General features: G+C 43.9%; 2 protein-coding genes across 3 annotated transcripts; both read right to left on the reverse strand.

The window, feature by feature from the left end:
- Window positions 1–21,265: 21,265 nt before the first annotated feature.
- Window positions 21,266–24,173, reverse strand: LOC123124587 (mannan endo-1,4-beta-mannosidase 8). Of its 2 annotated transcripts, XR_006461166.1 has the most exons (6): window positions 23,782–24,173; window positions 23,276–23,470; window positions 22,946–23,068; window positions 22,646–22,857; window positions 22,038–22,522; window positions 21,266–21,457 (listed from the first exon to the last, which is right to left on the reverse strand). XR_006461166.1 is itself a non-coding variant. In XM_044545172.1 (5 exons), exons 1-5 carry the CDS (start codon window positions 24,163–24,165, stop codon window positions 22,174–22,176), a joined length of 1,263 nt encoding a protein of 420 aa, XP_044401107.1. In that variant the 5' UTR covers window positions 24,166–24,173; the 3' UTR covers window positions 21,927–22,173. The 2 variants fall into 2 exon arrangements, 1 of the variants encoding a protein (XP_044401107.1); XM_044545172.1 differs by lacking the exon at window positions 21,266–21,457 and having other exon boundaries at window positions 21,927–22,522.
- An 18,431-nt stretch (window positions 24,174–42,604) lies between these two features.
- LOC123120376 (BTB/POZ domain-containing protein At3g08570) lies at window positions 42,605–46,272 on the reverse strand. Its single transcript, XM_044540347.1, has 4 exons — window positions 45,984–46,272; window positions 45,199–45,265; window positions 43,673–44,818; window positions 42,605–43,404 (listed from the first exon to the last, which is right to left on the reverse strand). The coding sequence occupies exons 1-4, from the start codon at window positions 46,073–46,075 to the stop codon at window positions 42,817–42,819; spliced, it is 1,893 nt and encodes a 630-aa protein (XP_044396282.1). The 5' UTR covers window positions 46,076–46,272; the 3' UTR covers window positions 42,605–42,816.
- Window positions 46,273–72,089: the final 25,817 nt, after the last annotated feature.

Consider the following 72,089-nt stretch of genomic DNA (forward strand, 5'->3'; position numbering starts at 1 on the left):
TTATAGTCACCCAGTTACGTTGTGACGTTTGGCACACCCAAAGCACTCCTACGGTATCCGGGAGTTGCACGATCTCATGGTCTAAGGAAAAGATACTTGACATTGGAAAAGCTCTAGCAAACGAAACTACACGATCTTTTATGCTATGCTTAGGATTGGGTCTTGTCCATCACATCATTCTCCTAATGATGTGATCCCGTTATCAATGACATCCAATGTCCATAGTCAGGAAACCATGACTATCTGTTGATCAACGAGCTAGTCAACTAGAGGCTTACTAGGGACACGTTGTGGTCTATGCATTCACACATGTATTACGATTTCCAGACAATACAATTATAGCATGAATAATAGACGATTACCATGAACAAAGAAATATAATAATAACCATTTATTATTGCCTCTAGGGCATATTTCCAACACTTTCTGGCTTCGGCTTCTACTGCCCGGGTTTTCTTCTATTCTGAAGCCACTGTGGGGACCTTAGGCTTCGAGCCTGTCATGCTGGCAGGGAAGACAATGCGAGGTTCTTCCCGCCTGGGTTCTTCAGCTGGGGCCACAGTAGACTTCTTCTTCTTGGCAGCCATCTTGGGGTCGATGCCAGGACGCCCAAGTGCCTTGCGCTTCTCAGCTTCATTGTAAGCTTGAACACATTTGGCAGCAGTGAGTTTCATGAGCTCGCGAGAACCTTTAGCTTCGTCACGTTTCTTGTGAAACGCCTCCTTGAGCTCATGCATCATTTTCTTGAAGTTTTGGACGTCTGTCACACTGAGCTTGGCCATATGCTTCTTGAAATAGCCTTTTCATAGTCAATTTTGTTTTTCAGCTCAACGATTCTTTGAGCTAGAGCCAGCTCAGGAGCAATGGCTCCATGAAAGGAGACGCTGAGACCGATTGGGAGCTGAAGATCATCAAAGCTGAGGTTTGGACTGTCAAACCATTCATCAATGAACTTGTTCAGGATGTCCACATCGAAAAGGGGAAGATCATTGAAGATTTCTGCCTCTTGCTTGCTCTTAATCAGCTGCTCAAGAGCATCGTCAGCAAGGTCGTCGTCACTTGACAGATCAATGGCATCGTTCTCATTCCGCAGAACGGCAGCTGGGGTCAGTGCTTGACTGGCAATTTGCTTGGGCTTCTTCTTCCTTTCAGTCTTGGAGATGCGAGAAAGATCTTAAGAAGGCACACTTGGTGCAGGAGGAGCAGTGGCCAGAGGCTTCGCACGCAAAGCTCTTGGTGCAGCAGTGGGATTTGAAGCCTTAGTCTTCTTCTGCTTCTGCGTCTTAGGAGGAGCAGGCGCTTCATCAGAATCAGCCTCATCTCCAGGCTGATCCACTGTTGCTCTCTGTGCGGCAATGTAGGAGAGAAGACCATCAAAGTTGTTAAAGGGGCCAATTCTGTGTTCATTGGCTTCACGGGTGCCATCTTCCCGAGGAGCAGATGGACCAGGGTTGAAGTCAACACCAAATGCCTTCTTATTCTTCACAGCAGAGTCCTTGGCAAACTTGAAGTTGCGTTTGAACAGATTGTCTTCACGACACCATAGTAGAGAAGATGGGTCGGCATCATCAGGCTGTGGTCCACGAACCATGCACGGGTAGAAGCCTTGATCAATGGCTTCGGACTTGGACCTGGGTCGAAGATTTTTGTATAGGATATCTCCCCAAGGACGCTTGATGGCATTCTTCTCAGCGTACTCAGCAGTGACAAATCTGTACTTAGACCATTCTTCTGCCCAGTATCTTCGAATCCATTGGATTCGATTTTTGTGTTCACCATAGGTTTCTTCTGGGTCTGTCTTGTACAGTTCATGCAGATCTGGCGGCAAATCCTTGGATGTATTTCCACGGCGCTATCTGCCGCCCTTCCTAGCTGATTTTTCAGTGGCCATGAAGTTCAGACTGAATGGCTTCAAAGCTGTCAAAGGCTTCCGTCTGTTGGTTAGACAAGAACTGGCTTCAGGAGAATTTATGTGACTCTGTAAGAATTCTGCAAATGAATGCAGACTATGAGAACCAAGGGATTCTCCCACGGACATGTACCTGTGACAACATTAGAGATGCGAGGGAAAGGGGAAGAGGTCATATGCATTCTCAGAAGATTTTGAAGATAAATCAGTTTTGAAGACATTGACCTCATACCGCGAAGACATTCACTTATTTGTTGTGAGTTGGTTCCAGATTTGTACGAATCCAAGAATAGGTACAAGTGAGGAATCTAACTATGTGTGAAGCATAAGTGAACATACTAGGCATGCTATGAGATGCAGAACAGGATAGATCCAAACTTGTGGCCTCAGAAACCACTTTTGGTGAAAAGAGATGAATCTATTGGATCAAAAAGATGGTAAAAAGTAAGTTTTAATTACTACACGATGAACTGCTAGACAGAGTAGAGAGGAGGCCGAGCAGTTGATCTCCCGTGCCCTAACTTGGCGACGGAAGACACCTACGACGGAGGCGTAGGAGATGAGGTCCGCGGCCGGCGTGAGGACGGCGTCGACGAGGTCGCGGCAGCTAAGCGCTTCGTCACCGGCGTCGTCACGAGCTAGCGGTGGCGCTAGGGTTTGTTGAGGTGGAGAGGTGGAAGAAGGATTTTGACCACGGTTGGATGTGTATTTATAAGGAAAGGGACAGCACAGTGCAATTACGGAGGTGCCCCTGGCGGTTCACATCTGAGGGACACATGGCAAGCATGCAACGCATTGGAAGTTGTTCCATGTTCCCATGCGCGCCTGGATTGTCGGGGTGGTCGTTCCGGCTTCTCCGGGTTTTAGGCAATAAGGGTTGAGTATTTAAAACAAATTTAATGATTGTCTCTGTATCTTCTGCTGACAAGGACGCAGAGAAGACATTCGACAGTTTCAATAGAATGCATATGATTTGGATAGACAGAATTTGAGGTAGAAGCATAGAAGAGGTTAGGGTCCGATCACATTCACTTAGATCCAAAGATTCAAGCAAGAAGACATAGCTATAAGTGAATGTTGTAGAGGACATAATACAATATATGTATATAACAGAGTAAGACCAAATCAACATAGTGAAGATAATCATGAACTCAAATCAATGTTGAAGACAAATCAAATGTGAAGACTCTGCAATCATAACGCCAAGGGAAACACTTCAAACAAGAGTTTGGTGGTGGCGTTACCCACCATATAGGAAGTATTAGACCCAGACACGGCGCACAATTATCGTGGCGCTCCGAAATCAAATTCCGCATTAATGTATTCACACTTAGAGTGTATGTCTTCATTGATTGAAGATATACATTACTTCGTGTGTTGCACATCTAAGTCATCAATATGCATAAGTGTTAGGATGTGTGTCCAATCACAGGACATTTGAGGATTCCAAGATATTTAGCTCACACCGCAACTTGCAAAACCTTTTCTCATCCAAGGGCTTTATGAAGATATCTGCCAATTGCTCTTCAGTGTTGACGTGAATGATGTCAATATCTTCCTTCATGACATGATCTCTGAGAAAATGATGACGAATCTCAATGTGCTTTGTCTTCGAGTGTTGAACTGGATTGTTGGCAATCTTGATGGCGCTTTCATTGTCGTAGTATAGTGGCACTTGTTTCAGATGGATGCCATAGTCCTTGAGTGTTTGCTTCATCCATAGAAGCTGAGCGCAGCAAGATCCATCAGCAATGTATTTGGATTCAGCAGTGGAGAGAGATACACAGTTCTGCTTCTTTGAAGACCAACAGACAAGTGATCGACCCAGGAAGTGATATGTGCCTGATGTAGACTTGCGATCCACCTTGTCACCAGCATAATCAGCATCCTAGAATCCAACTAGATCAAACTCTGAGCCCTTTGGATACCATAATCCTAGTGTTGGGGTGTAAGCCAAATATCGAAGAATTCGCTTCACAGCTAAGTGATGCGATTCCTTTGGTGCCGCTTGGAATCGGGCACACATGCAAACACTAAGCATGATACCTGGCCTAGATGCACATAAATAAAGTAAAGAACCAATCATGGAGTGGTATACCTTTTGATCGAACTCTTTACCATTGGCGTCAGGACCCAGATGACTTTTGGTTGGCATTGGCGTCGTGTAACCTTTGCAGTCTTGCATTCCAAACTTCTTTAGACAGTCTTTGAGGTATTTCTCTTGAGATATAAAGATGATGTTGCTTTGCTGACAAATTTGAAGACCAAGGAAAAATTTCAGCTCACCCATCATGGACATCTGATATTGCTCTTGCATCATGTGTCCAAACTCATCACTGTATCTTTTGTCGGTGCAGCCGAAGATAATGTCATCCACATAGATTTGGCATACAAATAGTTCTCCATCATATGTCTTCGTGAAGAGTGTAGGATCTAGAGAACCAGGTTTGAAGCCTTTGCTCTTCAGGAAGTCTTTGAGTGTGTCATACCAAGCACGAGGGGCTTGTTTGAGGCCATACAGTGCCTTGTTGAGCTTGTATACCATATCAGGATGTTTTGGATCTTCAAAGCCAGGTGGTTGTGCAACATACACTTCTTCTTCAATCTTTTCATTGAGAAAGGCACTCTTCACATCCATTTGATACAGAAGGACGTTGTGATGATTTGCGTAGGCTAGCAGTATGCGAATGGCTTCAAGCCTAGCCACCAGAGCAAATGTGTCATCGAAGTCAATCCCTTCAACTTGAATATATCCTTGAGCAACGAGACGAGCCTTGTTTCTGACAACTTGACCATGTTCATCTTGCTTGTTGCGGTATATCCATTTGGTGCCAATGATATTGTGCTTACGAGGATCAGGACGCTTGACCAATTCCCATACATTGTTCAGCTTGAACTGTTGGAGCTCTTCTTGCATAGCTTGAATCCATTCAGGTTCCATGAAGGCTTCAACTACTTTCTTGGGTTCAGAGATTGAGACAAATGCAAAGTGCCCACAGAAATTGGCTAGCTGTGTTGCTCTTGAGTGAGTGAGTGGACCTGGTGCATTGATGCTATCAATTATCTTCTCAGTCTGTACTTCATTTGCAACACGAGGATGAGCTGGACGAAGATTTTGCTCTTGCTGATCATTGTCTTCATTCTGAGGATTGGCTTCAGGCTGAGCATTGTCTTCAGGTTGATTAGGCGCAGAAATGATAAGTTCCTCTTCAGCCTGTGCCTCAGAAGGTATGATCTCTCTGGTTCCCATGAGCTTGATGGATTCACTAGGTGGAACTTCATCTAGCACATTTGGCAGGTGCTCTCTTTGCGAGCCGTTAGTCTCATCGAACCGCGCATCTACAGTTTCAACCACTTTATAGTGAAAGAGGTTGAAGACTCTGTAGGAGTGTGAATCCTTTCCGTAACCAAGCATAAAACCTTCATGTGCTTTCGGTGCAAATTTTGAAGTGTGATGTGGATCCTTGATCCAGCACCTAGCGCCAAATACTCTAAAGTAACTGACATTTGTTTTCTTACCAGTTAGTAGTTCATAGGATGTCTTCTTCAGAAGCTTGTGAAGATAAACACGGTTGATGACATGGCATGCAGTATCAATGGCTTCGGGCCAGAACTTCCTTGGAGTCTTGTACTCATCAAGCATCGTTCGAGCCATCTCGATAAGAGTTCTGTTCTTGCGCTCCACGATGCCATTCTGCTGAGGTGTGTACGGAGCAGTGAACTCATGAGTGATGCCCAATGTATCCAGGTAAAGGTCGAGGCCGGTGTTCTTGAACTCTGTGCCGTTGTCACTTCTGATATGCTTGATTTTGACACCATAGTTGTTCATGGCACGGTTGGCGAAGCGTCTGAAGACATCTTGCACTTCAGTCTTGTAGAGGATTATGTGCATCCAAGTATATCTGGAGTAATCATCAACGATGACGAAACCATAGAGACAAGCAGTTGCAGTGAGAGTAGAGTAGTGAGTAGGACCAAAAAGTCGCTCGAAGGGTTGAGATGTAGTCATGATTGTCTTTGAGGGATGCTTGGCCCTTGTCATCTTTCCAGCTTCGCATGCACCACATAGATGATCTTTCTTGAACTTGACGCCCTCGATGCCTACGACGTGTTTCTTCTTTGCGGGCGTGTATAGGTTCCTCATGCCAGCATGTCCTGGCCTTCGATGCCAGAGCCAGCACTCTGAAGCTTTTGCTAGAAGACATACGGCCATCTGTGGTCCTGCAGAGAAATCTACCATATACAGATCATCTTTCCGATACCCTTCAAAGACTAGCGACTTGTCAGATTCCATTAGAACAAGACAACGGTATTTTCCAAATAGCACAATCATGTTTAAGTCACAAAGCATTGAAACAGACATTAAGTTGAATTCAAGGGATTCAACAAGCATCACTTTATCCATGTGCTGATCCCTTGATACTGCAACTCTACCTAGACCCAATACCTTGCTTTTACCAGTGTCAGCAAATGTGATGTGGCTCTTGTCAGATGGACGTAAAGTTGAATCCATGAGAAGACTTCGATCACCAGTCATGTGATTAGTGCATCCGCTGTCCATAATCCATTCTGAAGCATGAGGTGTCATACCCTACAGTACAGTTAGGGGGATAGGCTTCACCAAGAGTATTGTGAAGCATAAACATTTGACGCACAAGAGGATTATCAAAGCTCAGATCAAGGTTAGGACTGATAGGATGACTGGCAAGCGATTCAGGAACAAAATACATAGTGAGACCATTTGGGCATTTTATCTTGCGCCCCACAAGATGTTTTAGGTCCCCAGCAATAGCATCGGACGCCTTTGATTTCTGGCTGGATACCTTTCCCTGCAAAAGAGAGTTATGTTTTCTTAACCACCTACATTTTCAGGGGTGGCTTCGAAGCAATGAGTCTAAGTGCAGCATCTGAGAACTTCGGCTTTGAAGCCCTAGAAAATAGCCTTGCAGGAGGTGAATAATACTCATATGAATAAGCACAAAAGTTCTTAGTTTTATGAACATAGCGGTTTGAAGAAACACGCTCATATTCATACATCTGAGTATGATTTCCCTGCAAGACATTGGCATTAGAGTGACTCGGGTGAGTCATGTGTCTGTATGAAGCCTTTGGGCCATATGAAGCCTTAGGTCTGGGGTTTGTCCTCTTCCCTGGTGGTGTCATGACGACATTCACAGGAAGATTCTCAAGACACTTTTTAGGCACCCGGATCTTCTTCATAGGTGGTCCATTCCTGCAGTTAGTACCAATATACCTGGCAAACACTTCACCATTCTGATTCTTAAACAGTTTATAGTTTGCATCAAAGGATTCATCAATGATAATTGGGTTAGCACAAGTGAAGCCAGATAAGGCGGATGGATCTACTGAAGGTCCCTTTGCAGCAACCCATGTGGTTTTGGGGTACTGCTCAGGCTTCCAGTAAGAACCATCAACATTCATTTCCCTCTCGAACCCAACACCCTCTTTCCTAGGGTTTCGGTTCAGAATCTGCTTTTTGAGGACATCACATAGTGTCTGATGCCCTTTGAGATTTTTGTACATCCCTGTCTCAAGCAATGTCTTCAACCTCGCATTCTCATCAGCAACAGCAGTGGCATCCTCCGCAGAGGGGTTAGTTATCACATCAACAGTTGAAGATATTGCAACAGTAGCAGCAGTAGAACATTCAACAACAGAAGTAGCGTTATCACGCTCAAGGCACTTTAGACATGGTGGTTCAAATCCTTCCTGAGCGGGACTGATCTGTTGAGCGCGAAGTGACTCATTTTCTTTTTGAAGATCTTCATGAACTGCTCTCAATTTCTCAAGTTCTTGCTTCCTTTGAAGATAATCATAGGAAAGCTTTTCATGAGTTGTTGAGAGCGTTTCATGACGACTTTCAAGTTCCTCATACTTAACATGAAGATTTTTTATGTCTTCAATTAAGGACTGAGATCGGGTCATTTCAGCGTCCAATAGGTCATCGCTTTTGTCTAACAGTTTTTGAATATGTTCCATAGCTTTCTGTTCAGTAGCAATTTTAGCAAGTGTTTTGTACCTGGGTTTGGATTCACAATCAGAGTCATCTTCACTTCATGTTTGAAAGTAAGCATCGCGTGAGTTTACCTTGGCACCACGTGCCATGAAGCAGTAGGTGGGAGCAGAGTCGTCCTTGTCATTGTTATCAGCGTTGGTGATGGAGCCATTGTCTTCAGTGTTGAAGATGGACTTGGCAACATATGTTGTAGCTAGAGCCAGACTTGCAACGCCAGAGTCGGACTCCTCCTCAGACTCCACCTCCGCCTCCTCAGAAGCAGACTCCTCCTCTGAATCCATCTCCTTGCCAACAAAAGCACGAGCCTTGCCAGATGAACACTTCTTGTGTGATGAAGACTTGGAAGAGGACTTGGAAGAAGACTTTGAGGTTTTCTTCTTCTTGTCATCAGAATCATACTCTTTGCTCTTCTTCATCTCGTTGTCCCACTGGGGACACTCAGAGATGTAGTGACCAGGTTTCTTGCACTTGTGGCATGTTCTCTTCTTGTGGTCATGAGTGGAAGCTTCATCATTTCTTGAGCTGGATCGTGAAGACTTTCTGAAGCCTTTCTTCTTAGTGAACTTCTGGAACTTCTTCACAAGCATAGCAAGCTCCTTTCCAATGTCTTCAGGATCACCAGAACTGCAGTCAGATTCTTCTTCAGATGAGGAAACATCCTTTGCCTTCAAAGCACGAGTTCGGCCATAGTTGGGACCATAGATATCTCTTTTCTCAGATAGCTGGAACTCATGTGTGTTGAGCCTCTCAAGTATGTCAAACGGATCGAGTGTCTTGAAGTCAGGGCGTTCTTGAATCATCAGGGCTAGGGTGTCAAACGAGCTGTCAAGTGATCTCAGAAGCGTCTTGACGATTTCATGCTTGGTGATATCAGTTGAGCCGAGAGCATGAAGCTCATTTGTGATGTCAGTGAGGCGATCAAACATGAGCTGGACATTCTCATTGTCATTTCTCTTGAAGCGGTTGAAGAGGTTGCGGAGGACACTGATCCTTTGATCTCTCTGTGTTGAGACGCCTTCATTGACCTTGGAGAGCCAGTCCCAAACTAGCTTAGAAGTTTCCAGAGCACTCACGCGGCCATACTGTCCTTTGGTCAGATGACCACAGATGATGTTCTTGGCAGTAGAATCCAGTTGAATGAACTTCTTAACATCAGCAGGGGTGACACCTTCACCAGTCTTGGGAACGCCGTTCTTGACGACATACCACAGATCAACATCAATGGCTTCAAGATGCATGCGCATCTTATTCTTCCAGTAGGGGTAATCAGTGCCATCGAAGCCAGGGCACACAGCGGAGACTTTGATTATCCCTGCAGTCGACATAGCTAAAACTCCAGGTGGTTAAACTGAATCACACAGAATAAGGGAGTACCTTGCTCTGATACCAATTGAAAGTGCTAGTTATCGACTAAAGGGGGGGTGAATAGGCGATTTTTATGGAAGTCTTCAAAACATGGGAGTTTCAAAGATAAACAATAGAAATGAACCTATTAACATGCAGCGGAAGATAGACTACACTAGACAAGCCATAGTCAAGTATTCAATGAAGCTAAAGCATGAAGACTATTAGCAGCTAGGTAGTAAGAATGAGGATGGAAGAGAGTATGAAGCCAATCAGAACAAGTAGTCACACAGTGAAGTCAAACAGATAATGTAAACATGCAATGACTTCACGAAGACAAACTGTGAGTAAAGAAGAGTGAGAGATAGAATCAGTGGCTTGGAGAAGACAATGATTTGTTCGACCAGTTCCAGTTGCTGTGACAACTGTACGTCTAGTTGGAGAGGCTGAGATTCAACTCAAAAGACCACGTCTTTACCTTATTCCCCTTGAGCTAAGGACACCTAGTCCCCGCCCAATCACTCTGGTAAGTCTTCAAGGTAGACTTCCAAACCTTCACAGACTTCGTTCAGCGGCAATCCACAATGACTCTTGGATGCTCAGAACGCGACGCCTAACCGGCTGGAGGATTCACAGTCCTCAAGTGTAACAAGTCTTCATATCATGCAGACAGAAAGACTTTAGTGATGCCAAACACTCTTTGGGCTCTGGGTGTTTTGGGCTTTGTCCTCGCAAGGATTTCTCTCTCTCAAAAGCTTCGGAGGTGGGTTGCTCTCAAACGACAAAAGCCGTGCACTAACTCTAAGCAGCCAGCAATTTATGGTGTAGGGGGTGGGCTATTTATAGCCACTAGGCAACCCGACCTGATTTGTCCGAAATGACCCTGGGTCACTAAGGAACTGACACGTGTTCCAACGGTCAGATTTCAAACACACGCGGCAGCTTGACTTGGGCTACAAGCTGACTTATCCGACTCTGGATAAGATTTGCTCTCATTGTCTTCGCTCGAAGACATAGGATTTGGTTGAGCATCACATCAGTCACTCTGACTTTTTTCACTTGAACCCCACTTAACAGTACGGTGGTTCCTATGACTCAACAAAGAAGAAAGGGAAACTACGAAACAACTATGTCTTCGCATTCCATAGTCTTCATGCGATGTCTTCTCACGTCATAGTCTTCGTTGTGAATGTTTTCACATACCACCATTGTCTTCAATGTCTTCACACATTTTTAGGGCTCATCTCCGGTAGGTAAACCGAATCAATGAGGGACTACTACATGTGTTATCCTGCAATTCTCACAAACACATTAGTCCCTCAACCAGGTTTGTCGTCAATACTCCAAAACCAACTAGGGGTGGCACTAGATGCACTTACACCGGCACCGTTTCCGTATGAGTAAGCATCTTTTCAACCGTATTAGAGAGGGGGTGGTCAGATACGATGACTATTTCGAGTGCAAAGAGGATGCCCTTGGAAAGATTGGCTTCTCCTCTTATCAAAGATGCACTGCAGCCGTCCGGTGATATCATTGACGAGTACGTCCGTATGAGCGAGTCTACATGCCTAGACTCCGTGTACAAGTTCTGCAAGGCTGTGATTGCTGTGTTTGGCCCTGAGTACTTGAGAGAGCCGACTCCTCAAGATACAACCCACTTGTTGGCGATTAATGCCAGTAGGGGCTTCCCATGGATGCTTGGGAGTATAGACTGCATGCACTGGGACTGGAAGAATTGCCCTTCTGCTTGGCAATGGCAGTATAAGTGCCTTGTTAGGGCTTGCACTGTCATACTTGAGGTCGTGGCATCACAAGACCTCTGGATCTGACACTCTTTCTTCGACATGGCCGAATCACACAATGATATCAACGTGCTTCAACGCTCGCCGGTGTTTGCAAGGCTTGCCGAAGGCAATAGCCCACCGATGAATGTTACCATCAACAGCCACAACTACGACAAAGGATACTACCTAGGTGACGGTATCTATCCTCAGTTCAAATGAGCTCCCTGAACAGTAAAAGAAAATCAAAAATCTTCAAAAAATTCAATTTTTTGGGGGACAAACATTGACAAAAGTTCTAAGTGCTTGCAAAAGTTCGTCATGGAAACACATTCTTGTAAGGTGTGGCAAAAAAAACCAATTCAGTGCTGCAAAATGCTTTTCGAAGTAGCATTTCCAGAGTACCCATTTTTTTGCCACACCCTCTAGGGATGTGATTTCATGACAAATTTTTGCAAGCACTTAAAACTTCTGTCAATGTTTCTCCAAATTTATTTTGGAATTTTTTATTTTTTTTATTTTCTTTCGATTTTACTGTTCACCCGAGCTCATTTGAGCTCGGGTGCAAAAACTCTGCGTCCTCCTCAGTGGACCATTATTGTGAAGAAAATCCCCAACCCTGTCGGAGAGAAGAGGAAAAGATTTGCCCAAGAGCAAGAGAGTGCTAGGAAGGATGTCGAGTGTGCCTTTGGTGTTTTGCAATCTCGATGGGGCATCGTTCGGTATCCTGCTAGGACTTGGAGCACGAAGAAGCTGTGGGAGGTGATGACTGCTTGTGTGATCATGCACAATATGATCGTAGAAGATGAGCGTCTGGAACATATCTACGATCAAGGGTTTCAGTTTCAGGGTAAGAATGTTGTGCCTGAGCATGGAGGAGCGGCAACGTTTGAACAGTTCACCCAATTTCATCATGAAATGCGTGATTGAGAAACTCACATGCAGATGCAAAATGATTTGGTCGAGCATATGTGGGCTCACGTTGGCAACCAATAGATGTATCCTTTTTATTTGGATTGTAAAACTATGTGAGACAATTTAATTTTTATTCGGCTTGTAAAACTATACTTTATTTGGTTGTGAAACTATGCTTTATTTCCTTGTGAAACTATATATTTGCTTGTGAAATATGCAAAGTGTTCATTGAAAATGGAGGCCAGATGGCCACGCCGGCAAATATGGGTTAGCGCGGTGGGCGCACTGCCAACCCAAATCAAAAGGAGGGCAGACACCGAGCGGACGGCCGACCCAAACGGACAAAAAACGGACAAGTGTGCCGTCCGTTTGGGTCGGCGCGTTGGGGTTGCTCTAAGGTCGCGCGTTCGTGCCGTTTGACAATCCGTCCGTCTACCACCATTCATCCTGCTGAATGGTTCATCATTGATGCGTTTGATTGCTCACACTAGGCCCAGCCAGGTCCGTGCACGCAAGTTTCAGACTATTTGGTTGCCTGGCCCGCATCAAAATCTTGACCCGCACAAACCTTAAAGTAGTGCTCAATCAGGCGCGCTAGGAATGCCCAAATCGACAGTTTCCAGCGAGACAGACTCAAGCGATGCAGGGGAAGGGAACACAACGATGCACAGCTGCGGGTAGAGAGATGGTGGGAGCGATGGCGCGTCTTCGAAAAAGCGGCGGGACAAATTTGAGTCACCGCCCGCCGATTCGGTCGCCCTATATAGCCACGGTTACCGCCGTGGCAAAACTCCCCCCACCATTTCCCCCCTCTTGAGCATTCCCTCTGGCACGAATCCATTTTGATGACGAGGTAAGCGGCGCAACTACTTCGGCGGCCGGTTGACTGCGGTGGCGAATCGACTGCTCCACTTCTCCGACGTGCCAGCACCTCCTCCGATGGCATTTTTAAGTTCAATCACCCCTCCTCTCTGCTAGTTTTAGCTAGATCTATCGATATGGTAGGGTTAGATCTTCCGATCTGTTTGACTATGATGTTGTAGTAGCTAGTTATGATGGATTTGAAGCATGCTAGGATTTGTTTCCATGTCGGCAAGCATTGATAGCTAGTGGTCATGGATGGATTGGCGGTATGCTTAGATATGTGGTATGCTAGTGTGCAAGTGTTGAACAAGATCATCCATGTGTCCATGATTATTGTTGTGTTCTGTTGTGTTGAGCTGTGGTATGCTTTGATGGATTTAGTAGTGTTGTCTTCAACTAGATCATCCATGTGTGCATGTGTTACTGCTAGTTCGATTTGTTCATGTTTTCTGCTAGTTCCTATTGTCCATGTGTAGTGTGTTGTGGTGTTGATGATGCTTAAGTTTGTAGGACATGAACACGCAAGAGTTTAGTCAGGCCATCACGTTGTTCGAGAGCCAGTTCCCACCGTCCTACATTGAGGACTCCCAGCCTCCCATCAGCCAGATGCCTCCTAATTCATATGTTTTTGAGGTGCCGCCTATTGTTCCTCCATTTGTTCTGGCTCGGCCCAATGTTGTAGCTCATGCTGCTGCTCAAAAGGCAGTAGCAAAGGAGAAGAAGGATGGCAAGGAGAACAACATGAAATGCAGTCGTTTCTCTCCGCTTTCGTGCTTAACGAGATGTGTGAGATCATAGTTAGTGGGGTGAGGATTGACGAGGGCTTCAAGGAGGTGCGCTTGAATGTTGTTGCAAAGCAAGTGTTCAAGTTATTTGGACATGAGGTCACCTCGGCCCAGGTCTACAACCACCTGAGAAAGTGGAGAGCGAGGTGGATCACCGCGACCAAGCTCAGAGACCTGAGTGGTGCTTCATGGGATGAGGACACCTGCTCGATCCTTTTGGAGGCAAAAACCATGCCATTCTAACTAACCAGATGTTTAAGCCTATAAACCATTGCCATACTAACTAACCACTCTGCCCTATTTCTTTATTAGGCTCACCCCAAGGACGTAGAGTTCCTCAACACACCTATCCAGAACTACCACCAGATACAGCAAATCTTCTCCTTCGGGCTTGCAACCCGCAAGCATGCCATGGGCTCTAGTCAGCCGCTGGGCTCGCCGATGGCCGAGTATCCAGACAACCAGGAGTTAGACACCATCAATGTTGATGCTCCTGAGAAGGATGGTCAGCATGTTCATGTGCTTGATAGGAAGAGGAAGCGAGCAGGCTTCAAGGAGGAGGAGCTGGCCGTCTTCAGCAGCATGACTCATGCAGTGAAGGAGGTGGCCACCACCATCAAAGAGAGAAAGACGGTCGACGTCCACCCTGACCTCTACGGCGCCGTCATGGAGCAAGGTAGCTTCAGCCCAGAGGCTCTCATGACGGCTCTCACCACCTGCTGGACAACAAAGCCATGGTGTTGGTATGTTTCCATGGGAGATGCCCACTAGGTGCTCTGGTTGAAGACCTGGCTAGGAAAGCACTACTACTAGTGTTGCTTCTGCTGGTGGCGAGCGCGCATGATCCTCGACAGCAATGGCGACAAGGATGACGGTGATGATGATGACATACATTTTGTGTAGTTAGGGCTTGAAAACATTCTTATGGTCTGTATATTTTGGTGAGGTGGTATTTACTAACCCCTCACGGTGATCACGACCTTGCGGGGGTAGTATTACACCCTCTTTTGGATGTGGTGGTAGGATGACACCAAAGTAGTGGTATGTTCAACTTGTTATGCGGTATGATCATGCATGCTTACTAATTCTCTTCTGCTTCATTGCTTGTGTGCTTCATTGCTTGCTCCTGGAGTACTCCATTGCGTGTTGTTTGTGTGTTCATTGCTTGGTGCTTCAACTTATTGCTCTTGTGCACTACTAGGATAAGTGGTATGCGGCGTTCATCAGGAGGGCTCTTGGAGTTTACAGTTCATGGGAAGTTTGCAATGAACATGTTTCAAGGTACATGCAAGCAGGCACAGAGAGTTTAAGACCAGACAGACAACAGAAGAAGCTTACTCCAAGTTTGTGTGAAAGGAGGCATGCAGTAGTGTTGAAGTTGGCAAGGTGGATCGTCAGTTTGGGTTGAAGAACTTCATCATCTTCGTCTAGTTCATCGCCATTGCAGTGGTGTGGTGTTGGTGTGCTCGGTGTGATTATGTGTAAGGTGTAGTAGTAGTGGGTAAGCTCACCAAGTAGGATACAAGGTGAGCACAACTATATGCTCGTATGCAACCAAACAACCTGCACTCATGTGACCACATACAATGCGAACAACCAAACACAGTGCATAGTAGCGTTGCTACGATGCAGAGAGAGGATATGCAGGCAACCAATCAACATGCAAGTGTTGATTTTCTGCCTGCATATGCTCAACCAGGCCCTAGTGGGACAAGTATCCAAAGTGCCTAAAAACTGTGCAAGCAACCAAATGCATCCCATGCTACACGCGGAGCGTCCGAAAAGTGGAGGAGGCGATGGCCATCGACGCCATGCTAGCGTCCGGGCTCATCATGTTGCACGCGGAGCATCAGTATAACATGGCAATCCTAGAGGAGCATCATTTGGCGGAGAAGCAACTGGAGGCAGAGTGCGTCCGATGCTGCTGTCTCGGCCACCATTGAGACGGAGCCGGACGGTGCCGGTATGAACCGGGCGGTGCTCGCATCCATGCAAAGCATCAACGGACACTCCGCACCAACAACACATGTTGCTCCTGGCTGTTTGACGAGCTGAAGGCCGAGGAGGACGAGGCCCCGAAGCACCACGGCGATGATAGCAACGAGGCACACGGCAGCATCTCTTGATCGTTCGCACTGGCCACCAACAACGATGAAGCTGGGTCATCCTACACCGGGTCATCGACCTCACCTCCGCGGGCAGATTAGATTAGATTTTATTAGTTGTTTTGGGGACCTTTTGTTGTGTAAAACTAATCTAAAATATCAATGGAAATTTGTTGTCTGTGGTCCTTTGGGAGACACAGTTGGATGGACCCCCCCCCCACACACACACACCGGCGGTCGACGGACATTTTGTGATGTCTGTTTGGTGATTCACATAGGAGATGCCCTAAAACATCCCATGTGCAAACAAAAATGAAGCCATAACAAGCATTGTATGTCTTAGAAAACAACAAGATAATATACATGTACATTAATAAAATTGCATCGTACAAAGAAATCCATGCTCCTCCTCAAGCATGACAATAAAATGCCTTTGACTCGGTTCGATGGGATTTCCTTGTTGGCTTGCTGCATCGTAGGGGGTTCCCTTCAATGTTGTGAAATTGAGTGGCTGCCCTCTTTGTTTCCTCCACTTCGCATATCCTCCTTAATGGAGTGTCAGGAAACACGACTCGTCATAGTCGTGGCCTTGGGCAAGGAAACCCGCTTTATCCCTTCTTGTTTGTAATTGCCATCGTCTGAGAGTCTGGCTTAATAGGAATGATAGACTACTCATATCAACAAGGCATTCCTTCTTTTCCGGGAGCTCATTCGAAAAGAACTCCAAAGTTAAGAGTGATTGGCTTGGAGCGATTCTAGAATGGTGACCGACCGGGACGTTGCTCCCGGGTGCACATGAGAGAGGATAAAGTGTGCAAAAAAAGACTAGTGTTGGTCTGTGGGAATAGTCCACATCCTTCCAGGCATAACTCCCAGGAGCCAGTGGCTATAGCCGAGGTGTTACACATCGACCCTCTATAGTGCATCTTCGACCGGGTCACTAATCTCGGGAGCCTTCACCAGCTATCGGCGAGAGAAATCCGGTTTAGAAACTGCATGTATGCTAACGATGATGCCATTTCGCTGGGCCTAATAAAGGAGGACATTGATGCCCTCCAGCAGATCCTTGTCAATTTTAGTCAGTTTATCATCCTTGTTACAAATTTCCAATAGTCTTGTAGCACCAATTAGACACCAACGTTTTGGTTGGATGGCATTATTTCGAGCCCTCTAGAAATGGTCTCCGCATTCCCATTAGATACCTTGGGCTACCGCTTCATTTAAGAACGTCAAACGCATACACTACCGACACTTGGAAGATAAGATAGTTGGCAAGCTCAAATCATGGTAGGGGAAGCACTTCACTATCGTTGGACATAGGGTTTTGATCAAATTTGTGATCTCGCCCAAATAGTTTACCATCTTATGAGCCTCGATGTTTCCAACGGTGTTAAGCGGTATGATGACAAGATAGGACATGATCCTCTTCCATTCCTTAACCAAGCTCACTATTGGCGACGATGTGAAGGCCAACTTTTGGGGCTCTCCTTGGCTTAGTGGCCTTTTCCCGATGCATATTGCCCCTCTTATTCATGCGGCCTTGAAGAAGAAGAGTTTGAATGTCAAGAATGCATAGTGGAACAACTCTTTGGTGGACCTAATTGACACCTCTCCTGACCTGACTATTGACCACATCAACCATTTGTCCAATTTTTGGGCGCTCTTGCAGCACATTTAGCTCCATGAGGGTGTCCACGAGTCCATCTCATGGAAGTTCATGGCCAACGCGTACTACTCCATCGCCTCCGCATAACGCAGCAAATTCGTTGAAATCACATAAACCATCCAGAAGCTATAATTAGGAAGACATTGGCCCTCATAAATACAACTTATTCGTGTGGCTTATCACATAAAACATGGTTTGGACAGCCGGTCGCTTGGCTAGACGGGGATGGCCTAAGTGTGATACTTGACAACTTTGCAAGCGTGAGCCGGAGACAATTACCCACCTCCTCTTCAAATGTCAGTTCTCTATGAGGATGCTGGTAGCTTGGGAAATTTGGAATTAGTGCAACGCTGGGATTTTCTTAGAACAAATCCACAATGCCCAACATCATTCTCTCGCACAACAAGAAAGAAACTGGTTGTGTTAAAAAGATGGGGTTTTGGGTAGAAGCGGGGCAGATCATCTTAGAGTTGTAATTCGGTAATTCCGGGAGAGTAATCCTTATTTGTTGCTATGGCCTTGCTCTTGTACATAAACTCGCTTATTCTTAATTAATGAAATATGGCATCGATTTTTCCATTTCTTTCAAAAATAATGATTTTTATAACTTTTACTTTCCATGAAAAATATCTTGAATGTTGATGCACTTACATTTCAAGAATGGACGTAGTACTTTAATGAGGCATCTTTCAGGGACGATTTTTAATTGACTATAAGATAGCACCGCTAGCCTTCTTAGTTCCTTTGTAAAAAAAAGACGCCAATGATCAAGACAGAGCAGAGTCACGGGTGCCCCTATTAGACGCACACGGGTGCTCCTATTAGACGCTTAGTGCGTCCAATAACAGGACAACGCATAGGGGAACAACCTGATTGGGCAGATTCGAATATTTTTTAATATTTTCAAACATTTATTTAAAATGTGAACAAATTTTAAAATTCTGAAAATTTCCATAAAATTTTCAACAGTTTTTGAATTCCAAACATTCTTTGGGACAATGCAAAAAAAAAATTAAAAATCAGGTATTTCTGAACATTCGAAATTCTGAAAAAAAAAGTGCTTTATCTCAATTCCAAACGATTTAAAACTGTGGGCAAAATTTTGAAATTATGAACATTTTCTAAAAAGTTAACTTCCAAAAACAAATGAAAAAACAGGTCCAGAACATTCTAGAAGGTTCCAAAAACCTGTTTGTTGGAACCTTCTAGAAGGTTCACCACAAACGGATGTGTTGTACTCCCTCCATTCTAAAATATAGTGCGCCCACGCTTTTCGAGGTCCAACTTTGACCGTAAATTTAACCAACGAGACCGACTGCGGCGGGAGAAAAAATTATATAATTGAAAAGTTTTTTTGAATACGAATTCACTGGTATAATTTTTGCTCCCGCTGCAGTTGGTCTCGTTAGTTAAATTTGTGGTCAAAGTTGAAGCACGGAAACAAAGAAAACACTACATTTTGGAACGGAGGGAGTAGAATTTAGCTATCTAGGTGTGCGGACCCAGTTAGATCGCTTGCTTGGTTACTCTGTGCGAAAGAATGATGAAATGACGCAACGAGAGGCACATAGGATATTCGCAGACACGACAGCTATTTCTCGCCCGTACTGATTCCAATTAGGAAACGCTTACAGGCAGGAAATAGCGGGCCGGCCCAATACTGTAGTATTTGAACTTCTTTTAATTTGCAGCCTGGTTTTTCTTCAAAAAGTTTGTTTTCTTTATTTTCCATTTTCCTATTTCTTTCTTGCCTTTATGTTTCCATTCTTCTTTTGCTATTTTCTCTTTTCTTTCCTGTCTTCGTCATATTTTTTCAAATAATATATATTTCATTTTTCCATTTTTATTATTTCAAGACAGGTACACTTTTTTCATGTATAATGTACTCCCTCCGTCCCATAATATAAGAGCGTTTTTGACACATTTTTTTAAATACATAAGGACATTTTCTTGCGCACGTTTAACATTTTGGAAATACTACTCCCTCCGTCCCGAAATAACTGTCTCGACTTTGTACTAACTTCAGTACAAAGTTGTACTAAGGTTAAGACACTTATTTTAGGATGGAGCGGAGTACATGGTTAACATTCTTTTAATACATCTTGTAATTTCTATGTTTTTTCATAGACAATGTACATTTTTGTATAAATCAGGAACATATTTTATATATGTTTAAAAAATAAATACATGATTAATATTTTTGAAAAATATGTTTTGACGTCTATCTTCTTCAACACATGTCTACATTTTTAATGCATATTGTAAATTTTTTTGAATACATCAGAAACATCTCTTTATGCATGTTTCACATCGTTTCATATATACGCTTTAATGTCTACTTCTTTCCTACATGTTGTACATTTTTCTTATACATATGAAACATTTTGTATACAGGTTAAACATTTTCTCACATACATGATTAACATTTCTTGGAACATAACTTTTGATGTCTAATTTCTTCATGCACATGTACAATTTTAATATACACCTGACCCGCAAAAAAAATTATACACCTGAAACATTTTTGTATACATGTTTAACATTATTTAAATACATGAGTAACATTTTTTCAAATACATGTTTTGATGACTATTTTTTCATACGCATGGTACATTTTTTTGTGTACATCAGAAATATTTTTATTATACACATTTGACAATTTTCAAATACAAGATTAACATTTTATAAAAATGCGATGAATACTTTAAAAAACTAAAAAGGAAAATAAAAATAGAAACGAAAGATACAAAAGTTGAAACATAAAAAATACAAACAAAAAGAAAAGACAAAATCTTGCGTGACTCCCTTCGCCGGCAGGAGCTGCTTGCGATGGAGCCGGCGAAAGCAATGGCGGACGGGGGGTGCTGCAACCGGGGGCGGCCACGCTGCGAACAAGCACACTGACGCCAGTAAGGAGCGTTGACAGCGACGGACGCGCGCGAGCAGAGCCGTGCCTTTATTCGGAAGCGTTGACCGAGAGGAAGAAGAAAGAGTTTGCGGTTGAGATGCAGATCAGACGGACCCAATACACTGCATCGGGCGGCTGGGGCGCGATCGGCCGAAACTTTGGGCCGGCGCACCGACGCCTAACAGTCGCTAATAAAATAGTGCTCCAAAAAGAAGTTGGCAACGAAACAATGTTCAATAAAGAGTTGCCAACAGAAACAAGTAAATTTCTCCTCCCTGACAACGAAAAGAATAATTAAATTGCCCTGAAGAAGTTCAAAAAACAAAACAGTCAAAGCACCAAAATTATTGAAGTATTGTAAGTATATTGAAGTAAAACCAAACAAAATATTGTCTATAAGCCACAGCAAGTACCCAACACAATATTTGCTTGAACAAGTACAGTACATTAAACTTCCTGCCCAGCTCCCCTGCAATATGTGCCGCTTATGGTTAACTTATAAGCGCTTATATAAATTATAAATTGTAAGACGCATAGTGGTCCGGTTCATATACTTGGACTCCATTAAGTAAAGTGTTGATCTACGATACAACAAACACACATACTACCTGATGCTTTTTGACAATGTCATAATATCAAAAAACATCTTACATTTTGAGACAAAGGGAGTACCATATATAACTAAAATTCGTCAAGCTTGGTAGCTGAAATCACATGGTAAGGACAGGGTAAACATGGTGGAAGCTGGCAACTAGGCACATTATATATTAACAAATCTCCTATGCTTCTGACTTATATTGAGTTCTCAGTACTGTAGTTATTCGTATAATATACATGAACAACAAGTTAGAGGGATCTGGAAGAACAGTAATAGATTTTGAACATATCTTGATTCATGACATGAAATTATCTTCTTTCCTCAGTCTTCTGTCATTTTATTTGACGGATAGACTTGAATACTGGTACCACGTATGGCAACTACAACCTTTGTACGTTAATGTGCAGCAGGATTTGCCAATTTTTCGAGAATAGGGTTGAGTTGGCACTCGGTAGATCAGAATTTAAGCGCCATCGTCTGTCCCAATAAAGACCTGGAGTGTGTAAGTCAACGGGTGTGTTTTCGGTCATTGAGCATCTTCTTCGCTGCAGAACCAATTTTTAATCTAATAGTCAAATCTCCAAGATGCAAATCTGCAAACTAAACTAAAAAAATCTATCAATATTTGTAGAACATGGTCCTCAGGGAATCTTTAATGTACATCTGCATAATTTGAGGATTGTATATTTGAGGAATTCCAGCTGTGCATTTGCTACCATGATCACAACACTTGCAGTTTTCTACAGAAGCAGCATTTGCAGAACTACAACTCTAATACAAACACCAGAGATGTGCCTCCATAATAATTGAGAAACAAAAATAGAAAACTATATACATGACAGGGCTAGTGACATATTAAACATATATGGCCATGTGCCCATGTGCTCACCAAATCCACCCTCTTTATTAAACCTTAACGATTCTATCACAATATCAAATGCCCATATTACACTTACCCAACGTTCTGGAGATGAATTGTACCATTCGATGCAATTTTGTATGCATATACGTATATGATAAACAAATGCGTAAAACGGAACCAAAATGCAACATATTAAAGATATTTTTTAATATAATATGTGCAGGATGGAGGGGCAAAATTTTATTGCACAATTCAATCTCTACCTTTTTTCATGGTATCACATACTTCTGAACCAGAGACCAACTATTAGGGTACATGATATACATAAGGCATTCAACTTTACAGTAAAATTCTTGGCTTGAAAAACCATGTAGCAGGAGAAGGGGAAGCAGCATAATCTCAACATTCTAGCTTCCTTGAGTGATTTGCAAGTAGGTTGAATGTGGATGGTGATTTTGCAAAAATAACTGCATAACCATCATCCATGTGTTCTGCACCTTCAGGGAAGAGCTGCCATAGAAGGCAGCCTCCTCCAATCATTCCACTCTCCCAAGAGCCCAAGAAATTGTTGTACACTGTCTGCATGAAAGTTTCGCGGAACTCATTTTCAAACTTGCCATCCTTCAGTGATAATCCAAACTCCCCGATCACGATGGGCATGGCCAGCAAGTTTGCTGCATCATCAATATGTTGTTGCATCCAAGTGTTCACAAACTGAACGTGGCTCTCCTCTGTTGAGTCAGGCAACCTAGCAAAAGAAATCCTAAGCTCAGCCCTGATAGTAAATTCCATATTTCTATGAAGTGTTTTAATTTAGCCACTATAGCTACTCAGCTGTATATGTTTTGTGGGATCAGACATGAGGACTTACCAAGTGTCTGAATAAATATGAACTGAAGCTAAATCAATTCCCATTGCTTGATGGTTCCTGATGAAGTCCGTTCCAACATGCCCTGAATAATCATCTGGGTTGACGAGCAAAAGTTCTGGAGTAGACGGACCATAATACCCTTCAATACCAATCTCCACGAGATGCATAGTATCTATAGACTTCACGTAAGATGCCATCTCTTCTATCCATGCCTACAAGAACCCAATGTCTTCAAAATGTACAGTGGACAAACAAACATGGAACATAAAAGTTCACAAAAATAAGACCACAATAAAGGACCTGCAGCGTATCGCCTGATGGATCTGAAGGGCAGCGCGGCTCGTTAATCAGCTCCCAGGCAAGAATGGTAGGATCGTCTTTGTAGGCCTCATTTGTGATTGTGTTTATTCTTGACAAAACAGCCTAAACAAAGGAAACATATGCACAGTATTGAAACTCTGATACAGCAGGAATACAGAATTCAGAGCTGGCAAACTAAAATTAGCAGTAACAATTTGCTGGTATCATTTCATATAGCTATGCATATGATGATTTCCATTGGTCACGCAGCATGATAGATATCAGGAACCCATTTCGGTGGCTATTTGAGGTACGAAACCAGAAATTTACCTCAACAAAAGCTTTGTAGTACCCTTTAAGTGTTGGATCAGAGAAGAAGTCATCGTCAGAAGTAAGATCTACGCCAGCCTCCTTGCCCCATCTTACATACTGCGCCTTCCCTCCATAATCTTCCCAGTTATTACATAGTGACAGTATTAACCGCATCTTATACCTTCTTGCCTCACTGACCACGAAATCTAGCGCCTGGCAAACAGATATGATAAAATCAGACACCAAAACCCAAAGAAACGCCACACCTTGCAGAGATTAGACTTTTATACCAAAAATGCAAATTTCTTTAAGAAATGTATGATGAGCATCCAGTTTCACTTGTTTCCATTTTCTTGTCTTCCTTTTGGCGAGTGGGTCAGTGGGGCATGTGAATGAGATAGCAATTTCATCCAAACCACGGCATAAAATGTAAGATCCAGCTAATTCATTGATGATCTAACAAGAAAAGCACTACCCGCCCATGCATTTCATCAAGCAGGTGCCCGTCTCCACAGGCAGCTCACCTGGAACACCTCCTCGTCGTAGCAGAATGGCGCGGTCTGCAGCGCGTGGTACCCTCCGTCAGCGAACGCCCAGGTGCGGCACACGTTGAGCCCCGCCCCGGCAGCCTCGGCAATGGCCGCGGTCACGCGCGGCCGCGTGGCCTCGTCGGCGGCGAAGGACATGAGCCAGTAGGTGTTGAACCCGTGGATGATGAAGGGGCGCTCCGCCGCCCCCGTTACCAGGTGAGCACCTCGCCCCTCCACCGCTGCCCATTCCTCCTCCGCGTCCGGCTCCTGCGACATCACGGTGGAAGCGAGGCCGAGGAGGACGTAGGGGAGGAGTGGGACGCGAGGCGTCGTCGTGCTCCAGGCGGTGGCGGGCGCGGGACATATCATATCGACCATTTAGTCAACGCGCGAGTGGTTTTTCTACCGTCCCCGGAATCCGGATCCATTATCAGTGGTTCGCTTCAAAATGTTTAGTTAACAATACCATTTGTTTTCGTTAATTAACGTGTATTATCATGTTTCGGTGGGTACCAACAACAATAATGCACTTGTTTTGGATCAAGTTTGCTGATACACGACGAGAGTGGATTTTTGGAGCCGGGTGCATTAGACGACCTTATTTAAATAGTTTAACAATCAAATTTAAAGTTTCGATTTTTTTAAAAGAATTCTACATGATCATATGAATATGAATGTATACTACACATGTGTAAAGTATGATGATGAAATAAGTAAACAGGTAAGCTATACAAAAAATGACAAGATGGTGATTTCCTAATAGTGAATAATACATGCATTGTTCATCTTTTCAAAATCACGATTTTGTCAAAAAAATTGTAACTCGCATGGTCATTTGTTTCAGCATTACAATTTGCACATGTGTAATATACATACATATAAACATGTTGATTTTTTTAAAAGAGTAAAACTTCAAAACAACATTTTGATATTATTTAAAATATAGGGCTCACTGGAGCTCGTTCTCCAAAATAACATTTTTGGATACATGATGATACACAATGAAATATTAAGATACACGAGAGACTCTTAGCTGGTTGGGCCGAGCCTTATGCGTCAGGTCGAGGTGAGCCGACGCAGGAAGAGGAGGGGGCTCCTATACCGCGCCTTCAGCGCCCCGCAAGAGAAGTGGCGCCCGCAGCAGCCGCTGGATGGGCCGGCCCACGATCGCGCAACCACCAACGCGAAAAATGACCGGCAAAAATACATCCCGACTGGGATTCGATCAACCGACCTCGCGCTTCCACACGGAGAGGCTAGCCACTGCACCAGCTCACTACTATTGCCTATTAACAGCGCGAAAGCTTTAAAGAATATAAATGTAGACTCGTTATTTATTGCGCATTACACTATAGCATTTATATTTTCCAATTATTTGAAAATATCTTCACATATTACAGATGGAGTTCATGAGCATGCAAAAAAAAGTTCGCCTATTCAAAAATTAGTTCACCAACTCGAAAAAGTTCATTTATTCAAAAACAGTTTACGGATTCAAAAGAAGTTCATCAATTTTAAAAAAAAGTTCACCGATTTTGAAAAAAGTTCATCGATTTTGGAAAAAGTTTACCTAAATTGAAAAAAGTTCATCGATTTTGAAAACAAGTTCATGTGAATTGAAAAAAGTTCATCGATTTTGAAAATAAGTTCATCGATTTTGAGAAAAAGCTCATCAATTTTGCAAAAAAGTTCATCAATTTTAAGAAAAACTTCAGAAAATCATAAAAATTTCATCAAATTTGAAAAATAAGTTCCCCTATTCTGAAAATGGTTCATCAATTTGAAAAAAGTTCACGAGTTTCGAAAAATTAAGTTCATGGATTTATAGAAGAAGTCCATCTATTTGAAGAAAACTATTACGAATTTCCAAACAAGAAAGTAAAAAAGGATAGAGAAAAAAGCAAAAGAAAAAGGAAAAGGAAAAAGAAGAACAAATAAATTGACAAAAACATGTATGCTACCACATCTGGTGAAATGGTCGAGTTGGTATAGGTAGATGCGTGATAACCGCGCGACGCTGGTTCGAAACCTAGCTTGCGCGGCTTTTTTGCAGTTTTATATAGAGATTAAAGAAGAGGAGTAATGGAAGTTGGGCCGAGCCCAGGTAGCGCCGGTTTGCGAAAACATAGCGCCAAATAGAAAATGCCGGAAGAGGACCTCTTGCGATAGAGATAGTCATGCGCCCCCTCTATGGGCCAGCACAACAACGAGGCAAGCGCTCGGTTCTCCCGGTTCCCTGGTCACTCGGTTAGTAGTTGACCGGTCGTGGTTCACTAGTCCACCTTTGATCGTTAATCGCTTGATCATTGACTTTTGAAGAAAATGAGGAAATTTCAAAAAAATCAGGAATTCCAATAAATTAACAGGTTCAAAAACAGATGGTAGATGTGAAAACACTTGAAAAAGTAAATGAATTAGGAAAAAAGTTTGCAGGATTTGAAAAAAGTTCAAACGCTTCAAAGAAATATTTGTCGATTTGTAAAAAGTTGATGGATTTGAAAAAGAATCGTGCATTTGAAAAAGTTCATGGATTTTAAAAAAGTTCAAGACTTGGAAAGGTTCATACTTTGAAAAAAGTTCGCAAAAATGAAAATAAAAGTTCGCAAATTTGAAAAAAAACACAAAAATTAAAAAATGGTAACTTTCAAAATAAGTTCATGGATTTAGGAAAAAAATGACAGGTTTGCAAAAAAATGAATTTGAAAATAGTTCACGCATTTGGAAAAAATGAAAAATGGAAAAAAAAGGAAAACCCAACAAAACCCGGTCGAGAAAAAACCAAAAACAGAAAAAATTGGTCGAAAGCTTCAAGAAGCTTCCCAAAACCGGTCCAGGAAGCTTATCGGAGCTTCCCAAAACTAGGGACGCAGCTTCCCTCTCGTGTTGCGTTAGATGGGTCGGCCCATTTGGAATCAAATAAAGGGAGGGGGTGTGCCTTATCTACGAATAATAAGAAACCGGCACTATGGGTGCCGAATAGGATTTAGCGGCAGGAGGCCTCTCCACCACGCTCTCTTGGGTGAGATGCACTCCTTGGGCCGGTTAAAGCGCTTGTGCCAATTGCTGCTCTTGGGTGGTTGTTGCTCGTCCAGTGGAGGTGGGGCCAAGGCAGGAGGCCTCCCAACAACGCTCCCCTAGGTCGGTGTGGCTTGGACCGGCTACTTCAGTTGCATTCGCGGCTCCCGGACGGATTGTGGTTGGGTGGTGATGCGGAGCATCCTACAAAAAACATGTCAGAGCCCCCGTTTGGCAAGTGATACAGGCAATATCTGCTTCACATACATAAAGGTGAATCATCTCCTTTACACGTGTTCACTTACCCCTTTCGAGGATGGTATATTACTTGACACTCCTCTCGTGTGCATGCATAGGTATTATCCGAGGTTCATGGACGACGAGGAGCGCAAGCACCAAGGAACGACTACATCAGCCGCGAAGGAAGCTTGGAAGCGGAGACGGAAGAAGCCGGAGTTGTTGAAGCTACAACCACCGGACATCCGGTACCTGATGCAGAAGACCCGGTCAAGAGGAAGCAGCTGAAGGCAGATGCTACAGCGGTCGGACGACCAACGACCACCGGACGTCCGACAAGTATCAGCCACCGGACGTCCGACACCATCCGAAAATCCTGTGCCAAGGCACCCGAGAGTAACTGCCAGAAATCTGGTGCATACCGGACGTCTAGTGCCTCGCGAGCCACCGGTCGTCCGGAACCCACTAGACGTTTGGCGCCTGCGTGTGCTCATGTGTGGGCCTTTGGCCTTGTATCTTTCTCCCACCTACCATTCCATGACTAGGACTATAAATACCTCCCCTCCACCTCCATTCTAGGGATAGCTAAGATTAGAACTACACATTAGAGCTTAACTCATGTACCTCCCCTTGTAGGATTCCTCCTGGGAGAAGATCCATGTGTGGATTCAAGGCCTCTTTGGAGAAGATCCCCCAAGAGGATATCAAGACCCCTACATGGGAAGATTCCTCCATGGAATTCAAGACCTCATCTCCTTTGGATTTGGGATGAACTTTACCTTGTACCGACTTTCCTTTGATTGTTCATGTATCTTGTGGATCTTATGTGTTATTAATCTAGTGGACGTGTGATTGGACTTGTTCTTCTTGAATGTTTCTCTTTCTCCCTGTTTTCCCCTCTTGTTTGTTGTGTTCCTCGCGTTCTCCCTTGAACCCACCTCCAATTCGTGAACATCGGGACAAATCAGGGCACTTTGGCCCGTGCCCAACAATAGGTGGCCTCGACGTCTAGGCACGTCGTATCGCCTGTGCAGCTTGCTTGCGGTGGTCCTTCCGACAAAGGTGTTATTGCCCGTCATGCCGGTGACCGATGGTTCTGTTCCGGTTCGCTTCTCTGATGTGGACGTAGTGAGTCGCTTGGACCGGCTACTTCAGTTGCGTTCGCGACTATCGAACATATTGTGGCTGGGTGGCCACGACGTCTAGGCGCGGCGTATCGCCCGTGCAACTCATGGTCGGTGCGCTTGCGGTGGTCCTGTCGATAGAGGCGTTGTTGCCCGTCATGCCGACGGCTGGTTGTTCTGTTCCGGTTTGCTTCTCTGATGTGGATGTACTTGTTGGGGGAACGCAGTAATTTCAAAAAAAATCCTACGAACACGCAAGATCAATCTAGGTGATGCATAGAAACGAGCGGGAGAGTGTGTCCACGTACCCTCGTAGACCGAAAGCGGAAGCGTTTAGTAACGTGGTTGATGTAGTCGAACGTCTTCACAATCCAACCGATCAAGTACCGAACGCACAGCACCTCCGCGATCTGCAAAGATTCAACTCAATGACGTCCCACGAACTCTTGATCCACCTGAGGTCGAGGGAGAGTTTCGTCAGCACAACGGCATGGTGACGGTGATAATGAAGTTACCGGCGCAGGGCTTCGCCTAAGCATAACGACGATAAGACCGAGGTGTAAAACTATGGAGGGGGCACCGCACACGGCTAAGAGATTGTTTGTTGTGCCTTTTGGGTGCCCCCTGCCCCCGTATATAAAGGAGGGGAGGAGGAGGCCGTCCAACAAGGGGCGCGCCAGGGAGAGGGGAGTCCTACTAGGACTCCAGTCCTAGTAGGATTTGGCCCCATCCTTTTTTCCTTCTATCGGAGGGGGAAAAAGGGAAGGAGAGGGAGTAGGAGAAGGAAAGGGGGGTGGCGCCCCCTTCCCAAGTCCAATTCGGCCTCCTCCTTTGTGGGGGGAACACCAGCCCCTTGTGGGCTGGTTAGCCTCCCTCCTATGACCCATAAGGCCCATATCTTTTCCTAGGGGGGGGGGGTTCCGGTAACCTCCCGGTACTCCGGAAAAATGCCCGAATCACTCGGAACCATTCCGACGTCCGAATGCAACCTTTCAATATATGAATCTTTACCCCTCAACCATTTCGAGACTCCTCGTCATGTCCGTGATCTCATACGGGACTCCGAACAAACTTCGGTCATCAAATCACATAACTCATAATACAAATCGTCATCGAACGTTAAGCGTGCGGACCCGACGGGTTCGAGAACTATGTAGACATGACCGAGATAAATCTCCGGTCAATAACCAATAGCAGAACCTGGATGCTCACATTGGCTCCTACATATTCTACGAAGATCTTTATCGGTCAAACCGCATAACAACATACGTTGTTCCCTTTGTCATCGGTATGTTACTTGCCCGAGATTCGATCGTCGGTATCATCATACCTAGTTCAATCTCGTTACCGGCAAGTCTCTTTACTCGTTCCGTAATGCATCATCCCGCAACTAACTCATTAGTCACATTGCTTGCATGGCTTATAGTGATGATCATTACCGAGAGGGCCCAGAGATACCTCTCCGATACACGGAGTGACAAATCCTAATCTCGATCTATGCCAACTCAACAAACACCATCGGAGACACATGTAGAGCATCTTTATAATCACCCAGTTACGTTGTGACGTTTGATAGCACACTAAGTGTTCCTCCGGTATTCGGGAGTTGCATAATCTCATAGTCATAGGAACATGTATAAGTCATGAAGAAAGCAATAGCAATAAACTAAACGATCATAGTGCCAAGCTAACGGATGGGTCTTGTCCATCACATCATTCTCTAATGATGTGATCCCGTTCATCAAATGACAACACATGTCTATGGCCAGGAAACTTAACCATCTTTGATTAACGAGCTAGTCAAGTAGAGGCATACTAGGGACACTCTGTTTGTCTATGTAATTCACACATGTACTAAGTTCCGGTTAATACAATTCTAGCATGAATAATAAACATTTATCATGATATAAGGAAATATAAATAACAACTTTATTATTGCCTCTAGGGCATATTTCCTTCAGTAGTGGCTTTTGGTGGGATACCGGACCCTGGCTCGATGGACAGGCGTGAGTCAGCGGATTTAAGCCCAGCTGGATGCGGATGAGCTGCATATGGGTCGTGCTATGACGGCGATCAAGCTTCGAGTCATCGAGTCCACTACCTGTATGGCCGTTAATAAGAATTTTTGTGTCCTTAAATTTTCTGAGGAGGAGATGTTACATAAAGCAGCAAATATTGGGGTTTCTTTAGGAGCTAATTGTCATGAGGTTTTGAGGTATATTAATGACTTATTTGATTGATGTATTGAATCCAAAGGTGTATAGAGCTATGAACATGTTAAAAAAACTATTACGACAACTAAGCCAATGGATGAGGGCGATGTTAAACAACTCAGGATTCAGGCGATTGAGTACTTATGCGAGGATCAAACTCCTATGAATGTTATGAAATTGGAAGATCATGTGGATGTTCCATGTTTTTCTAGGGGCGATGAGGGAAAGGAAGGTCATGCGGACTTTCGGAAACCTACGACAAAGGTTGGGCGTACTCGTAAGAGCTAGAAAATACGACCTATCCGTTGTGCGCCATAGTATTAGGAATAGGTTCAAAGTTAAGTTTCAATGATGAGTTATGAGAGGCGTCTTTTGAAATAGCAGAGGTAGTCTGGACTCGGCTAAACGTAGATTCTTAGCAAAAATGTATAGGGAACAAAAGTTGGATTTTATCACTTTGCTAGAAACCGGTAGATCAAACTTTACTTCCCAAATTTTTGGCACTTTTTTGAGTGTTTTGGATTTTGTGTGGTATTGTCTACCGCCTCGAGGAAGATCTGGTGGGATCTACTTGGGGTGAACAAGGCATCACTTAATGTAAGAAAGATGGTGATAAGTGATTATGCTATAAAATTTCATGTTCGCTCAGAAGTTGACGGCTTCGACTCGGCCCTGGTTGTCATCTATGGGGCAGCTCAACCTGAGTTCAAGTCTGAGTTCCTTGAGGAATTAGTTCATATTTCTGGTGGGGAGAGTCTACATATGTTGGTGGGATGTATTTTAATACTATTTGTACGAGGACGAAGAATAATAATGATAACTTTGATGGTTGTCAGCCATTTATATTCAATGCAATTATTGAGAATCTGGATTTGAGGGAGATAGATCTCATAGGTCGGCAATATATTGGGGCAAACAATCTTGAGATTCCGACATATGAAAAATTGGACCGATTGGCTAGTGTGAAGTGGGGGCAAAAGTTCCCCCTTGTAATGATGCATGCGTTACAAAGGGAATTGTCCGATCATACACCTCTACTCGTTGACTCTAGTGAGGCTGCTCATGTGGGGAACAAGACGGCCTTTTCTTTCTAACTATCATGCTTTGAAAGAGAGGATCTTCTAGAGTTGGTTGCAACAGAATGGGCTAAAGAAAATAGATGGGTTACTAATATTGAGAGATGGCAGTATAAAATCTGGCGTCTTAGGCCACCTTTGGTTCATAGGGTAGGAAAATAATAGGAATAGAAGAGTCATAGGAAATGAGATGACATGTATCTCAAATACTATGAATAGGAATAAGAAAGGATATGCCATTTGGTTCACATCGTAGGATTTTTTTTTCCATTGAGTCTAGGCTAATGTTTATTTTCCTATGAAATGTGGAGGATAAGAAGAATTCCTCCATAGAAGTAGGATTCTATTCTTACAAACCAAAGTGCTCTAAAGAAGTTTTTCCCATAGAAATCTGAAGGAAATATGCCCTAGAGGCAATAATAAAGTTGTTATTTATATTTCCTTATATCATGATAAATGTTTATTATTCATGCTAGAATTGTATTAACCTGAAACTTAGTACATGTGTGAATACATAGACAAACAGAGTGTCACTAGTATGCCTCTACTTGACTAGCTCGTTGATCAAAGATGGTTAAGTTTCCTAGCCATAGACATGAGTTGTCATTTGATGAACGGGATCACATCATTAGAGAATGATGTGATTGACAAGACCCATCCGTTAGCTTAGCACGATGATCGTTTAGTTTGTTGCTATTGCTTTCTTCATGGCTTATACATGTTCCTATGACTATGAGAATATGCAACTCTCGAATACCGGAGGAACACTTAGTGTGCTATCAAACATCACAACGTAACTGGGTGATCATAAAGATGCTCTACAGGTGTCTCCGATGGTGTTTGTTGAGTTGGCATAGATCGAGATTAGGATTTGTCACTCCGATTGTCGGAGAGGTACCTCTAGGCCCTCTCGGTAATGCACATCACTATAAGCCTTGCAAGCAATGTGACTAATGAGTTAGTTGCAGGATGATGCATTATGTAACGAGTAAAGAGACTTGCCGGTAACGAGATTGAACTAGGTATTGAGATACCGACGATCGAATCTTGGGAAAGTAACATACCGATGACAAAGGGAACAACGTATATTGTTATGCGGTTTGACCGATAAAGATCTTCATAGAATATGTAGGAACCAATATGAGCATCCAGGTTCCGCTATTGGTTATTGACCGGAGATGAGTCTCGGTCATGTCTACATAGTTCTCGAACCCGTAGGGTTCACACGCTTAACGTTCGGTGACGATCAGTATTATAAGTTTATGTGTTTTGATGTACCGAAGGTTGTTCAAAGTCTCGGATGTGATCACGGACATGACGAGGAGTCTCGAAATGGCCGAGACATAAAGATCGATATATTGGATGGCTATGTTTGGACATCGGAATGGTTCCGGGTGAGTTCGGGCATTTACCGGAGTACCGGGAGGTTACCGGAACCCCCCGGGGAGTAGATGGGCCTTAGTGGGAGAGAGGAGGAGGCGGCCAAGGAGGGGGTGCCCCCCCAAGCCCAATCCGAATTGGGGTGGGGGACCGGCCCCCTTTCCTTCCCCCTCTCTCCTCCTTCCTTCCTCTCCTACTCCAACTAGGGAAGGGGGAATCCAACTCCCACCAGGAGTAGGACTCCCCCCTTGGGCGCGCCATAGAGGGCTGGCCCACCCCTCCTCCACTCCTTTATATACGGGGGAGGGGGGCACCCCATAGACACACAAGTTGACAATTGTCTTAGCCGTGTGCGGTGCCCCCCTCCACAGATTTCCACCTCGGTCATATCGTTGTAGTGCTTAGGCGAAGCCCTGCGTCGGTAACTTCATCATCACCGTCATCACGCCGTCGTGCCGACGAAGCTCTCCCTCGACCTCAGCTAAATCAAGAGTTCGTGGGACGTCACCGAGCTGAACGTGTGCAGATCGCGGAGGTGACGTACTTTCGGTACTAGGATCGGTCAGATCGTGAAGACGTATGACTACATCAACCGCGTTGTCATCACGCTTCCGCTTTCGGTCTACGAGGGTACGGTGGACTACACTCTCCCCTCTCGTTGCTATGCATCACCTAGATGGATCTTGCGTGTGCGTAGGAATTTTTTTGAAATTACTGCGTTCTCCAACAGTGGCATCCGAGCCAGGTTTATGCGTAGATATTATATGCACGAGTAGAACACAAAGAGTTGTGGGCGATAATAGTCATACTGCTTACCAGCATGTCATACTTTGATTCGGCGGTATTGTTGGATGAAGCGGCCCGGACGGACATTACGCGTACGCTTACGCGAGACTGGTTCTACCGACGTGCTTCACACACAGGTAGCTGGCGGGTGTCAGTTTCTCCAACTTTAGTTGAATCGAGTGTGACTACGCCCGGTCCTTTTTGAAGGTTAAAACAACACACTTGACGAAAAATCATTGTGGTTTTGATGCGTAGGTAAGAACGGTTCTTGCTAAAGCCCGTAGCAGTCACGTAAAACTTGCAACAACAAAGTAGAGGACGTCTAACTTGTTTTTGCAGGGCATGTTGTGATGTGATATGGTCAAGACGTGATGATATATAAATTGTTGTATGAGATGATCATGTTTTTGAAATTATCGGCAACTGGCAGGAGACTTATTGTTGTCCCTTCATTGCATAAGATGCAAGCTCCATGTAATTACTTTACTTTATCGCTATGCGATAGCAATAGTTGGCGAGACGACCATATGACGACACGTTGATAGAGATCATGGTGTCATGCCGATGACGATAGAAATCATGACGGTACTTTGGAGATGGAGATCAAAGGCACAAGATGATGATGGCCATATCATGTCACATATTTTGATTGCATGTGATGTTTATCTTTTATACATCTTATTTTGCTTAGTTCGGCGGTAGCTTTATAAGATGATCCCTTACTAAAATTTCAAGGTATAAGTGTTCTCCCTGAGTATGCACCGTTGCGACAGTTCTTCGTGCTGAGACACCACGTGACGATCGGGTGTGATAAGCTCTACGTTCACAAACAACGGGTGCAAGCCAGTTTTGCACACGTAGAATACTCGGGTTAAACTTGACGAGCCTAGCATATGCATATATGGCCTCGGAACACTGAGACCGAAAGGTCGAGCGTGAATCATATAGTAGATATGATCAACATAGTGATGTTCACCATTGAAAACTACTCCATCTCACGTGATGATCGGGCGTGGTTTAGTTGATTTGGATCACGTGATCATATAGATGACCAGAGGGATGTCTATCTAAGTGGGAGTTCTTAAGTAATATGATTAATTGAACTTTAATTTATCATGAACTTAGTCCTGGTAGTATTTGCATATCTATGTCGTAGATCAATAGCTCGCGATGTAGTTCCCCGTATATTTTTTGATATGTTCCCAGAGAAAATAAGTTGAAAGATGTTAGTAGCAAAGATGTGGACTAGCTCCGTGATCTGAGGATTATCCTCATTGCTGCACAGAAGTATTATGTCCTTGATGCACCGCTAGGTGACAGAGCTATTGCAGGAGCAGATGCAGACGTTATGAACGTTTGAGAAGCTCGGTATGATGACTACTTGATAGTTTAGTGCACCATGCTTTACGGCTTAAAAACGGGACTTCAAAATTTTTCTGAAATGTCACGGAGCATATGAGATGTTCCAAGAGCTGAAATTGGTATTTCAGACTCATGCCCGTGTCGAGAGGTATGAGACCTCTAACAAGTACTTTGCCTACAAGATGGAGGAGAATAGCTCAACCAGTGAGCATGTGCTTAGATTGTTTGGGTACTACAATTGCTTGAATCAAGTGGGAGTTAATCTTCCAGATAACATAGTAATTGACAAAGTTCTCTAGTCACTATCACCAAGTTACTAGAACTTCGTGATGAACTATAATATGCAAGGGATGACGGAAGTAATTCCCGAGCTCTTCACGATGCTGAAATTGGCGAAGGTAGAAATCAAGAAAAAGCATCAAGTGTTGATGGTTGACAAGACCGCTAGTTTCAAGTAAAAGGGCAAGGGAAAGAAAGGGAGCTTCAAGAAAGAATGGCAAGCAAGTTGCCACTCCCATGAAGAAGCCCAAATCTAGACCCAAGCCTGAAACTGAGTGCTTCTACTGCAAAGGAAATGGTCACTAGAAGTGGAACTGCCCTAGATACTTGGCGGATAAGAAGGATGGCAAAGTGAACAAAGCTATATTGTATATACATATTATTGATGTGTACTTTACTAGTGTTTATAGCAACCCCTCGGTATTTGATACTGGTTCAGTTGCTAAGAGTAGTAACTCGAAACGGGAGTTGCAAAATAAACATAGACTAGTTAAGGGTGAGGTGATGATGTGTGTTGGAAGTGATTCCAAGGTTGATAAGATCACCATCGCACACTCCTTTACCTTCGGGATTTGTGTTGAACCTAAAAAAAATGATATTTGGTGTTTGCGTTGAGCATGAATATGATTGGATCATGTTTATTGCAATACGGTTATTCATTTAAGTCAAAGAATAATTGTTGTTCTATTTACATGAATAAAACCTTCTATGGTCATACACTCAATATAAATGGTTTATTGAATCTCGATCGTAGTGATACACATATTCATAAAAATTGAAGCCAAAAGATGCAAAGTTAATAATGATAGTGCAACTTATCTGTGGCACTGCCGTTTAGGTCATATTAGTGTAAAGCGCATGAAGAAACTCCATGCTGATGGGCTTTTGGAATCACTTGATTATGAATCACTTGATGCTTGCGAACCATGCCTCATGGGCAAGATGACTAAGACTCCGTTCTCCGGAACAATGGAACAAGCAACTGACTTATTGGAAATAATACATACTGATGTATGCAGTCCAATGAGTATTGAGGCTCGCGGCGGGTATCGATATTTTCTGACCTTCACAGATGATTTGAGCAGATATGGGTATATCTACTTGATGAAACATAAGTCTGAAACATTTGAAAGGTTCAAAGAATTTCAGAGTGAAGTGGAAAATCATCGTAACAAGAAAATAAAATTTCTACGATCTAATCGTGGAGGAGAATATTTGAGTTACGAGTTTGGTCTTCATTTAAAACAATGCGGAATAGTTTTGCAACTCACGCCACGTGGAACACCATAGCGAAATGGTGTGTCCGAACGTCGTAACCGTACTTTATTAGATATGATGCGATTTATGATGTCTCTTACCGATTTACCACTATCGTTTTGGGGTTATGCATTATAGACAACTGCATTCACGTTAAATAGGGCACCATCTAAATCCGTTGAGACGACACCATATGAACTGTGGTTTGGCAAGAAACCTAAGCTGTCGTTTCTTAAAGTTTGGGGTTGCGATGCTTATGTGAAAAAGTTTCAACCTGATAAGCTCGAACCCAAATGGAGAAGTGCGCCTTCATAGGATACCCAAATTGTTGGGTACACCTTCTATCACAGATCCAAAGGCAAGATTTTTGTTGCTAAGAATGGATCCTTTCTAGAGAAGGAGTTTCTCTCGAAAGAAGTGAGTGGGAGGAAAGTAGAACTTGATGAGGTAATTGTACCTGGTCCCGAATTGGAAAGAAGTTCATCACATAAATCAGTTCTAGTGATGCCTACACCAATTAGTGAGGAAGTTAATGATGATGATCATGAAACTTCAGATCAAGTTACTACCGAACCTCGTAGGTTAGCCAGAGTAAGGTCCGCACCAGAGTGATACGGTAATCCTGTTCTGGAGGTCATGTTACTTGACCATGACGAACCTATGAACTATGAGGAAGCGATGATGAGCCCAGATTCCACGAAATGGCTTGAGGCCATGAAATCTGAGATGGGATCCATGTATGACAACAAAGTGTGGACTTTGATTGACTTGCCCGATGATCGGTGAGCCATTGAGAATAAATGGATCTTCAAGAGGAAGACGGACGCTGATGGTAGTGTTACTATCTACAAAGCTCGACTTGTCGCAAAAGGTTTTCGACAAGTTCAAGGTGTTGACTACGATGAGATTTTCTCACTCGTAGCGATGCTTAAGTCTGTCTGAATCATGTTAGCTATTGCCGCATTTTATGAAATCTGGCAAATGGATAACAAAATTGCACTCCTTAATGGATTTATTAAAATAAGAGTTGTATATGATGCAACCAGAAGGTTTTGTCAATCCTAAAGGTGCTAAAAATGTGCAAGCTCCAGCGATCCATTTATGGACTGGTGCAAGCATCTCGGAGTTGGAATACACGCTTTGATAGTGTGATCAAAGCATATGGTTTTGTACAGACTTTTGGAGAAGCCTGTATTTACAAGAAAGTGAGTGGGAGCACTACAACCTTTCTGATAAGTATATGTGAATGACATATTGTTGATAGGAAATGATGTAGAATTTTTCTGGAAAGCATAAAGGAGTGTTTGGAAGGGTTTTTCAAGGAAAGACCTCGGTGAAGCTGCTTACATATTGAGCATCAAGATCTATAGAGATAGATCAAGACGCTTGATAAGTTTTTTCAATGAGTACATACCTTGACAAGATTTTGAAGTAGTTCAAAATGGAACAGTCAAAGAAGGAGTTCTTGTCTGTGTTGCAAGGTGTGAAGTTGAGTAAGAGTCAAAACCCGACCACGGCAGAAGATAGAAAGAGAATGAAAGTCATTCCCTATGCCTCAGCCATAGGTTCTATAAAGTATGCCATGTTGTGTACCAGACCTATTGTATACCCTGCCCTGAGTTTGGCAAGGGAGTATAATAGTGATCTAGGAGTAGATCACTGGACAACGGTCAAAATTATCCTTGGTGGAATAAGGACATGTTTCTCGGTTATGGAGGTGATAAAGAGTTCATCGTAAAGAGTTACGTCGATGCAAGCTTTGACACCGATCTGGATGACTCTAAGTCACAATCCGGATACATATTGAAAGTGGGAGCAATTAGCTAAAGTAGCTCCGTGCAGAGCATTGTAGACATAGAAATTTGTAAAATACATATGGATCTGAATGTGGCAGGCCATTGACTAAACTTCTCTCACAAGCAAAACATGATCACACCTTAGTACTCTTTAGGTGTTAATCACATGGCGATGTGAACTAGATTATTGACTCTAGTAAACCCTTTGGGTATTGGTCACATGGCGATGTGAACTATAGAGTGTTAATTCACATGATGATGTGAACTATTGGTGTTAAATCACATGGCAATGTGAACTAGATTATTGACTCTAGTGCAAGTGGGAGACTGAAGGAAATATGCCCTAGAGGCAATAATAAAGTTGTTATTTATATTTCCTTATATCATGATAAATGTTTATTATTCATGCTAGAATTGTATTAACCGGAAACTTAGTACATGTGTGAATACATAGACAAACAGAGTGTCACTAGTATGCCTCTACTTGACTAGCTCGTTAATCAAAGATGGTTAAGTTTCCTAGCCATAGACATGAGTTATCATTTGATGAACGGGATCACATCATTAGAGAATGATGTGATTAACAAGACCCATCCTTTAGCTTAGCACGATGATCGTTTAGTTTGTTGCTATTGCTTTCTTCATGACTTATACATGTTCCTATGACTATGAGAATATGCAACTCCCGAATACCAGAGGAACACTTAGTGTGCTATCAAACGTCACAATGTAACTGGGTGATTATAAAGATGCTCTACAGGTGTCTCTGATGGTGTTTGTTGAGTTGGCATAGATCGAGATCAGGATTTGTCACTCCGATTGTCGGAGAGGTACCTCTAGGCCCTCTCGGTAATGCACATCACTATAAGCCTTGCAAGAAATGTGACTAATGAGTTAGTTGCGGGATGATGCATTACGGAACGAGTAAAGAGACTTGCTGGTAACGAGATTGAACTAGGTATTGAGATACCGACGATTGAATCTCGGGCAAGTAACATACCGATAACAAAGGGAACAACGTATGTTGTTATGCGGTTTGACCGATAAAGATCTTCATAGAATATGTAGGAACCAATATGAGCATCCAGGTTCCGCTATTGGTTGTTGACCGGAGATGAGTCTCGGTCATGTCTACATAGTTCTCGAACCCGTAGGGTCCGCACGCTTAACATTCGGTGATGATCGGTATTATGAGTTTATGTGTTTTGATGTACCGAAGGTTGTTTGGAGTCCCGGATGTGATCACGGACATGACGAGGAGTCTCGAAATGGTCGAGACATAAAGATCGATATATTGGATGGCTATGTTTGGACATCGGAATGGTTCCGGGTGAGTTCGGGCATTTACCGGAGTACCGGGAGGTTACCAGAACCCCCCGGGGAGTATATGGGCCTTATTGGGCCTTAGTGGGAGAGAGGAGGAGGCGGCCAAGGAGGGGGGCGCCCGCCAAGCCCAATCCGAATTGGGGTGGGGGCCGACCCCCTTTCCTTCCCCCTCTCTCCTCCTTCCTTCCTCTCCTACTCCAACTAGGGAAGGGGGAATCCTGCTCCCATCGGGAGTAGGACTCCCCCCTTGGGTGCGCCATAGAGGGCCGGCCCTCCCCCTCCTCCACTCCTTTATATACGGGGGAGGGGGGCACCCCATAGACACACAAGTTGACAGTTGTCTTAGCCGTGTGCGGTGCCCCCCTCCATAGATTTCCACCTCGATCGTATCGTTGTAGTGCTTAGGCGAAGCCCTGCGTCGGTAACTTCATCATCACCGTCATCACGCCGTCATGCTGACGAAGCTCTCCCTCAACCTCAGCTGGATCTAGAGTTCGTGGGACGTCCTCGAGCTGAACGTGTGCAGATTGCGGAGGTGCCGTACTTTCGGTACTAGGATCGGTCGGATCGTGAAGACGTACGACTACATCAACTGCGTTGTCATAACGCTTCCGCTTTCGGTCTACGAGGGTACGTGGACTACACTCTCCCCTCTCATTGCTATGCATCACCTAGATGGATCTTGCGTGTGCGTAGGAAATTTTTGAAATTACTGCATTCCCCAACAAAATCATATCCTATGAAATACCTAAAAGATTCCTCCAAACCAAGGGAGACTAGACAATTTTTGCAGGGTTGGCCTAAGAATGCTAGTGGGTTTACAAAGTTAAAAAATAAAGGCTTCTTCACCTTACTAATGAGCTTGACATCAGAGCTGAAGCGGCACCCCCCCTCGCGGCAGAATGTGCTGCCAAATTAGAAGTGGAAGAGGGTCTCGCTAAGCTCTTGATAGAGGAAGAAATTAAATGGGCCCATAGGGCTAACGTGAAGGGAGTCATGGAGGGTGAGAATAACACTGAACTTTTTCATTTAAACTAACTGAAAACACAGAAAGAAAAGAATTGTCCAACTTGAGCAAGATGAGGGTACGACTGTAGGTCAAGAGAACCTGAATTCTACATCTCTTATTTCTATAAGAAGCTCTTTGGTGCCCCTGTGTCAATTTTGTTATCCATGGATGAGTGCATGATGGGGGATATTCCGAGTTATGTCCGGAAGAATATGATGTGTTGACCGCCCCCTTTATGGAGAAGGAGGTGTATGGGGCAATTTTGCGGATGAAGAATAATAAAGCACCTGGTCTAGATGTGTTCTTGGTGGAATTGTACAGGCGGTGTTGAGGGACAATTAATGGGGGGTATGCTGCCTATGTTTTAGGATTTGTTTAGTGGTGAGCTTCTGTTGTTTTAGCCCAACTTTGGGACTATTATTTTATTGCCTAAGAAGGAAATGGCGGTGAAAATCAAATAGTTTAGACCCATTTGCTTACGCAATGTTAGTTTTAAGTTTTTTTTACCAAAGTGGATACGAATCGGCCAACAAAGATTGCTCAGACAGTGATTCGCCCTACTCAAACCGCTTTCATGAAAGGATGACATATACTATAGGGTGTAGTCGTTTTGCATGAAATTCATTCGAAGAAATTGGATGGATTTATCTTTAAAGTGAATTTTGAGAAGGCATACGAAAAAGTTAAATGGCCCTTCTTGCAACATGCATTGCGTATGAAACATTTTGATCTGGCTTGGAGGCAACATGTCAAGACTTTTGTTCAAGGGGGTGGTGTCGGGGCTAAAGTTAATGATGATATTGGACACTTTTCCAGACTCGGAAGGGGTTACGGCAAGGGATCCATTGTCTCTAATGCTTTTCAATATTGTGGCCGATATGTTTGTTGTCCTCATTGCTAGAGCCAAGGAGAACAAGCAGGTGAGTGGGTTAGTCCTGCATCTAGTGGATGTGTGTGTGTGGGGGGGGGGGGTTCCTATTCTACAATATGTTAATGGCACAATCATCTACATGGAGCATGATATGGAAACGATCATAAATATGAAATTATTTTTGTGCTTGTTTGAACAATTGTCTAACCTTAAGATTAATTTTCATAAAAGTGAACTGTTCTGCTTTGGATGTGCCAAGGAGGAAGAGGATAACTATATGTAGTTGTTCGGTTGTAAGATTGGCAACTTCCGTTAGCTACCTCAGGATACCAATTCACCGTTGTAAGTTAACAAATAAAGAGTGAAAGTGCATTATAGATATATTTGAAAAGAAAATTGATTGTTGGAAAGGCAAGTAATGTCCTTCCTAGGGGCGCATGCATGTGGGAGGAGAACACCTAGCGGTCCATGCCACGTCATCCTTTGTGCAATGGGTGACCTGGATCATCATTGCCGGTGACATGGAATTGAAGATAAAGCTCAGAACCTGGGAGTCTTGGGCCTGTCAGATCTCATGCGTCGGATTTGGATTGTCGGCGGGCTTACCATCCTTGTCAGCAAGCATCCAAGACAGGCCCCGTCGCTCGCTGTTGAGGTAGGCAGAGAAGTGGGTGCCTCTGATCCTGTCCGGAGCATGAGCTCGCCATACGAGGAAATTGACACGGTAGAGCTTGTCAGCGATAGGGATGAGCGTGGGTGCCATGGTAGATGAGTTGTAGCTAAGTGGAAGAGGAACTAACTCTCTATATCACAAAAGATGGCGAGAAGCATATGCTTCGAAGCAGGACCACATCAATACAGGATCGACCGACCAGGAAATTACAGGTTCGGTTGAGATTGGATTGATCCCTAACATTATTTATACATGATCTAACGACATCTCAACCATGTTGGTTACAACAACTAGATAAACCCTAGAATCCATCTATGATCGGTTCGTTTTTTAAGCGATAGTCTAATGCGGTGGTTTTCTGAAACCCTAGAATGTGGTGGTTTTATGCTATTTACTTCACTAACCGAGTCTTAGAAGTCAGTTCCAAAAGCATTTTAGAGGCCGACGACACTACCAGAGGTTCTCAGATTAGCCGTATCTCTCGGTGTCACATCGGATACGAGATAAAACTGCAAAGGAAACTTGTTGCAATCCACCGGCATCATGTATACGCGAGCTACCTAGCACAGTACATACATTCTACATTGTTTCCCCGCACGTGGCTTGAGAGCCTCTAGCTAGCTAGCTACGCATACGTCACCGATGGTTTCTTCCTCCTCCGGCTCTTCCCCTCCGAGCACTGCGAGCTCGCCGTCGCCCTCGAGCTCTTCTTCCTCCTCTCCCCGGCCGGGCCGAACATGGCCATCCGCCCGATCCCCCTCGATATCGACGCGAAGAAGGCGCGGCCGTGCTCCCCGGGGCGGCCGTCCCGCATCCCCTGCTTCATCATCCCCTGCTCCCGCTCCAGCTCCGTCAGCCGCACCCGCATCCGCGACACCTCCAGCTTCAGCTCCCGGTTCTCCCGCCGCAGCGACGCGTAGCTGTCGGCGGCGCCGGCGGCGCGGGGCGACACGCACGAGCTCGGCACGCCGCTCCCGCTGATGGGCATGGTGATCCGCTGGGAGAAGGAGCAGTACTCGCCGCCGCCGCCCGAGTGGCCGCCCGAGAAGGACGACTTGAGCCGGAGCTGCTCGAAGTAGAGCACGCGCACCACCATCTGCATCGGGAGCCGGTCGTTCTGCGCCGCGTGGCTCGACGCGTCCTGAGACAGCTTCTGGCAGTCGATCAGCTTGCACAGCTTCTTGCACTCGGATTCCATTAGAGATGGGTGTGCCTGATCGATCATATTTATTCAAATATACACCGTTTGGTTCAGAACTTTATTCAAATCAAGATTTAGAAATTATATTTGATTGTATACATCATCACATTCCACATTCTCATCTACAGATATCATGCTATTTCTGATGGCAAATACATATACTATATAATTAGAAGGAGAATGTTTTTGGTCTAAACATATATAGTTGCTCCTACAAATTCACAAGTTTGCTACACACAACTACCAAAATGTAGCATTGTGATATAGTGTAGTTTTGTACCTTTAGGTATATGTCGATGGCTCGGTAGAGTCCATCATCAACAATGCGAGCATAGTCGGGCAACAGTTCGATGAGAGTCATGAACTTCTGCAGTTTCAGATAAGGATCTGGTGCAATTTCTGCAAGATAACCATCCATTAGCCTTCCGACCTTGAGCACCGAGCCATGGCTCGGAGACTTGAGTCCGTCGGACTCGTATCCGCAAGGTGACAAGTCTCCTGAATCATCTTCCTCAATCCTTTGCAAGAAATTGACCAATATGCGATGGACCGTGTCGACGTCAAACATGGACTCACTCGTTTGCATGGAGGGGATGAGAAGATCATCAAGTGATGCCATCTCAAGATGGAGACCGATCCTTTTCTCGACTTCAATCCTGTAATCTAGCCCTGCATCAACCTCTATCGCCATTCTCAGCATGCCGAACAAGAATGACAGGGTAACAGCTGTGATCTTCTCGGTTGCCATCAGGTTGATGAGGGTTTCCACAACCACCCTTTGGTTGTCACCGACAAGTGGGCCGGAATCCCACACGTGCCGCCTTTCGATGCCCTTGAGAGCTGTTTGAGCATAGTGTACAATGGAAGTGCCTATGCTCTCCGGCCTCACGCCACTTCTCCTCATCGCGGCGATCACTCGCTGATAATAATCAATTCTTAGAGCAGAAAGATCCTCAACCCACCAATCCTGGCAATGCATCCGCAACTTCCCGGACCCCGCGTCGCATTCCAAGTGAGCCAAACCTGAAACCAGCTGCTCCTTGCTTGCGTTCATCGCGATCGCATCGACACACCGATCGACAAATCCGATTTCCTCCACCATTGGATCCAAGCCTTCACACGCGCATAAAACTTGTAGTGATTTCTCAAGGTTCTTGACCACAAGGTCATTCAGGTACATCTCTGTCCGGACAATTAGGTTCTCCTCTTGATAGTCTTCTGTCATTTCCAAATATTCTGCAATGCACCGGAGATGAGCTACATTGGCTGTGGTTATTTCAAAGTTGCTCCCATAACAGAACTTCGCAGCGAGTTCGAATGCTGTAGCTCCCCCTGGTACATTTACAAGCTCAAGCTTTGAGAGATCTGGATCCTTGGCTTCGGCTACCATTCGTCTTATTCTTCCGCACCGAGAGACTAAAGGGAACTGCAAAATAAGTAGAGACACACGGTATGATCAAACGTGCTCCACAGGCTTGGCTTCAGCTCGTACAATAGGCATCAGAAAGAAGAAAAAAGTACCAATCACAATTTGTTTGCTTATAAACCCCCTCTCCCCACATGCGCACAAAGGATCCCGAAACATTCCTAATCATGTACGCGAACCCATTAGTTGTTTCTCCCAGATTATGTTCTTATTTCTTTACACCTTTTGGCCATGATAACTGAAGCTAAGGTTCAAATGAAAAACACAACACAGTTTCTTTTTTCTACTCAAAAGACCAAGAGGGAAACACACACTCCAATACAGAGGTGAAGAAGAATGATGGCCATAAAAACTTCAGAAGAGGTGAAGATGAGGGGCACCTTGTGCAGGAGGAAAGATTGGCCATCCACCGATACCGTTATATCCCCAGCAACATCTGAAAATATCCTGCACAACAAGCAATGTAGGGAATTAAAACACCAAGAATTTCATTTTAATGTGCAACACGTGAAGCATAATTCTGTTGACATACAATCCATATAATCCATACTCTTTCAGTTTGCCAACATATATAAATTCAGGATATGGGTTCAGAATGACCAACTGATGAAACAATCTTGAGGCAAAAGGAAAATAAAACTCAAACTTGTAGACTAACATAAACAGAACATGTTGAACTAATGCTGCTAGTGCATCAAGTTTTGCCACATATGGATCTTTTCAGATGAACCTATTCAGAAACTGAGGAGTATAACAGAGGAAGTGCCCTAGCCTTTAAAGGAGAACCGGATCTACGCAAATCATGGGACGATCTAAAATAATAAATGTGCAGGCATTTTGTTGTACCCAGGACCATCTGACAGTAACCCTTTGAGGGAGCTACGGGAAGAACATTTTCAGGGTAACATTTCCACTGTTTTCTTGAGTTGGACACTGGAGCTTCAGAAGTTCAGATGCCATTCTTTTTTCTTGGCCTGAAACCCATGAAATTAGCTCCACGTGATCTAAACTGGCTGGCAAGGATCCTGAGTTTGTGACGCCCCCAAAAAGATTCCCAAGACAACCACAGGCGCATTTGCCGCTAGAACATGAACGGCGGCAAAGCCCACCCGGGAGAAGGGGTGAAAAGAAACCGACGAGGAAGAGATGGGAGGCGAGGACTCACCTTCTGCTCATGGGGTTGCAGAAGCGCGGCGAGTTGGCGGCGGAGAGCTTGGCGGAGAAGGGGAACCCGGCGCTGTCGCTGGCCAACCCCATTGCCCGACCTCCTCTTCTCCTTGCTAAAATGGATGGTGCCTGCCTACCTACCTACTCTGCCTCTCGTGGAGAAGAAGGAAAAAAAACTCAAAGCTCGGAATGATGAGCAATGGAGGGGACGTCCCACAGCTCACACACGGAGAGCGAGGAGGAGGAGGAGGAGGAAAGGACGAGCGGAAGGAATAACGGCTGGTCGTCGGCGTGAGGGAGAGATATTCAATGACAAACATTCCGGTTTCTTGGTTTGATTGCTCCCTTTTCGTTTTCCTCGTTGCCCTTTCGTGCTATTTACTCACACGCCCTTCTTCTCTTTTTCTCTTGTGTAGGAGTACAAAGAAACACAAGTGCCTTTCTTACGAGTAAAAGGTGTGGTTACAAATAAGAAAGAAAAAAAGATAGTCTAGAATTCAGAGTATCTATTACTCCCTCCGTCCTAAAATAGCGACACTTATTTTAGGATGGAGGAGTACATTCGAAGAAGGATGCTATAGTTAGAATATTGTTCTGTATGAGGGTGCAATTCAACAAAGATGTGGCAAGACAGAAATGTGGAAGAGCAAGGAAGGAGCTGCTAGATGACAGGGTATTGGTATTGTGCGCTGGTTTAGGGGATTGGCTGAGAAAGTGACACTGATGAGAGATGAATAGTTGGATGACTAGGGGACAAAGGCTGGTCTACTGTCAGCCTATGGGTAGGTGCCCAAGAGAGGCTTGATCCTGTGCGGCCATGCTTACGGGTCTAGCCATGTTGCTATGTTTGGATATTCCTTGAAATAGATTGCTTTGTTGGTTCCTTTTACTTCGGTCAGGAAAATTTAATCTCTGGATTATCCTACTAAATGAAAATACCTTGCATCGCAAATAACACTGTACTAATGCAACGACGGATTGCAATCTGTGACACTGGCTCAGTCAGTCATAACAGACAGGAAATCCACGCAAAATGCAAAACATAGCAGCAGTAGTAGTAGTATAGAATAGTTGTGAGAGTGGAGTCGGGTGGAAGGCTGTCGGTGCTGGAATGATTGTGATGCTCCTTGCTTGCTCGGGCGGCTGCTGCTGCTGCTGCCTGTCTTGTCCACCCACACCACAATGGACACCACTTTACTTTAGCAGAGAGGAGAAAGAGCTGCCTCGGAGTTTGGTCCACCCACGAGAAAGCCGCAAGACCACTGCCGCTCACACTCCATTGCCATTCCCTGAAGCTCCCTCCCAGAGCTTTGCTGGGCCGGTCTGATGTATGCGCAATGCACGCTAGCGTCTTGTGTTCGTGCAAGCAAGCAGCACGTTATCGATCTCGACAAATATCCGCGGCATTATGATGCAATCAGTGGCGTCGACGTGCAATGGGTTATTCGAGGCTTTGTGCCGAGTTTCTGCTTTCCGATGGACGAAAGAGAGACAACAACAAAGGGGCACGCATCGAGAAATGGCAACAAGGTTTGGGCTGTTTTTGCTGGCGATGCTTTCCTTTCTTCTTCTCTCCTTTTTGTTCGAAAACGACTCAATCCATGCGTTTCTGTTACAGTAAGGTCACGGGATTCAATAACAAGCTGTTTCTTCTTTGTGAAAACGGAGGAATGGTTTATGCTCATGCTTTAGAGATGAAAATAAAACCTCTCGGCGGCAAGGAGAAGAAGCCGAGCTGAGCTTGAGCAGAGCACGCCGTAGAACGCAATAATCGTTGCTACTGGAGGCCGTGAGTCAGTGGATGGATGGAATAAAATGTGGGAGAGGGGAGGGAGAGCGACACGGTGACACGACGGGGCGCGGAGCTCCATAAAAAGGAGAGAGACGGGACCAAAGGAGAGGAGAGAACCATCATGGCAGCAGCCACTGACCTGCCCAGCTCCAGCAGCCTCTAGTGCTTGCTTCCTCCTCTCTCGTGATTCACTCCATGGCATCTCCAACGTGCATCGTTAAAAAGACGCACTCAAATGTTCATCAACACTGTTAAGAGCATACTACAACCGTATCTTTGTATTTGGTACAACACTATTTGTAATCTATTTCCCCCCTTAATTTTAGAAAAGACTTATTATCCTTCAAGTCTTGTACTATATAAAAACTGTCCAACCGTCCGACACGCACAATATAACACACAATGCATCACGTAAATTCTCTCCTCTTTAACCCTGTTAGAGCGTCTACAACCAGACTTGGCAAATCCGGCCCCTCAAACGCCTGCAAACGCGTCCGGGCGTGTCTGTGGGCACTAACCGGTCACCCCTCAAATAATGTATTCCACATCCGGACACTTGAATTATCATATCTCAAATCCATACAACTCATGCAATTACGTCGATGCACACATATCGTCCGGCTACTCCATCACTACTAACTAAAGATGCCATCGAACTACCGAAATTTTTCATGTTTGGCTATGGTGGAGTTCATCCACGGCTTCCCTTGCCCTTCCCGACGCCCTTGTCGTCCTTCTCGCGGAACTACCGGTCGAAGACGCAGTAGGAATCGAGCCGGATCTGCTAGTCGCCGGAGCTGTCCTCGCCGGAGTTGTCCGCCTTCTCCTCCTTTGGTGGCAGTACGTCCATGGCACGGACCACCCGATTATGCTCTTGGACGAGGGCACGCGTGTTTCTCCATTGTCGTTTCTTCACAATGCAGACGTGGATGGCTTCCTCCTCTGCGACCGCCCGCACCGTCGCCTCCGCCGCCACCATTTCCGCCGCGATACGGGCCTTGGCGGCCCTTATCCTCTCATTCCCACGGCGGGCCGCCCGTTCGGGACTCAAAGTTTGCCCGACCGGTGATGGGGAAGGAGAGGGGTTCCGGCTGTCGGGGCCGCGAGGATCCAGCCGCAGAGGACCTGAGCGCCTGATGAGCCGACGCTATGGAGTCGCGGCGGACAGATCCGTCCGTTGGCCAGGCAATGTCCTCCCGGGAGCGGCGGAGTGCAATGTGGACTGCCATTGCCTCCTCCAACCCGCACGGGATGACACCCCAGTCGACGGATCTGGACTAGTCGGAGTCCGATCTGTTGCCTGACATGCCGGAGAACGTCGGAAACCGCAGGAGGTGAGTTCGGGTGGCGGAGGGGAATGGAGGGGAGTGGAGTGGCTAGGGTTTGCTCCGACGAGCGGATGGGGACGAATATATGTGGGGTCGGGTGGGCCAGCATGGGTCGGGTCTGTAGCGACCAGACCTCAAATGGTCTGTGCTGCTATGCACCAGTGTCATCCCTGGATCAGTAATGCTGACACGCACAGTACAAACGGAGGATTTATAACAGAGTAGCAATCACACACTTATTACATCGAATATCTCCAAAGAGATTAAGTATGATAAATGGCTTAAGGCCATCTAATAACGATAACAGCGGAAGACTTGGAAGATAAGTGAGTCCATCAACTCCAGCGGCATCACTGAGTATAAGACCACGACCTACGGCACCTTACTCGTCGTCTGAAAAGTCTGCAACATGAAACGTTGCAGCCCGAAAACGGGTCAGCACATAGAATATGCTGGCAATGTAATACATAGAGAGCAATGAACAATAATAATGCTATACTACATGCATATATGGCTGGTGGAAAGCTCTATGGTTACAGTTTTGCGAAAAGCCAATTTTATCCTACTTCAAAGAAATAAATTTTATTTAACTATCATGGTGGTTGTGAAACATTGAGAAGGTACCTCCAACTCAATCCCAATTAAGTGTCATCATTAACCCAACAAAATTAATTAAAGGTAACATGGTGATGAGATTCAAATGATAATCCAGGTACTAGATACTCAAGTTGTTCATAACCGGGGACACGGCTAATCATGATCAGTTTGTACACTCTGCAGAGGTTTGCGCACTTTTCCCCACAAGACTCGATCGCCTCCGCTTGATTCTCGCACTACATGATGTTTGAGAAACGGATGACCGAGACACAGTCTTTCAGGAACAATCACTCTTTACTCTGGGTGGACCGGTACACCTACTTTCCCCTACATCTGCTAGCCCACCTCTTCAAGAGATCCTGTAACCTACTCAGCTATGCTAGAGCCCATAATAGCTTGTGGCTGCACACGGAAGTTTCTAGCATGAATAATCTTATGATCCCTTTGAACCTGGGTGGCGGACCTTATACAAACAGACAACACTGGGTTCTCCAGGTGCCTCAATCCACCCAGATGTGAGTTTTAGTTGCCACCTTAAGTTGAACCATTAATAAACATCTCACATCTGTCATGAATATCTCTCAAACCCAATCCACGTCTACGAGCATAGCATAGCAATATAATAGCAACGTAGAAGTAACTCCCAAGGGTTTGATAAGAAAAACAGGTAATAGGTACTACCTCAACTACTTCCCAGTACCCACAGTTTAATTAGATCCTAATCATGCAATGTTTGAGGAATAGATCTAATGCAATAAAACTGGGTATGAAAAGTATGACCAAAGTGTTACTTGCCTTGCTGATGATCCGCAAAACCTAACGATTCGAAGTAACAAGCGGCACACTCCGGGTACTCTATCGCAACAAACAAGCATACAATCAGTACTCATCTAATGCACAGGTAAAACTCGAATGAAAGATCCAACCAGAAAGTTCAACTTAAGAACTCCGGTTTGCAAAAAGAATCAACTCGAAAGAAGCAACGAAAGTCAAACTGCGAAAGGAAGAAGCTTCGTTTACTAATCTGGATCTAGGTCAAATTTTACTGTAGCAAAAACTTGTTTGAGTAGGTTAAACGGAAAGAGAATTTCGAGACGAAACTCTAGGCGCTTGAATCGCCTGATTCCGATAAACGAGTGAGAAGTTAAACAGAATCGAAAATTCGATCAGAAATCGAATCTGAGATAATCGCAGAAAAATCCGACGAAAAAGAAAAACGGACGAACGGTTAAAGAACGGACGTTCGTTAACAGAGAAAAACCGACGAACGCGTTCGTTAAAACGAACGGTTCGGTGAACGCTCGCAAAATAATAAAACCGAAAAAAACCGATCTAGGTTTTTTTTAAACAAAGGGTTTTTCTTTTAAAGAAAACCGGCAACGACGGGGTGCGGCAGTACCTCGACGGGCGGGCTCCGGCGAGGCTCCGGCGGGGCTCCGGGCTCGGCGGCGGGGTGCGGGGCTCGGGGGGGCGAGGGGCGGCGGCTCCGGCGACGAACGCGGCGGCGGCGCTCGGCGAGATGAGGGCGGCGGCGGCGAGCGAGTTGAGGGGAGAGAGAGAGGGGGGTATTTAAAGGGGGGGGGGCTAGAGGTAGCTTGGGGAAGGGGGCGGCCGACGGGTGCCGTGCGGGTGCCGGACTCGGCGGTGGCGGCGTGGTACGCTCGGTCTCCAGGGAGGAGACGGGCGCGGGGGTGGGCCGGCGCTCGGCTGGGCTTCGGCCCAGCGGGCGTCGCGTGTTTTTTTAAATAAGATCCGCGGAAAATAATTTACAGAAAAATAAATGAAATTCAGAAAAATATGAAATAAATTTTCCCCGTCTTGTTAGAAAATCTAGAATAGGGTGAACATTTTTTTAACACAAAATAAATATTTTGAAAACATGCAATATTTTTAATGCAATAAAAATTGCAAATAAAATCCAAATAAATCCCAATAATGGTTTTAACATTTTTCCTCCAGTATTTCACTTATTTTGGAGAAGTCATATTTTCTCCTCTCATTTATTTTTAAAATGAAATATTTTTCCGGAGAGAAAAATAATTAAAACCAAAATCCTCGTCTTATTAATTGATGAAAATCAAATATGAAAATTCAAGAAAATCCCCAACTCTCTCCGAGGGTCCTTGAGTTGCTTAGGATTTATCGAGGATTTGTCAAAATACGATAAAACATGATATGCAATGATGATCTATGTATAACATACCAAATTGAAAATTTGGGATGTTACAGGGTCAGATGTGGCGGGCGTGCCCGGGCGCCCCCATATCTGCCCCATATTTGGGCTGGATATGAGGGGTGCCGATCAGCCCAGGCGTTTGAGGCCCATTTGAGGCGTCCATTTGAGTCGAAAAATCATGACCGGTCACTGACCGGGCAGGCTGCTACCTCTTGAGCATGCGTCGGTTTTCCCTTGAAGAGGAAAGGGTGACGCAACAAAGTAGCGTAAGTATTTCCCTCAATTTTTGAGAACCAAGGTATCAATCCAGTAGGAGATAACACGCAAGTCACCTAGTACCTGCACAAACAATCAAGAATCTTGCAACCAGCGCGATAAAGGGGTTGTCAATCCCTTCACGGTCACTCGCAAAAGTGAGATCTTATAAAGATAATAAGATAAATATTTTTGGTATTTTTGTTGTATAGATTGGAAAGTAAAGATTGCAAAATAAAATAAATATAAAACTAGAATTGTAGATCGGAAACTTATATGATGTAAAATAGAAGATTATATGATGGAAAATAGACCCGGGGGCCATAGGTTTCACTAGTGGCTTCTCTCAAGATAGCATATATTACGGTGGGTGAACAAATTACTGCCGAGCAATTGATAGAAGAGCGCATAGTTATGAGAATATCTAGGCAATGATCATGAATATAGGCATCACGTCTGTGTCAAGTAGACCGAAACGATTCTGCATCCGCTACTATTACTCCACACATCGATCACTATCCAGCATGCATCTAGAGTATTAAGTTCATAAGAACAGAGTAATGCATTAAGCAAGATGACATGATGTAGAGGGATAAACTCAAACAATATGATATAAACCCCATCTTTTTATCCTCGATGGCAACAATACAATACGTGCCTTGCTGCCCCTACTGTCACTGGGAAAGGACACCGCAAGATTGAACCCAAAGCTAAGCACTTCTCCCATTGCAAGAAATATCAATCTAGTAGGCCAAACTAAACCGATAATTCAAAGAGACTTGCAAAGATATCAAATCATGCATATAAGAATTTAGAGAAGAACCAAATATTATTCATAGATAAACTTGATCATAAATCCATAATTCATCGGATCTCGGCAAACACACCGCAAAAGAGTATTACATCGAATAGATCTCCAAGAACATCGAGGAGAACTTTGTATTGAGAACCAAAGAGAGAGAAGAAGCCATCTAGCTAATAACTATGGACCCGAAGGTCTGTGGTAAACTACTCACACATCATCGGAGAGGCTATGGTGTTGATGTAGAAGCCCTCCGTGATCGATTCCCCCTCCGGCAGATCACCGGAAAAGGCCCCAAGATGGGATCTCACGGGTACAGAAGGTTGCGGCGGTGTAAAAGTGGTTTCATGGCTCTCCCTGGTGTTTTTAGGGTACAAGAGTATATATAGGCGAAAGAAGTACGTGAGTGGAGCTCCGTGGGCCCCACGAGGGTGGGGCGAGCCTACCCCCTGGGCGCGCCCTCCTGCCTCGTGGCCGCCTTGCGGAGTTCCAGACTTCAACTTCAAGTCTTCTGGATTGCTTTCGTTCCAAGAAAGATCATCGCGAAGGTTTCATTCTGTTTGGATTCCGTTTGGTATTCCTTTTCTGCAAAACACTGAAATAGGCAAAAAAACAGAAACTGGCACTGGGCCTTCGGTTAATAGGTTAGTCCCAAAAATAATATAAAAGAGCATATTAAAGCCCATTAAACATCCAAAACAGATAATATAATAGCATGGAACAATAAAAAATTATAGATACGTTGGAGACGTATCAAGCATCCCCAAGCTTAATTCCTGCTCGTCCTCGAGTAGGTAAATGATAAAAACAGAATTTTTGATGTGGAATGCTACCTAACATATTTTTCAATGTAATTTTATTTATTGTGGCATGAATGTTCAAATCCAAAAGATTCAAGACAAAAGTTTAATATTGACATAAAAATAATAATACTTCAAGCATACTAACCAAGCAATTATGTCTTCTCAAAATAACATAGCCAAAGAAAGCTCATCCCTACAAAATCATATAGTTTGGCTATGCTTCATTTTCCTCACACAAAATGCTCCAATCATGCACAACCCCGATGACAAGCCAAACAATTGTTTCATACTTTAGTATTCTCAAACTTTTTCAACTTTCACGCAATATATGAGCGCGAGACATGAACATAGCACTATAGGTGGAATAGAATGGTGGTTGTGGAGAAGACAAAAAAGAGGAATATAGTCTCATATCAACTAGGCGTATCAATGGGCTATGGAGATGCCCATCAATAGATATCAATGTGAGTGAGTAGAGATTGCCATACAACGGATGCACTAGAGCTATAAGTGTATGAAAGCTCAACAAAAGAAGTGTAGCGACCAGACCTCAAACAGTCTAGTCTCCGTGCATCAGTGTCATCCCTGGATCGGTAATGCTGACACGCACAGTACTTTGAAGGATTTATAACAGAGTAGCAATCACACACTTATTACATCGAATAGTTCAAGAGAACTCAATACAAATAAATATGGCTTAAGGCCATCAAAATACGATAACAGCGGAAGGCTTGGAAGATAAAGTGAGTCCATCAACTCCAACGGCATCACTGAGTATAAGACCACGACCTAAGGCTCCTTACTCGTCGTCTGATAAGTCTGCAACATGATACGTTGCAGCCTGAAAACGGGTCAGCACATGGAATATGCTGGCAATGTAACACATAGAGAGTAATGAACAGAATAATGCTATCACTACATGCATATTTGGCTGGTGGAAAGCTCTATGGTTACAGTCTTGCGAAAAGCCAATTTTTCCCTACCACAAAGGAATAAATTTTATTTAACTATCATGGTGGTTGTTAAACATTGAGAAGGTACCTCCAACTCAATCCCAATTAAGAACGTGATTAACCCAATCAAATTAAATTAAGTAACATGGTGATGAGATTCACATGATAATCCAAGAACTAGATACTCAAGATGTCCATAACCGGGGACACGGCTAACCATGATTAGATTGTACACCCTGCAGAGGTTTGCGCACTTTTTCCCACAAGACTCGATCGCCTCCACTTGATTTCTCGCACTACAAGGTGTTTGAGAAACGGATGACCGAGACACAGTCTTTCAGAAACACTACTCCTTACTCCGGGTGGACAGTTACACCTACTTTCCCCTACATCTGCTAGCCCACCTCTTCAAGAGGTCATGTAACCTACTCAACTATGCTAGAGCCCATAATAGATTGTGGATGCACACATAGGTTTCTAGCATGAATAATCTCATGATCCCTTTGAGTCTGGGTGGCGGTCCATAGGATGATCACACGGGTACTCCGGGATATCCAAAAATACAGGCACCACTGGGTTCTCCAGGTGCCTCAATCCACCCAGTTGTTTATTTAAGTAGCCACCTTAAGTTGAACCATTAATTAACAATCTCACATCTGTCATGGAAAATTCACTCAAACCCAATCCACGTCTACGAGCATAGCATAACAATATAAGCAACGTAGAAGTAACTCCCAAAGGTTTGATAATAAACATGGCGATAGGTACTACCTCATCTACTTCCCAAAACCCACATGTTATTCAGATCCTAATCATGCAATTGTTTGAGGATTGATCTAATGCAATAAAACTGGGTGATAAAGAGGTATGATCAAAGTGTTACTTGCCTTGCTGATGGTCCGTGAAACCTAGAGACTCGTAGTAGCACGCTTCGCACTCCGGGTACTCTATTGCAAACCAACAATACATACATAAGCAATCAAGCAAAGGTGCACGAGTAAAACTCAAAATAAGAGATCTAACCAGAAAGTTCAACTTAAGAACTCCGGTTTACAAAAAGAATCAAATCGAACGAAGCAACGAAACTCAAACGGCGAAAGAAACAACCTTCGTTTACTAATCTGGACTTAAGTCAAATTTTACAGTGGCAAAAACTTGTTTGAATAGGTTAAACGGAAAGAGGGTTTCGAGACGAAACTCTAGGCGCTTGAATCGCCTGATTCCGATAAGCGAGCAAAAAGTTATACTAAAACGAAAAACAGATCAGAAATCGCGATCAGAAATAATCGCGGAAAATCCGAAAAAAAAAACTGACGAACAGGCTAACGAACGAACGTTCGCTGTCTGTGAAAAAAAAACGAAAACCGTTCGTTAAAACGAACGAACGAACGAGTGTTCGCTAAATAAACTAAACCGAAAAAACAGATCAATTTTTTTTTTAAAACCGAACGAAAAACCGGACGGTTTTCTCGAGGAAAACCGCCGGCGGCGGGGCGGCGACTACCTCCGGCGAGGGGCGGCGGGGCGGCGCTGGCGGGTGGCGGGGTCGGGCGGCGGGACTCCGGCGTCGGGCGGCGGGGTCGGCGGCGACGGCGGATCGGGCGACGGCGTCGAGCGGCGGCGGCGGATCGGGCTTAGGGTTAGGGTTTCGGCGGCTCGGGCGGCTTGGGCTATCGGGGCCGGGGGCGGCGCCTTATAAAGGCCTGGCCAGGGGAGTCCTGGCCGAACACGGCCCAAAGTCGGTTTCGCGAATTTTTTTTTATAAATAATTTCGCGCAGGAAAAGAAATAAAAGAAATACTAAACTAACTCCAAAAATCCCGAAATAAATTTTCCCTGACTTATAAAATCAAGCCGGACAAGATGAACATTTATTTGGGGCCTAAATGAAATTTTGAAAAACGAGCATTTTCCTAATTCAAATAAAATCAAATAAAAATCAAATAATTGTTTTTAATATTTTTCCTCCAATATTTCATTATTTGTGGAGAAGTCATTTTATCCCCTCTCATATATTTTGATATGAAATATTTTCGAAGAGAAAAATAATAAAAACAAATGATCCTATTTTCAAAATTTGAGAAAACCCAAATATGAAAATAACGAAATCCCCAACTCTCTCCGTGGGTCCTTGAGTTGCGTGAAATTTCTAGGATCGCAAATCAAAATGCAATAAAGTATGATATGCATGATGATCTAATGTATAACATTCCAAATTGAAAATTTGGGATGTTAGAAGAAACTAAGTGGGTGTGCATCCAACTTGCTAGCTCACGAAGACCTAGGGCAATTTGAGAAAGCCCATCATTGGAATATACAAGCCAAGTTCTATAATAAAAAATTCCCACTAGTATATGATAGTGACAACATAAGAGACTCTCTATCATGAAGATCATGGTCCTACTTCGAAGCACAAGTGTGGAAAAAGGATAGTAACATTGTCCCTTCTCTCTTTTTCTCTCGTCATTTTTTTTGTTTGGGCCTTCTCCTTTTTTTATGGCCTCTTTTTTTCTCTCCTTTTTTTGTCCGGAGTCTCATCCCGACTTGTGGGGGAATCATAGTCTCCATCATCCTTTGCTCACATGGGACAATGCTCTAATAATGAAGATCATCACACTTTTATTTACTTACAAATCAAGACTTACAACTCGATACTTAGAAGAAAATATGACTCTATGTGAATGCCTCCGGTGGTGTACCAGGATGTGCAATGAATAAAGAGTGACATGTATGAAAAATTATGAATGGTGGCCAAGCCACAAATACGATGTCAACTACATGATCATGCAAAGCAATATGACTATGATGAAGCGTGTCATAATAAACGGAACGGTGGAAAGTTGCATGGCAATATATCTCGGAATGGCTATGGAAATGCCATAATAGGTAGGTATGGTGGCTGTTTTGAGGAAGGTAAATGATGGGTTTATGGTACCGGCGAAAGTTGCGCGACACAAGAGAGGCTAGCAATGGTGGAAGGGTGAGAGTGCGTATAATCCATGGACTCAACATTAGTCATAAAGAACTCACATACTTATTGCAAAAATCTACAAGCCATCAAAACCAAGCACTACGTGCATGCTTCTAGGGGGATAGATTGGTAGGAAAAGACCATCGCTCGTCCCCGACCGCCACTCATAAGGAAGGCAATCAAAGAAACACCTCATGCTTCAAATTTGTCACACAACGGTTACCATACGTGCATGCTACGGGACTTACAAACCTCAACACAAGTATTTCTCAATTTCACAATTACTCAACTAGCACGACTCTAATATCACCATCTTCATATCTCAAAACAATCATCAAGTATCAAACTTCTCATAGTATTCAATGCACTCTATATGAAAGTTTTTATTATACCCATCTTGAATGCCCATCATATTAGGACTAATATTATAACCAAAGAAAATTACCATGCTGTTCTAAAAGACTCTCAAAATAATATAAGTGAAGCATGAGAGATCAATAATTTTTATAAAATAAAACCACCACCGTGCTCTAAAAAGATTTAAGTGAAGCACTAGAGCCAAATTATCTAGCTCAAAAGATATAAGTGAAGCACATAGAGTATTCTAATAAATTCCGATTCATGTGTGTCTCTCCCAAAAGGTGTGTATAGCAAGGATGATTGTGGTAAACTAAAAAGCAAAGACTCAAATCCTACAAGATGCTCCAAGCAAAACACATATCATGTGGTGAATAAAAATATAGCCTCAAGTAAAGTTACCGATAGACGAAGAAGAAAGAGGGGATGCCTTCCGGGGCATCCCCAAGCTTAGGCTTTTGGTTGTCCTTGAATTTTACCTTGGGGTGCCTTGGGCATCCCCAAGCTTAGGCTCTTGCCACTCCTTATTCCAAAATCCATCAAATCTTTACCCAAAAACTTAAAAACTTCACAACACAAAACTTAACAAAAAATCTCATGAGCTCCGTTAGTATAAGAAAACAAACCACCACTTTAAGGTACTATAATGAACTCATTATTTATTTATATTGGTGTTAAACCTACTGTATTCCAACTTCTCTATGGGTCGGCGGGCGGCGGGACTCCGGCGTCGGGCGGCGGGGTCGGCGGCGGCGGCGAATCGGGCTTAGGGTTAGGGTTTCGGTGGCTCGAGCGGCTTGGGCTATCGGGGCCGGTGGCGGCGCCTTATAAAGGCCTGGCCAGGGGAGTCCTGGCCGAACACGGCCCAAAGTCGGTTTCGCGATTTTTTTATAAATAATTTCGCGCAGAAAAACAAATAAAAGAAATACTAAACGGACTCCAAAAATCCCGAAATAATTTTTCCCCAACTTCTAAAATCAAGCCGGACAAGATGAACATTTATTTGGGGCCTAAATGAAAATTTAAAAAACGCGCATTTTTCCTAATTCAAATAAAATCAAATAAAATCCAAATAAAAGTCGAATAATTGTTTTTAACATTTTTCCTCCAATATTTCATTATTTGTGGAGAAGTCATTTTATCCCCTCTCATATATTTTGATATGAAATATTTTCGGAGAGAAAAATAATAAAAACAAATTATCCTATTTTCAAAATTTGAGAAAACCCAAATATGAAAATAACGAAATCCCCAACTCTCTCCGTGGGTCCTTGATTTGTGTGGAATTTCTAGGATCGCAAATCAAAATGCAATAAAGTATGATATGCATGATGATCTAATGTATAACATTCCAAATTGAAAATTTGGGATGTTACAAACCTACCCCCCATAAGATGAATCTCGCCCTCGAGATTCGGGTTGGCTAGAAAATAGGTGAGAGTGGTCCTTCCGTAGATCTTCCTCTCGCTCCCAGGTGGCTTTCTCCTCGGTATGGTGACTCCACTGGACTTTGCAAAACTTGATAACCTTGTTGCGGGTGACTCGGCTGGCAAACTCAAGAATCTTAACTGGTTTCTCCTCGTAGGTCAAATCACTATCCAACTGAATCGCTTCCAGTGGCACTGTATCTCTCAGTGGTATCTCAGCCATCTCCGCGTGGCACTTCTTCAACTGGGATACGTGGAACACATCGTGAACTCCTGACAATCCTTCGGGCAATTCCAACTTGTAAGCAACTTCTCCCATACGCTCCAAAATTTTGTATGGTCCTACAAAACGTGGCGCTAACTTTCCCTTAACTCCAAAGCGCTTCACTCCTCGAAGTGGTGATACTCGAAGATATACCCTGTCTCCGACTTCGTAAACTGTCTCCTTGCGTTTAGAATCCGCATAACTCTTCTGCCTGGACTGGGCTACCTTGAGTCTATCACGAATCAACTTCACCTTCTGTTCAGACTCTTTAATCAAATCTGGTCCAAACAACTGGCGGTCTCCAACTTCGTCCCACAACAACGGTGTCCTGCACCTCCTTCCGTACAGAGCTTCGAAAGGGGCCATCTTCAAACTGGATTGGTAGCTATTGTTGTAAGAAAACTCTGCATATGGCAAATTGTCGTCCCAATTGGATCCATAATCTAGCGCACAAGCTCTTAGCATGTCCTCCAAAATCTAATTTACTCTCTCGGTCTGTCCGTCTGTCTATGGATGAAAAGTTGTACTGAACTCTAGCCTGGTACCCAAAGTTTCGTGCAACTAATTCCAAAACTTTGAAGTAAACTGGGTTCCTCTATCTGATACAATGGTCCTCGGAACTCCATGCAGACATACGACACTTCATGTATATCTTTGCCAACTTAGCACTGGTATAAGTGGTCTTTACTGGGATGAAATGTGCTATTTTCGTCAAACGATCGACAACAACCCATATCGAGTCATAGCCTGAACGAGTCCTGGGCAATCCCGTGATAAAATCCATGCCTAGCTTATCCCACTTCCATTCGGGTATCGGCAATGGTTGTAGCAATCCTGCTGGCTTCTGATGCTCTGCCTTCACTCTCTGACATACATCACAAACAGCCACATACTCTGCAATATCCTTCTTCATTCCGGTCCACCAGAAACTGTCCTTTAAATCCAGGTACATCTTGGTATTTCCTCGGTGAATCGAATATGGTGAATCATGGACCTCTTGCAGAATCAACTTCCTGATCTCTGGATCATTGGGCACATAAACACGGTCCTCAAACCATAAGGTATCGTGCTCATCCTCACGGAATCCCTTGGTTTTTCCTTTACCCAACCTTTCCTTTATCTCAGCAATCTCCTTGTCTGTCTTCTGAGCTTCTCTGATCTTATCCATCAAAGTAGACTGAATCTCCAATGCTGCTATAAAGCCTCTTGGAACTATTTCCAAACATAGTTCATGAAGATCTTCGGCTAACTCCTTGGGTAACTCTCCGGTCATGAGCATGTTGACATGGCTCTTGCGGCTCAACGCATCAGCTACTACGTTAGCCTTTCCTAGGTGATAATGCATTCTCATATCGTAATCCTTAATGAGCTCCAACCATCTGCTTTGCCTGAGATTCAACTCCTTCTGCGTGAAAATGTACTTCTAACTCTTGTGATCCGTGTACACCTCACAATGGTTTCCGATGAGAAAATGTCTCCATGTCTTCAACGCATGCACTACGGCTGCTAACTCCAAATCGTGTGTCGCATAATTCAACTCATGGGGTTTAAGTTGTCATGAGGCATACGAAACAACTCTTCCCTCCTGCATTAGCACTGCTCCGAGTCCTCGACGTGAAGCGTCACAATATACTTCATAATCCTTGCGTTGATCTGGCAGAATCAACACTGGTGATGTAACCAAACATTTCTTCAACTCCTGGAAACTAGCCTCACATTCCTCAGTCCAATTGAATTTGGTGTCCTTCTTCAACAACTCGGTCATAGGTTTTGCAATCTTTGAGAAATTCTCAATGAATCTCCGGTAGTATCCTGCGAGTCCAAGAAAACTCCGGATCTCTCCAACTGTCGTGGGTGCTTCCCAATTTGTCACAGTGTTAACCTTGGTGGGATCTACTGCTATTCCTTCTCCGGATATAACATGTCCAAGGAATCCAACTTCCTTTAACCAAAACTCGCACTTGCTGAACTTGGCATATAACTGATGTTCTCTGAGCTTTCCAAGTACTAAACGCAAATGCTCCTTATGCTCTTCTTCATTCTTCGAATAGACCAGAATATCATCAATGAACACTACGACGAACTTATCCAAAAACTCCATAAACACTTTGTTCATCATGTTCATGAAATAGGCAGGTGCGTTAGTCAGGCCAAATGACATAACGGTGTACTCATATAGCCCATACCTTGTGGTAAAAGCTGTCTTGGGTATATCCTGCTCTCGAATCTTCAACTGGTGGTATCCTGACCGCAAATCAATCTTGGAAAATACTTTAGCTCCTTGTAGTCGGTCAAACAGATCATTGATCATCTGCAGTGGGTACTTGTTCTTGATTGTTACTTCATTCAATCCACGATAATCAACAACCATCCTCAATGATCCATCTTTCTTCTCCACTAGAAGTACGGGTGATCCCCAAGGTGACGAGCTTGGGCGAATATATCCTTTATCCAGTAACTCCTTAATCTGCTTCTTAATTTCTTCCAAATCCTTAGCGGGCATCCTGTACGGTCTCTTAGATATTGGCCCTGTGCCTGGCAAAAGCTCAATCAAAAACTCAATGTCTCTATCCGGTGGCATGCCTGGCAACTCCTCTGGAAATACGTCAGGGAAATCCTTCACCACTGGTACTTCCTCCTGTACAACTCCTGATAAGGAATTTACTTGAGTCCTCTTCGGCACATGCCGGGATACATACTTAATCCTTCTTCCTTCTGGGGTAGTAAGCAAGATCGTCTTACTGGCGCAATCGATGTTTCCTCCATACATCGATAGCCAATCCATTCCCAAAATCACATCCAAACCTTGCGACTCCAAAACTATTAGGTCTGAGGGGAAAACATGCCTACCTATGGCCAATGGCAACTGAAAACATCCTTGGCTTGCCATATACTCTGCTCCTGGCGAGGTTACTAACATAGGTGTTCTAAGAACTTTGGTGGGCAACTTAAACTTATCCACAAATCCCCTTGATATGTATGAATGCGATGCACCAGTATCGAAAAGAACGATTGCAGTAAATGACTTAACCAAAAACTTACCTATTACTGCATCGGGCTGTGCTTCAACCTCCTCCACGTTAACGTGGTTCACCTGTCCCCTGTTGAAAGGGTTCGGCTTCTTCCCCGAGCTTCCATTGCCATTTCCATTCTTTGCTTCCGGACAATCAGTGGCATAATGTCCAGTCTTCTGGCACTTGAAACAAGTAACGTGGCTTAGATCCCTCTTGGCTGGGGTTGATGGGTTGGTACGATTCTGTCCGTTGCTTCCTCCGTTCCCATTGCCATTCTTGGGGCCACTATGATTGTGCGAGCTCCCTCCATTGTGATTGTGACCTCCATGGTTATGCTGAAGGTGTCCTCCCGAGTTCGGGGTAAAACGAGGCTTCTGATGAGCTCCTGTACTGTACTTTCCTTGTCCATACTTCCTCTTACGGCTCTCAATCTGCTGCTGCTTCCCTTCAATCATGAGAGCTCTATCTACCAACTCCTGGTAGTTGTTAAAAGTTGCCACCATCAACTGCATGCTCAGCTCATCATTCAGTCCTTCCAGAAACTTCTCCTGCTTAGCTGCATCCGTAGCAACGTCATCTGGGGCATAACGTGCTAACTTACTAAAATCCTCCACATACTGGCCAACGGTACGTCCTCCTTGGCGTAAGTTGCGAAACTCACGCTTCTTCATGGCCATAGCTCCTGCTGAAACATGGGCAGTACGGAAAGCTTGCTGAAACTGGTCCCATGTGACAGTGTCAATGGGGTGAGTGGCTGTGTAATTCTCCCACCATGATGCTGCGGGTCCATCAAGCTGATGTGCGGCAAAACGCACTCTCTCCGCATCTGTGCATCCTGCAGTGGTCAGCTCCCTTCCAACCTTGCGGAGCCAATCATCTGCCACAATCGGCTCGGTGCTACTGGAGAACACCGGCGGATTTAGCCTAAGAAAACGGGCTAAGTGATCAACAGGTGGTGGTGGTGGGTTGTTGTTGTTGTTGTTGTTGTTGCCTTGGTTCTGAACTAGCACTTGCATCAGGGCATTCTGTTGCTGAATCAACTGAGTGATCTCCGGTGGGAAAACAAATCCGGTGTCGCGTCTCGGAGGCATCTGATGGGTTTAGAAAAGATGAGAAAATAGAATAGAATGAGGTCTAGAGGGAAAACACTACCCATATGCACATGAGACAAACACAATCATATCACTTCAATCAATTCACACAAGGCATACAATCGATCTAACTATCGTTACAAAGTGTTTGGACTATACTATATATATGGTGGAATACTACTACTAATTTGGTGGTCTACTAGAAAAATTGCTCAGTCGAAGACTCCATGATATCTGCTCCGGCTTCATCCTCCAAATCATCATCACTGGGGTCCGAGTCGGTGTCGTCGATGATGATGTAATTCTCCGGGCAAGTAGAATCGTCGTCATCTCCTCCTGGTGCTGGGTCTCCCATGAAAACTTCTAGCTTCTTTGTCAGGTCGCCATTCTTCTCTACTAGTGCGACGATTTCCTCCATATAATCCTCGCGTGTAGCCTTGAGTTCTTCCTCCAGTTCCATGATCCTAGTCTTTGCCTTCTTCAGATCTATCATGTCTGCGCACATCTGGTTCTCCTGGCGACGAATGTGCTGGTTTAACTCCTGGATGAAAGCTGCAATAGATCTATCCTTCCTGGTACTGATCATCTCCCATTGCTCGTCTCGGCGCCCACAAATCTGATAGATAGTATCCTTGAGATTATTGTGGTACACTTCTCCAATGCGTCCCATGGTGATGTGGGCTGCCATGCTCTTTCCTAGACTCCAGGTTGGTGCATCAAAGGAAAACTCTATGGGCTCAGTGACTGGCGTGAACGTCCTTCCTGGAACTTGAACTTGAATCATCCAGCGCTCCTCTTCTGGTAGTGTGGCGTTGTAGGTCCCGGTGAAGCTTGGTATTCCGATGTTCAGGTACTTAGTAACTTCCTTCAAGTGTCGTCCAAAAGGTGTATCCTCATCTGGTTGCGCGAACTTGTTCCTTGCATCCGCCATCCTAAAAGAGTGGAAGAAAGGAGAGGAGTCAGAAATGAGAAGAGAGTAGTGATCTAGGGCTTTAGCTTAGTGGTCGTGTCCTACAGTCAGCGTGTGCTCTGATACCATCTCTGTAGCGACCAGACCTCAAACAGTCTAGTCTCCGTGCATCAGTGTCATCCCTGGATCGGTAATGCTGACACACACAGTACTTTGAAGGATTTATAACAGAGTAGCAATCACACACTTATTACATCGAATAGTTCAAGAGAACTCAATACAAATAAATATGGCTTAAGGCCATCTAAATACGATAACAACGGAAGGCTTGGAAGATAAAGTGAGTCCATCAACTCCAACGGCATCACTGAGTATAAGACCACGACCTAAGGCTCCTTACTCGTCGTCTGAAAAGTCTGCAACATGATACGTTGCAGCCCGAAAACGGGTCAGCACATGGAATATGCTGGCAATGTAACACATAGAGAGTAATGAACAGAATAATGCTATCACTACATGCATATTTGGCTGGTGGAAAGCTCTATGGTTACAGTTTTGCGAAAAGCCAATTTTTCCCTACCACAAAGGAATAAATTTTATTTAACTATCATGGTGGTTGTTAAACATTGAGAAGGTACCTCCAACTCAATCCCAATTAAGAACGTGATTAACCCAATCAAATTAAATTAAGTAACATGATGATGAGATTCACATGATAATCCAAGAACTAGATACTCAAGATGTCCATAACCGGGGACACGGCTAACCATGATTAGATTGTACACTCTGCAGAGGTTTGCGCACTTTTCCCCACAAGACTCGATCGCCTCCGCTTGATTTCTCGCACTACAAGGTGTTTGAGAAACGGATGACCGAGACACAGTCTTTCAGAAACACTACTCTTTACTCCGGGTGGACAGTTACACCTACTTTCCCCTACATCTGCTAGCCCACCTCTTCAAGAGGTCATGTAACCTACTCAACTATGCTAGAGCCCATAATAGCTTGTGGCTGCACACGGAAGTTTCTAGCATGAATAATCTCATGATCCCTTTGAGCCTGGGTGGCGGTCCATAGGATGATCACACGGGTACTCCGGGATATCCAAAAATACAGGCAACACTGGGTTCTCCAGGTGCCTCAATCCACCCAGATGTTTATTTAAGTAGCCACCTTAAGTTGAACCATTAATTAACAATCTCACATCTGTCATGGAAAATTCACTCAAACCCAATCCACGTCTACGAGCATAGCATAGCAATATAAGCAACGTAGAAGTAACTCCCAAAGGTTTGATAATAAACATGGCAATAGGTACTACCTCTTCTACTTCCCAAAACCCACATATTAATCAGATCCTAATCATGCAATTGTTTGAGGATTGATCTAATGCAATAAAACTGGGTGGTAAAGAGGTATGATCAAAGTGTTACTTGCCTTGCTGATGGTCCGTGAAACCTAGAGACTCGTAGTAGCACGCTTCGCACTCCGGGTACTCTATCGCAAACCAACAATACATACATAAGCAATCAAGCAAGGTGCACGAGTAAAACTCAAAATAAGAGATCTAACCAGAAAGTTCAACTTAAGAACTCCGGTTTACAAAAGGAATCAAATCGAACGAAGCAACAAAACTCAAACGGCGAATGAAACAAGCTTCGTTTACTAATCTGGACTTAAGTCAAATTTTACAGTAGCAAAAACTTGTTTGAGTAGGTTAAACGGAAAGAGGGTTTCGAGACGAAACTCTAGGCGCTTGAATCGCCTGATTCCGATAAGCGAGCGAAAAGTTATACTAAAACGAAAAACAGATCGGAAATCGCGATCAGAAATAATCGCGGAAAATCCGAAAAAACGAAAACAGACGAATAGGCTAACGAACGAAAGTTCGCTGTCTGTGAAAAAACCCGAAACCGTTACGAACGAACGAGTGTTCGCTAAATAAACTAAACCGAAAAAAAACAGATCTAGTTTTTAAAAAAAAACCGAACGAAAAACCGGACGGGAAAACCGAACGGTTTTCTCGAGGAAAACCGCCGGCGGCGGAGCGGCGGCTACCTCCGGCGAGGGGCGGCGGGGCGGCCCTGGCGAGGCGGCGGGGTCGGCGGGCAGCGGGGTCGGGCGGCGGGACTCCGGCGTCGGGCGGCGGGGTCGGCGGCGGCTGCGGCGGATCGGGCTTAGGGTTAGGGTTTCAGCGGCTCGGGCGGCTTGGGCTATCGGGGCCGGGGGCGGCGCCTTATAAAGGTCTGGCCAGGGGAGTCCTGGCCGAACACGGCCCAAAGTCGGTTTCGCGATTTTTTTTATAAATAATTTTGCACAGAAAAACAAATAAAAGAAATACTAAACGGACTCTAAAAATCCTGAAATAAAATTTTCCCGACTTCTAAAATCAAGCCGGACAAGATGAACATTTATTTCGGGCCTAAATGAAATTTTGAAAAACGCGCATTTTTCCTAATTCAAATAAAATCAAATAAAATCCAAATAAAAATCAAATAATTGTTTTTAATATTTTTCCTCCAATATTTCATTATTTGTGGAGAAGTCATTTGATCCCCTCTCATATATTTTGATATGAAATAATAAAAACAAATGATTCTATTTTCAAAATTTGAGAAAACCGAAATATGAAAATAACGAAATCCCCAACTCTCTCCGTGGGTCCTTGAGTTGCGTGGAATTTCTAGGATCGCAAATCAAAATGCAATAAAGTATGATATGCATGATGATCTAATGTATAACATTCCAAATTGAAAATTTGGGATGTTAGAAGAAACTAAGTGGGTGTGCATCCAACTTGCTAGCTCACGAAGACCTAGGGCAATTTGAGGAAGCCCATCATTGGAATATACAAGCCAAGTTCTATAATGAAAAATTCCCACTAGTATATGAAAGTGACAACATAAGAGACTCTCTATCATGAAGATCATGGTGCTACTTTGAAGCACAAGTGTGGAAAAAGGGTAGTAACATTGTCCCTTCTCTCTTTTTCTCTCGTCATTTTTTTGTTTGGGCCTTCTCCTTTTTTATGGCCTCTTTTTTTCTCTCCTTTTTTTCGTCCGGAGTCTCATCCCGACTTGTGGGGGAATCATAGTCTCCATCATTCTTTGCTCACATGGGACAATGCTCTAATAATGAAGATCATCACACTTTTATTTACTTACAAATCAAGACTTACAACTCGATACTTAGAACAAAATATGACTCTATGTGAATGCCTCCGGTGGTGTACCAGGATGTGCAATGAATCAAGAGTGACATGTATGAAAAATTATGAATGGTGGCCAAGCCACAAATACGATGTCAACTACATGATCATGCAAAGCAATATGACTATGATGAAGTGTGTCATAATAAACGGGTTGCAATACGTTTATGATTCGCTTATAGTGGGTTGCTTGAGTGACAGAAGCATAAACCCGAGTAAGGGGGTTGTTGCGTATGGGATAAAGGGGACTCGATGCTTTAATGCTATGGTTGGGTTTTACCTTAATGATCTTTAGTAGTTGCGGATGCTTACTGGAGTTCCAATCATAAGTGCATATGATCCAAGAAGAGAAATTATGTTAGATTATGCCTCTCCCTCATATGAAATTGCAATAGTGATTATCGGTCTTGTTAATGATTGCCTAGGATAATTCCGCACACCGACCCATCATTATTCCACACTCGCTATTTGTAATATTTAGTAATATATTCTAACTTTATGATAACAACACCTACTTTTATGTTTTAGCTCTCCGATATCATGCAAAGTTATCCTCTTCATACCCACAACGTAGTTTTATTTCTCGTTTCTAGTTGGAAGCAAACGTTCGGTGTACGTAGAGTCATATCAGTGGCAGATAGGACTTGAGAGAATATTGATCTTACCTTTAGCTCCTTGTGGGTTCAACACTCCATACTTATCACTTCCAGCTTTGGGAATTGCTACGATGATTCCCTGCACTTGGGGATTATCAAGCTCTTTTCTGGCGCCGTTGCCGGGGAGCAATAGCGTGGGGTTGATATTCTCGTGTGTGCTTGTTTGCTTTATTCACTAAGTAGATTTTGTTTTTCCTTTTTGTTTCTGTTTAGTTGTGGGTGAAACATACAAAAAAAATTAAGAATGAAAATACAAAAAAATTTACTTGCCTCTCATGCCTAAAAAGTTTTTCAATAAGAGAAGTGATTGGAAAGGTATGCATTGGAGAAGTGAGGGTCGACCTTGAACACTTGTGTTCATGCTCATGGAAACAATGTAAAAAAATTCATGGAAGCTTCTCTGAAAATAATTATCCCCCTGTATATATCCATTGTATTATAAAAATAATGTGCCAAGCTTTGGTTTTAGGATGATTAGATTGCTTGTTTACTATGTGCAGTACAAAAACAGAAACTTTGGCTGTAGTGCGTGAATTTACATTTTTTACTGGAAAGTCAAATGGGTCTGAAACTTTTTTCATATTACTTCTGTACAAATTGTTTAAATGTTCATATTTTTTTAGAAGTTTTTGGAGTTACAGAAATTTACTAAACTTCCATATTACTACAGGCTGTCCTGTTTTTGACAGGTTCTGTTTTCTATGTGTTGATCGCTTATTTTGATGAATCTATGGGTAGTATCGGGGGTATGAACCATGGGAAGTTGGAATACAGTAGATAAAGTGCTAATATGAAATTGGAATGAGTTTTCAACATTACCTAAAGGTAGTGATTTGCTTTAGTATACTAACGGATCTCACAAAGTTTTTGTTAAATTTTTGTGGATGAAGTGTTCGAAGAACGAGGAGTTACCGATGTGAGAAGAATAAAGAGAGGAAAGAGTTCAAGCTTGGGGATGCCCAAGGCACCCCAAGCAAATATCCCAAGGATACTCAAGCATCTAAACTTGGGGATGGCCTGGTTGGCATCCCATCTTTCTTCTTCAACAATTATCGGTATACCTCGGTTTTTGTTTTGTTCACATGATTTGTGTCCTTTGTGTTTTTCTTTTTCTTTAAGAACCATGCTAGTATGAGATGTCCCTTCATCAATTTATAGAATGATTCATGTGCTTCACTTATATCTTTTGAGTATGACCTTATAGAATGCTCTTTGTGCTTCACTTAAATCTTTTGAGTATGGTTTTATAGAATGCTTCGTGTGCTTCACTTATATATTTTGAGCTTGGATATTGGTTAGTCTATATTAATTGTAGAATGCTCCATGAACTTCACTTATATCTTTTGGAGTATGAATAATACTATAATCTAAAGTGGGTTTGGAAGAGTGTCAACTTTAGGAATTAGTGATCCCACTATTCCGAATGAGAAGAATTTTGCTTATGTGGAGAGTAGAAAAATTTCTATGCTTGTAGATCACGAAAGGAATGCTTTATGTGATGGTTATATTGTTGAATTCATTCATGATTCTACTGAAAATTATTATGAGGGAGGAATATATGCTTGTAGGAGTTGCAATAATATCAAGTTTCCTCTCTATGTGCTTAAAGTTTTGAAGTTATACTTGTTTTGCCTTCCTATGCTAGTTGATTCTTGTTCCTATAAATTATGTGCTCACAAAATCCCTAGGCATAGGAAGTGGGTTAGATTTAAATGTGCTAGTCGTATTCTTCATGATGCTCTCTTTATGTTTCAATTCTTTTCTTTTATGTGAGCATCATTGAAATCATCATGCCTAGCTAAAAGGCATTAAATAAAAGCGCTTGTTGGGAGACAACCCAATGTTTACCCTTAATGTTTTTGTGTGTTTACATGATTAAGATACTGTATTAATCATGTTTTATAGCTTTTGTTTCAATAAAGTGCCAAGTAAGACCTTTGGGAAGACTTGGGTGAAAGTTAATGTGATCTTGCTGTAAAAAACAGAAACTTTGCGCTCACGAGATTAGCTGTCATTTTTTTACAGAAGAGTGCTTTTGAGTTGATTATTTTTGCAGAGATTAATAGACAAATTCCTCACGTCCACCAAATTATTTCATAATTTTTGGAGTAGCAGAAGTATGGTTTCTGTTCAGATCATTACAGACTGTTCTGTTTCTGACAGATTCTGTTTTCATTGCATAGTTTGCTTGTTTTCTAGTTTCTATGGCTTATATTTCTCAATATAAATTGTAGAAATGATATGGTACAGTAGGCATTGTGTGAGAACATTTATGAACCTTGTCTTTGACAGTACCAAAATGAATGGTTTACTCTTTATCATACTAACCTATCTCATGAAGTTCCGTTAACACTACAAAAAAAAGACACATCCGTGACATTTTGGGCCGAACGAAAAAAAATCTGTCATACTTATGACACTTCTATGACGATAATTGTGAAAAAGCCCGGTATCATCATAGATGTGGTGGGGTCCTACTTCTATGACAAAAAATCATGACAGAAATGGGCTTTTCGTCCTGGGCGGGCCGGAGACGCAGTTGCATGACATTCTTTGGGCCGTCCATGACGGAAAAAACCATGGTAGAAGCGAGGGCGAGGAAAATATCGGGGTGTTCCCGGTTACGGTGGGTGGTCGGGGCCGAGCGATGCGCGTTTCTCTCGTACACGCACACGCGTGGGTGCGAGGCGTTGGGCTCTAACTAAACCCGAGCGAGGCGTTGGGCTCTAACTGAACCCGAGCGATTGCACTGCAGGCTACGCGTTACTGAACCCGAGCGATCGATCGATGCCTGTTAACTGAACCTGATCGAGCGATTCCTTCGCTACTGCTGCTAACTGAAGCCGATCGATGCTGCCTCTGGATGAACAGTGAGCGTTGCTGAGGGGGTTTGGATGAACAGTTCCCGGTGGGGGTGGATGAACAGGACCCCGTGGTGTTGCCTCTGGATGAACAGGACCCCGATTGATCGAGCCGGTTGGGGCTGGATGAACAGGACCCCGTGGAGGGCTGGATGAACAGGACCACCCCGTGGAGGGCTGGATGAACAGTAGACGGTGGAGGGCTGGATGAACAGTAGCCTGTGGAGGAGTGGTTGAACAGGAGCCCGTGGAGAGGGCTGGTTGAACAGTAGCCGGTGGAGTAGCGTGCGGTGGAGGCTGGATGAACAGGAGCCCGTGGATGAACAGTCACAGGTGGAGGCTGGAGGAGGTCGACGATGGATGAACAGTAGCCCGTGGAGGCTGGAGGGGGTCGACGGTGGATATGAACAATATCCCGTGGAGTCCCGTTTTGCGGTATGCCACACCCCTCCCGATGGACAGGACCCCCGTTTCGGCCGTAGCGCTCCAACACAAGTCCGTTTCCTCCGTTTTGCGGTACGCCACACCCCTCCCGATCAACAGGACCCCCGTTTCGACCGTAGGAGGTCCGTTTCCTCCGTTTTGCGGTACGCCAGACCCCTCCTGATGAACAGGATCCCGTTTCGAACGTGGCCGGTC

This window comes from Triticum aestivum, chromosome 5D (genome assembly GCF_018294505.1).
Source record: "Triticum aestivum cultivar Chinese Spring chromosome 5D, IWGSC CS RefSeq v2.1, whole genome shotgun sequence".
Lineage (NCBI taxonomy): Eukaryota > Viridiplantae > Streptophyta > Magnoliopsida > Poales > Poaceae > Triticum > Triticum aestivum.

Coding starts and splice junctions, on each gene's coding strand:
- LOC123120376 (XM_044540347.1), bottom strand. CDS start 46,075: ATGGGGTTGGCCAGCGACAGCGCCGGGTTCCCCTTCTCCGCCAAGCTC. Junction 45,266..45,983: donor TGCAACCCCATGAGCAGAAG/GTGAGTCCTCGC, acceptor CTTGTTGTGCAG/GATATTTTCAGATGTTGCTG. Junction 44,819..45,198: donor AATCTTTCCTCCTGCACAAG/GTGCCCCTCATC, acceptor CTTATTTTGCAG/TTCCCTTTAGTCTCTCGGTG.
- LOC123124587 (XM_044545172.1), bottom strand. CDS start 24,165: ATGGTCGATATGATATGTCCCGCGCCCGCCACCGCCTGGAGCACGACG. Junction 23,069..23,275: donor ACTACAAAGCTTTTGTTGAG/GTAAATTTCTGG, acceptor TCCTTTGTTTAG/GCTGTTTTGTCAAGAATAAA. Junction 22,858..22,945: donor CATCAGGCGATACGCTGCAG/GTCCTTTATTGT, acceptor GGGTTCTTGTAG/GCATGGATAGAAGAGATGGC.